The 60,948-nt window shown below is 48.9% G+C and overlaps 1 protein-coding gene and 1 long non-coding RNA gene across 2 annotated transcripts; both read left to right on the forward strand.

Annotated features, from left to right (window-relative positions):
• Positions 1-3,907: 3,907 nt before the first annotated feature.
• On the forward strand, positions 3,908-5,467 carry LOC140214057 (uncharacterized). The gene is made up of 3 exons (XR_011890972.1): positions 3,908-3,980; positions 4,073-4,102; positions 4,749-5,467. It is a non-coding gene; the product is annotated as an uncharacterized lncRNA (long non-coding RNA).
• Positions 5,468-24,228: 18,761 nt separating this feature from the next.
• On the forward strand, positions 24,229-56,513 carry LOC126518255 (uncharacterized). Its single transcript, XM_055064682.2, has 8 exons — positions 24,229-24,441; positions 29,993-30,206; positions 32,895-33,045; positions 37,762-37,883; positions 40,072-40,219; positions 46,920-47,102; positions 47,926-48,048; positions 56,228-56,513. Exons 1-8 carry the CDS (start codon positions 24,285-24,287, stop codon positions 56,396-56,398), a joined length of 1,269 nt encoding a protein of 422 aa, XP_054920657.2. The 5' UTR covers positions 24,229-24,284; the 3' UTR covers positions 56,399-56,513.
• The last annotated feature ends 4,435 nt before the right edge of the window (positions 56,514-60,948 follow it).

Genomic DNA, 60,948 nt, shown 5'->3' on the forward strand with positions numbered 1-60,948 from the left:
GCACACACACAATCGACGTAGCCTTGCGAGGCGATTATTGCGTGACCAAATCACATGCACGGCGAAGCACAACCGTGTCGTTAAAATATAACTAATAATAATAAGTAACTTGTAATATAACTTGTAGTAAGCAACTTATAATAATAACTTATCGTAACGTTATAAGTATAACGTTATGTTTCACAATTCGCTGTAAGTGCGTCGTGGTCGAATCCACAGGGGCACGCGTTCGCGGAGCCCACTATTTCGCTCGCCATGACGGCAAACTTATTGCAGTCTGCAGATAGTGTGTGGTAACACTTGAAGTCACGCATGGTGATCTGCGCCCCCCCGCAGAATTCGCCCAGTCCACATCACTGTGCCCGACAAGAATACATTCTACAAAATGTACGGTGCCCATTTAGGTTAGGTCCTGTGGCCATTTGCTCTCTTGTCTGATCGAGCACTGCCTTGTTCGGGATGTCTAAGTACGCCGCCGGGGGTTGGCTCAACACAGGCCGAGTTTTGTCAATGACTGCCCACCGGCCGGAGCAGTTGTTAAGCGAGGGTGAGCGTAACTGCGCATTCACCGGCGTGTCGTTGCCTTTGCTGCATTTGTGAGCTACGCTTTTGAAGAGGAGGAAGACTACGGGATCTGTTTTAAAGGCATAGAGTTGAGAAACTCTATGTTTAAAGGGACGCATTCTTCGCCTCTCTCACCCTCCCCCCCGCCCCTCCCTGTTTTTTCGAAGGCTAGTTCTTGCTTTCTTGCCGAGTAGACACGTGCACATTATCCATTACATATCTACTATCAACTACTATGCCTCATTACCCCTGTCGTGGGAGGCCCCGGACAAGGAGAGGCGGTAACGGAAGAAGAGAGGGAGATAATTTTTAATGGCGGAAAGGTGGAGAGGCCGGCCTGAGTGAAGTGTCTCTAGCCTGCTACTCCTCGCTGGGGAAAGGGCTTGGGGCAGTAACAGAGAAAGGACGTGAATAGGAAGGAGGGTGGTGGCATAGTGAATATGACGATGATGAGGGCTCCACAGCATACTGTTTCTATGCAACGCGCACGTGCACATTTCACAGCACAGCACAGCACAGCAGAATTGTCTTCGCGGGCAGAGGTAGACGGTACTGCAGTGTAGCTAGGAGGCTGTCTATAGCTTTCATAATTTTTTGCCCCTGTTAGCGCCGCTGGCGTATTTAAACCAGACGGTGGCAGCTGCAGGGCGTCGTATTATTCGTTGCAGTGTCCGATGGCGATTTTTCCGTGCACTCTCCTTTCCCGCGCTGACAGTGGCCAAGCGTGGCCATGCATTCGATTCCGGGCTTGCGCGGCTCGCTTGGAGCAACGGTTCTGGGAGCCCTATCGAGGACGATTCAACTACCTTCTGCTGGACCTGCGGAACTGGATCCACGGAGCTCTGCTTGGGACCTACAGCTTGTCCACGCCGACAACACGTTCGCCTCCTCCGTTGTTGCACTGATGCTGCCGCCTCTTTGTCGAACATGTCTTGCTCATTTGGTTGTGTATTTTTGTCTCCTTTTTCTCCCGAGGACAGTCCTTGGAACTGGCCTCGTGGGGTCCATCGCAATTCGCGCACTACATTTCCTTTACTGTGCATGAAGGCATGTCACGGCTGCCGGCACAGCGGAGGCATGCCGTCTGGCCCGTGCATACAGTGCTGACATGGCCTAGCTTTAGGCACTTGCGACATTGCAGCGGTCGGAGCAGGTAAGGACGCACCGGGTGCGTCACGTAGCCCACCTTGACATGACCAGGTAGCGTGTCTCCCTCGAAAAGGAGCCTAACGCTCGTCGAGCGACCGAAGCGATGAAAGTCGATGACCTTCACTGTTGAAACCAGAAGCCTTTGTAACTCTTCGTCGCTGAGGTCTGTGGCGACACCGGAAATAACGCCTGCCCTAGTGCGACCACCATGCACAATGGACGGCCAGATTTCTATGTGTTCTAGTATGCGCACGGTTTCCAATTTTTCTAAGGTATCCTGCGTCACCACTTCCACTGTGACTGTTTTTCTGGGTGTTGAAACGCAAAGAAGCAATCCTGCGTGTCCGAGCAGGCAGTCCGTCGGGGCCCTGCTCACTCACGCCTTTGGTTGTCCTGTGCTATTTCCTCTTCAGTCGCATAACGTCTTTGTCGGAGTCCATTGGCTCGCTGTTGGAGACACAGGAACCGGACGTCTCCATGCCGACGTGCCGACTCATAATCCAAAATACTGCCCAATTCAAGCAGATATCGAAATTTAGGCTACCGGTTAGTTTTCATTGCACTCCATAAAGCTACCCGTCAAGCAACACAAAGGTGCCACCACGGCCTTGCCACATTTGTCGCTGGCCTTCTTGAACACCTTTGATTTAGTGGTTTCGGTCGCGCGCGTGCGAGAATTCGCCACCGTCTCTCCTTACCCTCTCTCTTTTTCATCTTTCAATTCTGTTTTTCTCTTCCTTCAGCGTAGGGCAGCCAACCAAACGTTTTTCTGGTTAACCTCCCTGTCTTCCCCGTCTCTTCCCTCGTCCTCCTAAATAAACCCACTTTAACAGAATGGAATCGCCACTCTTCGTTCATCCAAGCCTTCCGTCTACCTCGGCTCGAGCGATGTGATCAAAAATAGCTATTGAAAGGACAGTCACAGGACACGAGTCGCCCGAGCGTGCGAACGTTTGATAGTCAGAATTCTAAAGCGTACTGACGTGTGCCGCTACGAGGTGGCGCCACCAAGTAAGTTACGCGCGTTCGCAATTCGACATCCCGAACGCGCCTGTGCGAGGACTTTCCTCGCTGTCTTCTTTGCAAAAAGAGGTTGGTTAGCCTTAGCTTCAGCACCCGATTTCGGTGAAAGTCGTACAATAGAGCGCAGAAAATTGTTTGCTGTGTATAGCTGCAATCGGACAGAGGTACAAATTATTTGGTAAAAAAGGATAACCCAATAGCGTCAAGAAAGCTTGTGAAAACAACCCTAGCTCTTTGAATTTCACGCTCACTCCACCGTTAAGACACAGTCGCCGATGTCACCATGGCTCGGGTCACCACTGTGGGAAAAATTCCACTGCTTCATAGATTCAAACCTAGAGATCGCCGGTCTTTACTTTAGGGGGGCAAAACGTGGTAATGATCAGTGCTGGCAGTGATTCTTGGCCGATCTCCTACAGTGGGTATTCACCACAGTTTTCGACGCCGTCTTTTAACGGCTGCCACCGCGCGTGCATTTCACGCGACCGTTGCGTGCCCCCGACCGTTGGATCTCGTTCCTTCGGTGACGTGCGCAGCATATCGGACGTGTACGCTCTTCGGGAAGCGCCGACCTCTCACCGTGAGCCACACCGCCTCTTAAGGCCGCCCTTTTCTTCTTTCACGTCTGGAATCTTCCAGCGCTCCGAAAGTAGGCCTACGCCTGTGCACCGAGCGCGGACGGCGTAGGTCGTTACAGGGTTCCAGACGACACTTCGTGCTGTAAAAAGCACCGTGTGCTGCCGCAGCCCGTAAGCTATGCTGTAATAATTTCGGGAAATGCGAACGGTGCTGCGCAAAGGGAAATGTCCCTTATGGAAAAACGTAACCCGTTTACCTTAGGCAGTCCCGTTTGACCGTTACAGTGATCGCAGAACTTCCAGACGTCGTGCCAACCTTGCTCCCCTTATCTGCCGGCTGGCAGTTTCTTGCAGGTGCGTTAGGCCTAACGCAATTTGCTCCGCTTATCCCCGGTTTTAACTTCCAAAGCCCTAACGTCCTGATTGGCGACGATCATGGCCATAGTATATAAAGAATTCTCGTGAATGACGACGCATATGTGAGTGTGTGTGTGCGCGCTCGTGCAGCTTCTGTGCAGAAGGCTAGCGGTGTTGTACCTCGTGCGTTTTGGTATCGATCTTACACGCTTTGCTTCAACTATTCGCAGTGCACCCCTGCTGAAGATCCTCTGGCTCTGTTCCTGGACCGTTCTCCGGCTTCGAGCGAATAATCCACTCCAGCCATGGGTAAGTCCTGGTAGCCACTACCAGTTCCGGAATCAATTCGCCCGTAACGAGCTCCGAACGTGTTTAACGCCCGATTCCCTTTTTTTCTACAGCTGAGATGTCTGAGATGTCATTCGCAGGCGGTGAGTTTGCTTGTCGAGCGCATGGCTCTTTTCAGAGTCACTTTTGTTTTCGTCCTTGTTTTCGACCCCGTGTGTCGGCGTGCCATTTGTCACAGTGCAGCTCCGAGTCTGCTCAAGCGCGCCAGTTTTCATTTGCGCGCACACTTTGACATGAGTTTTTTAGTAGTCTTGATAGTTCTCACATTTTCATCTTTTCCTTTTTTTAATGTCTGATTGTAACTTGACCTGGGAACAAACGTTCGTTGGTAATATAATAGAACCTGCAGTTCCAGTCTTAGGCGTCAAAACGCTGCGTATTTAAAACTACTGTTGATGTGGTAGGTTTCGCTCAGTTAATTTTACTTCGATCAGCGCTATTTCCGTTACCTACTCCTTTGGTGTAGTCGTCCTACAAGGCTTTTGCAGCCTTGTATACGTTGATGTATCATTGTTTTGTTTAAACCACCAATAGTGTTTAACTTCACTTCGGTATTATGTGTAAATATTACGCATCGACACTGACCACGGGCGGTAATGCCCGACCAGAGAGGGTGAAGCGAGAAACCGAGAAATTACTTAAGCATAACAACAAATGAATTTCCCTTGATGTGATATCTTGTTTTTTTTTTCTTTTTGTTGGCGTAATTTTGCTTTTTCGCATTTCCAGACGGGCTCTCCGGGATTGAGTCGTCGGGTAAGAACTACAGTTAAAGGCGACGCCTTTCCTTTTGCTGCTTCTTTAAGTCAATCACCAATGCGACACCGCGATTGAGAAACATACGTCTTATGCACGCATTAGGGATTGTTCGAATTGCGGATATATGAAGGAATGCGTAGAAACTGGTGGCACAGCGGGGTTGTGGTCTACGTTCCAAGACATGTGCAAGCTGCGTCCGTTTCTTTCTTTTTTCTTCCCTGGTACCGCCGGGATTAAGCCCTATAGGTGTACCTAGTCCAGTGTTTAAAAGAAAAAAAAAAACGACTAATTCACCTCGATAAAGTACCCTACGCGACAGGTTCTTTCGTGATACTGTGAAATCTCTCTTCCTCTGTTCATGGCCAAAAAAAGCCTTCTACGCTGCTGCTCGTTTTTTTTTTCGGAGGCCCGATGTAGCAGCGTAGACGAGGACTGTGCCAGCGGAAGCGGCAACGTCGCGATTCCGTTGCTCTCCCACGTGACATATACTTATGCGTGGCGTTGTCACGACCCAGTAACCTCATAGAAAGAAACAAAACAAGACTGGCTGTAGAAAAGGCGACCATGTTAAATTGGTTACGACTCCAAGGCAGGCGCACGTATGCAAAAAAAATAAAAAAAAAATAAAGGGGTGTATTCACATCAGAAAGTTTTCGTCGTCGTTGCTTCGTGTTAGCTTTTTGCTTGTCTGTCGCAAAAAAAATTATCCCGAGAGCAATTAAGCGGTTACTATAGGCGCATACGCGCCGTCGCCGCCGTCGCCGTCGTTGTCGTGCGTTCCTACCCGACGGCTGCGTCAAGCCAAGACGTGTCACCTGCGTATTGTGAGCGCGCCATCGAGGAGGTTAAGCCCAACATGGGCCTTGCTATCGGTGTCGATGCTTGAGAACTTGGGAACTGTTAACGCTTTTTTTTTCAAAGTACTTATGTAAAATAATTTAAAACGTTAGAAATTAATAATGGGTCTACAACAAACACGCTTGCACTGTTTGGGTGTAAGTGTGTAAGTTAGAGATTGATTTACAGCTGCGTTCTTCTTCAAGGATTTAAGTTATTTTACGGTGTAATTTTGTTATGTGATTGAAATAGCTTATCGTTCATTATTTCATATTCGTATGTTTTATGTATTCCCATTCATATTTCTGCTAAATGTTTTTTTTTATACTTCGTCAGTGATTAGATTCCGCTATGTTTGTTTCTGACAACGGGGTTACGGGAAGACGGAAAACAAATTGATAACCAGCGGGTGGACAAAGGAAGCCTCCGCTCGGAGTCAACGCTGCATATAATTTACCTGTTTATTATTTCATTAAAAGAGCGCACGCTAATTAGGCCCCATCAGTGTGTGTCTTGTGTAGCTGCGTGCATTCAGCCCTGAACCGCTGACTATCCAGTGGGCTACCCGGCACGTCGAACTTTGTCAGGAGGCACCCAGCGCTTGCCTGATTTTGTCACATCTCGTGGGCACGTTGTACACATGCACGAATAAAAAAATGTTATTGCGAAAATTTCAATTCCATACCAGGTGGCTCGAGTCGTGCCAGATGGTTTCTTTTTATGAACTGCACCATCTTTCTTTTTTTTAATTTTGGGGCAGACAGCACAATTCTAACCCTCGATATAAGGTACTCGATGAGGCAGACATTATTTCTACGAGAAATAGAACAGCCAAAATGAGTAATTAGCAGAGTTACCCTGTACAACGGTTTAGTCAATTACCTTGTGGCGCATATTGCTGTTTACAACTTGTGGTTGGTGAGTTCACGTAGCGCGTTCACTTCGAACGAATTCTCAAGGTGACGCCAGTTTAGTGATATTAATATTCGAAGTGTGCCACGAAATACATTCGCGTTGCAGTTATTTTTGTGCTGCAACACATCAACAGCGTTTTTTTTAAGTCAGTGAAACAGCAGTGCGTTTTTTACAGCGAGTTCGACGGTGCAGATCTCGAAACTCGTGCAATACGCAGAAGTTACTGCAAGTCGATATGCCTTGCAAGCTCACTAGCTGCAATTCGTAAATTGCAACGTGGGCTCTAAACTAATTAATAAGCACGCTTAATTAGTGAAATCGTATTAGTAAATTACGTACTCGATTGTTCTTAGATGGTATGCATACCTCATGGAGTAACCTAGTTGAAGGGTTAAAACTGTGCTGTGAAAATAATAAAATGAAATGAATATCACTGGCTATATGCCCTGGGCAGTGTTTCGTCACTGTGCGAGCCGCTACTGCAATGGACGTAGCCGTTGCGTTTTGCGCGGCGACTGCCGGAAGGACACGAGTGCGTTGCGTATGCAGTATAGAAGTGGCAAGAGATAACGTTCTGATGCCTTCTTCCTTGTGCTTCTTTTGTTTTGCAGCCATGAGCCAAAGTGGGATGTCCGGTGAGTTTCGCGCAGTGCTTCTGTCAAACACACTTTCCCTTTGAGACAAACGACACAGCGGGATGACCATAAGTGGCGAACGAGGGAAGCCTCGGCTCGGAGCTAAAGTTTCGACCGGAAGACTTCGTTAGGCATAGGTCAGCTTCTTTTCCACGGCAGGTGTTTATCAACTGCATCTGTACCGAGGGCGAGGAGGAACGCAAGTTGTTTAGGCGAGAAGAACGGGAGGGACGAGAAACGGAGTGAGGGTATACGTTGGACAAGAATGATTAGTTTTTGACAGTCAAATACAGAGAACGGGGAAGCGAGGTCAGCGGTACATATATTTTTACCAGTACTCGCCGACAGTTCTTTAACCGCCTAGAAACTGTGGTGGCAGAAAAAGGAGAGGGAGAGGACGAAAGACAATAATAAGCAGTAAATATAGGGTGATTTTGGGAAGTTACCGCAAGCCAAAAACAAGACTTGAAGAAAGGGACAACAACACGAAGCGGTACTGACAATATTCAGTTGATGTTGCAATGTGTGCCATAAAGTAAGTAACTGAAAACATAACTAGTCTGCTTTCTTAATTAGTCGATTATGCATTTCGATTTCTCGTGCAAGTAATGGCCGCCTCCTTGACTATTCTAGCTGAATAAAAAAAAAATCAAATTATGGAGTTTTACGTGCCAAAACCACTTTCTGATTATGAGGCACGCCGTAGTGGAGGACTCCGGAAATCTCGACCACCTGGGGTTCTTCAACGTGCTCCTAAGTCCAAGTACACGGGTGTTTTCGCATTTCTCCCCCATCGATTCTAGCTGAATGGCTAGAATTATACGATCTGCCACAAGCCAGTAAAATATAAATATATCTGTGTTGCAAAGGAAAGAGCACCCGGTATACCGTGTGTCCCAGCTAACGTTAGCCAAGCTGTTCGACGAAAAAAATAAAAACAAAAACAAGGTGCCTGATGGAACTATACGAGGTACGGGGTTCGGTCGTCAGTTTAACGATTTTTATTTGTTTGAGCAACTTGGCTAACGTTAGCCGGGACGCCCTATAAAAATCCTGCCGATCACCTGTAGCGTCCAATAAAGGTTTCCTTTGCCACAAACGGCACGTGGCCTTGGCGGCCCTTTTCCTTCTCCTTTGATCACCTCGCGCATTCGCGGCAAGGAGCTATAGATAGAAAGGGCTACACCACCGCCGCAAATACTCTGTATATGCGGGACCGTATACTTGAGGAAACGCAATGTGGGTGCCTCAGTTGTGGGAACGAGGGTCTACATGAAAGGCGTGGTATAACCATACGCAGCTGTCGAATATATTAGAGACCTTTAGCATGTCCGCTATTCCGGCAAACTGGGGCGGCTTGGGCGGATTGCCGGATGGGCGGGGGCGTAAACGTGAGCGGCCGGAGCGGTGCAGCCGCCTGGCGGCGTAGAGCTCAAGTAGACAAGCGCAGAGCTGAAATTGCAGTAACCTACTGTATTCTGCTTCGCCGCGGGTGCAAATTTTCGGCAGCGGCGTGATTGTGAACACAATTACGTCGCTGGCGAAAATTTGCACCAGCAGCTAAGTAGAACATAGTAATTGGCTCTGTGTTTGTGTGGTTGAGCTGTGCACCATCAGCTGGCGCCACCAATCTCGCCGCTCAAGTTTACGCCCCCGCTCAATCGGCAAACCGCCCGGCTTGCCGGAATACCGGCAAGCCGGGCATTCTTTTGAAGGATGGTAGAGCCTTGACTGTTTGCCAAGTGATAAAAATTGCGCACACACTGACAACGTGACGAGTTATCACGCGCCGTTTAATTAAATTATGCTGTCAAGGAGTAGGCTAGATAGATGTAGACAGGCCTTCGTAGCAATAAGATGGCATAGTCCCTTCATTGCTGAGGCACTTACCAAGAGTACTTAGCAGTACGTTTCATAACTACTAGCAGCGCTTGGTAGCCAGTGTATTTGTCTGCAACTTCGCGATGCCGAGCCATCCGTCTTTGAAGCCACATATAGCGGACGACGCCTCTGCGATTATGGAATAGCTATTCGTCATGGCAGCACAAAATTAATACAGTGCTAAGCCCTGCTTGCGTAACTATTTCTTTCGCGAAAGAATTGCATGAGTTTATTATCTCTCTACTGACGTGGCCTTTGAGTGGTCTCATTTGCTCACCGTTTTCGCTACTGTATTTTACAGGTGGTAAAGAGTAAGTCAATATGCGGGCAATGTATTTATTGCTGCGTGTATATTTTTTCATCATGTGTCTTCTTTAGAAAAAAAGAGCAAGGAAAGTTCAGTGCCTCCATAAAGAGAATATATATAGTACTGAACTTGTGCCTAAGCGTGAATCTTAGCAGTGATTGCTCGCGCAACAAATTTTCTAGACATTCATTTTGTGAAATCGGTTTGAAATTTATTTTGAAGAATTGCTTGCATTGAGAACACCCGCTATCGGTCCACATGCATGAACCGTTCCGCTCTAAACGAGTATTAGTTCTTTTGGTAAAGCTTCGGCTCGGGTGAAAGTCAAGTTATAAGAATACCGGTTCGAGTTCAGTTCTGGCTTAAACTCCGGTTCGGATATACGGTTTTAGGTTTGGGTTCGGTTTCGTTCCACACCCTGGTGCAAACCCATTACGACGTGTTCCGCTTTACGATTAACGATAGTTGGAACGTCGCTACCGCTAGCTTATCGAACCAGTTATGATCTGCTTAGAGTCTCGCATCATTTTCCTGCATCGCGCTCCTTGGCAGTGTCTGGCCCTTGCGTAATTAAAAACTAATAACCTGCATCCTCACAACATTTTGACTATATACAACCCTACCACCATTGTAATGCTTGTGGAAGCAACCCTTAACCATCCGTCTGTCATTTTCCGTCTTGAGATTGTTCGACTTTGCACATTCCGCATGATAAGCCATCACAATCGCAACTGTCGTTCCCTCCAGATATCGCCACCAAAGCTAACACGACAACGACCTTACCGTTCTCACATGGTTAATGTTCTTCGCTGAAGGACTGCTATCTAGCTGTTCTCATTCCCGCTTTCCCAATACATAGCGCGAGTGGAACAACCTATTGATTTTGGGGGCTATCTTCTATCGTAACTAACATACTTAGTTATTAAAAACAGTTTCACATATTGAATTTCTCCTCCTTGAAGCTTGCTTATTATTGATGCTTCGTAACACTAGCAGCAAATCACTCTGCAACTAATTGTTGTTCTTGCTGCGTGAATTGCTCTGTAAGTATGATTGCGGTTATCTCTCCTGCTATGTGCCCGCTCCCCTCCGTGAGGCTGCAAAGCGGTGAGGGTAATATAAATGGCATGAAATGGGAACATGAGATATCATCATTAAGATGATGCGGCGACGTAGATGACTGACTGGAACTTTCTGGTGCCTGTGGCTCACACATTTTAATAGTTGCATTTTCTGTCATTTACCTTCGCCCAAGAACGACAAGCATACAGCGCAATGTATCGTTTATAAACATTCTCTTGTGTTTTGTGTCGAGATTACAAGCCAAACTATCCAGCGCGAAATCTGCATTTACGGACTGAAGGTTTATGTGCGACTACTACTAAAGCATATAAATGCGTAGCAAAATAAGACGCTGGCCCGCTTTGTGACTGGACAGACAATAAAAATATGGCTGATTACGCAGCTTACCTGGCGCGACCTGATACGTATTTCTAGCCTTAAATTGTTGGGTAGTGATGGGATGGTCCTGCAATTATACGTCGAGAGGGAATCGCTAGCTTAGTAGAGAGTAGTGAGTAGAGAGAAAGTAGAGTAGAGAGGAAGAAAGTCTGTCGATAGAAGGCAAATCTAGAATAAAGGTATTCGAGAGTTGCAGTGGGTCCTACACGAGAGCTATCATTAGTAATTAAACCGCATGTACCGAAGTGTCCTAAGATACACTGGGCGAATATCGTATCGGGTACAGTTACTCGGCAAGCCTATTTTATCTTAATATCATGTAATTATCGCCCAAGTATCCTGTATGTGTATCGCGATACAATTTCAAACTGTGTTTGCCGAGGCCTGTTTCCTATGCGATTGTACTTTGACTAGATTAGTATTGACACGACTGGTCCACGCAGTAGTAAGTGCATTAAAAATTAGCTATTCTTTTACCCTTGTGGCTGGGTTTCGTGAAGTTGAGATTATTAGTAATATCAGTACATAACGTTATTTAATTGTGCTATGACAGACAGCTAAAAAAAATGAAAGCAGAAAAGAGATACACACACTCGGGGTACACCGAGGTCGTTTTACTAGCAGATGGGGGTGAATTTTGGAGCATAACAATGCAGCTTGAGAGGCTAGAGACTTCGTAACAAGCAGTAAAACCAATGATTAGTGGCGCAACCTTAACCTTAGTAAGGTAACATTGTGTGTAGCAGATTTTTCAATTGAGATAAATACAAAAAAAAAAACAGTTGGACGTTTTAAAATCCGCAGTAATCTCCTGGTAGGATGCCCCAGCGTGAGTGCTGTCGAGAACGGTAGACGATTAGGCTTCGTGTTAGTTTTTCGAAAAATTCGAGGCACAGCATGGTGTGTACCTATAGTAGACAGCAGTAATAGCGGATTACTGAGATATGCGTTTGTTCAGCAATTGACGCAAAAGAGTATGCTTAAACGATCACGTAATTAGACTACTCATATGTGCGTAAGCTAAAGAACCCTTACAGGCGTTGTATTGCATGAACTGCGGGCCTGAATGCGCGCTTTAATATTCAAATTTCCAGTGACGACGCCAACTCACTCATGCTCATGTTCGCCGTCATCGGCATTTGCGTCTTTGTCGGTATTGCTGCACTTATCGGCTACCTGTTGTTGGGATCATCGGATGGTAAGCAAAAAAATCAGTTTCTTCACGCGATACAATGTTTATTGGTTCGCAGCTTATGTGTATTTCCGCGAGGCATGAATTGGAGCTCACAGTTTGAAGTGACCTGTATACAACAATTTCTTCCTCAGGGCGAGCACTCGAATTATTTGACGAACAAACAGATATATATCGCGTACCACAAAATAAATTATCACTAAAGCATTTCATTGACTTGGAAGTCAACACAACGTCGCGTTTCACAGAGGTTGTTTGTGGTGTTCGTTTAGATTATAGCAAGATATTAGAGCACAGGTCTTAAGCGTCCGTTCCTGCGGTGAACGTCGGCGTCCTCTGTGTAACCGAGCGAACGAGCACATTGAAAAATGAGAGAGCGAACGTGGAGCGCAGCGGGAGAGGGCGATAGCGAAGAGAGCGCGAGGAGGAAAGCGATGGAGGAGGGAGCGGCGGTATCCATGCGGCGGAAAGCGGAGGAGGAGCGCATGGCGAAAGCCTGTGAAGAAAAGCGTACTGCCGCGCAAGACGGGCTCTGCAGAGACGATGACTACGAGATGGCGCCCGGGCAGCGCGCGTCGTCTGTTCACCGATGACGCCACTGATACCGTATGTGGAAACAAAGCGCTGCATGAGCCGGAGGTCTGTTTGCGGCGACTGCTGTGAATCACGCCTACGCGTCGCACACGTACTGCCTCTCGCCATCTCCGGAGAACCGAGGCGGTCGCGTCACACTTCACTCCCTCGTCAACGTGCTGCACGAGAAAGATATTCCGTCCCGCCCAATATATCGCGAAATGAAAAAAAAGAAACGTATAGGGCTGCGCTCAAATTTCGCGCTAAGGAGTATCGCAATGGTCGGAGAGGTTCTTTATTTTTGAAGGGAAGCTTACGCGGTGGTCGATTAGGATGCGATCGGAACGCGATAATTGTTGCGTTCTTGAAACCTGAAGTTTAAAATATTTTCGGGACATTTCGATATGGGTGTGCTGTAAAAGGCCGATGGGGAACTTTAGAAAGTATAACTTTTCATCAAATATTTCCGTATACTGTGCTGCCAGATGTCACTGCTCTTTTCCCTAGTAAACGCTGTGGGCCATGCTTGTCGTGTGTGCACTGTGTTTGACGTAACTTCCGCCAAGGATTTAAAAAAACTTGGTTAGCCGCAGCTGAATGAAACCAACAGCATATGGTTTGCCGTCATGTGGCGCTCCTTAGGGTGTCTTTTATGTTCCGGTTAATTAGTTAACTGAGATGATTTATGCAAAATTGTTACTATTGACTTAATGGGCAGGTGCGTTTCGTTGTGTTGTAGAGGGCGCTCAGAAACGGCCGACCCATTTTTTTTGTAGCAACGTACAGTCGCGGACAGAATATTACGGACCATGAAATCTAAGAAAAAGCTGAATATCTCCGCAACCTCACCACGCAATCTGGTATTTGCATTTTGGACCTCGACTAGAATATGCTAACAACGTTGTCGTGGGCAGTTTTACTGGTTACTGCTACAGGCTGCTCGGCAATTGAACGTTTTCGGAGATTCCGTGGTCCATTTTATTCTGTCCGCGACTGTACATGCTACGTGGCGATTTTGTCGTCGTTTAAAGAAAGCCCGAGAAATATGAAATAAAACCACCTGACAGCGCTGCTGCGCTATCGCATAGTAGCGCTCTCAACCGTGCGTCGAGCAAATGGCTTATCGGCTACGATGGCGCTTCCTATCCGTGTGCCGCCGCCAAAGATGCTGACTCACTGTGAAGCCGATGCCTAGAGCCGCGGCCGCGCACTTGGCCACGGTCCGCGCGCAGGGTTCCTTCGCTCGAATCGCGATTGAGAGCGCTGCAATATGATAGCGCACGGGCGCAGTCATGTGGGGTTACTTCATATTTTGCGGGCTTTATTTGAACGCCGAAAAAAAAAAAATCACATCGCAGCACGTACGATGCCACAAGTCGTAGCGAGAGTGATAAAATACTGCAGTTGTAAAAACGGTCACAGTCGGATTGTCCAAGAGAGCAGCTTGCTGTTTGTTTTTCATTATTAGCTATAAAAAAGCGTGTTCCCTAGACATAAAAAGGAACCGTTTCATTTTGTTGCCTCAAGCAATTTCGTCCGTGATTTTCTTTCACTAGAGCTTATAATAATAATAATAATAATAATAATAATAATAATAATAATAATAATAATAATAATAATAATAATAATAATAATAATAATCTTTATTTCACTCATGAAGTGAGGGAGTGCGGGAAAAATAGCTGACAAGTCAGTTTGACTAGTTCCCAGCTCCCCGGAGTACAAAATAGAAGAAACAGAAACACTTTTTCGCATGGCAACGTGAAAACCACCATAGTGTTGCTTGTATTCATGCAGAGGGTTATACAAGGGCGCCAGAGCGGATAAAAATCGCTTATTTCCGACCCGGCCTTGGCCGGGGCGGGTTGATGTCGTGCACTTAATGTGTGGAGCAGCGCGGACCGCCATGCGCAGCGACGGTTGGGCATGAGGAGCAGATGCGTGCTCTCCTCGAACCTCAAATGCAGAAACTAACCGCAGGTTCACGCACGTAAAGGCAAAAATGGAACAAAATACGCGAACTTGAATGACTGTGGACTAAGGATGAGTTCCACATATGCTCTGGCTTCACATTTACTATGTGTGCGCAGTCGAAGACGCTGCAGAAGGGGACGTCTATGGAGGAAGCGGTGGTGGTGGTGGCGGTGGCGGTGGCGGTGGAGGGGGCGGTGGAAGCAGCTATCCACCTGCAGGGCCTCCAACTACGCCTAAGTCGCATGGTGAGTGTTTTCCGTCTTACAAGAACCACTAGAAGTATAGGTGTGTGAAGAAATTGAGGTTGACCACTTCCGTAAAAGAGAACTATCTAGATTTACACAAATTTACCTTCACTTTCTGCGGTCGTTTCGGCGTTTGAATGACATATTTTCGCGAATTCCCGATGCCGCATCTCTCCTCTGTAGCGAAGCAAATGTGTGGCGCTGAAAAGTAAGTAGGTTCTGATTTATTCGTTGCAGAACCTCTAAGACGCAACCTGTGCACAACCAACGACACTGCGGGTGTCAGCAGTGTCGTTTCGTCGTTACTGTGCTTCACAACCGCACTACATGCTCTAGTCTCCTATTGTAATCCGCTGCGGTTGTAACAGACGGCAAATGCATTGGCCGCGAAAAGAATTTCTGCAGAACACATCTAGACGAATGCCTGCGTCACTGCGATTAGCATTGAAGCCATGTAGTCATGTCGCCAATGCTGAAACGTGTAACGTGCTCCAACCGGCTCCTCGCTCGCGCTTCCTTCCGCAAACGCTGCGCCCTCTGGCGCGTCGCCACGAAATTCGCGCGTGACGCCTGTTTGAACATAAATGCACATAACATTGTATGGAAATATATCACGTGGGTTCCATTATGTTCACCGCAGGCGCCATCTTTAAAGTACTGTTTTTCGTCATTGAACAGCAACGCATACCCAAGGGCACACACATAGGCACCCAAGTTGACGGCAAAGAGGTTTAGCGAAGTGCGGCAGCCACACCCAGTGACACGCACCCAGAAACCCAACATGTCATTCATGAGGTTCATTGAGGAGCCGCACATACCCGGTGACGCAAACATAGTGAGCCAAGTTGATGTTTTAAAAAGACTGACTGAATAGCGGCACATAACCAATGTGACATGGCCATGTGACCCGTGTCTGTCCGACAGTCATTTTCAAGCTCGCTTTCCTCGGCCCAACAGCCCGATGCAATTGGCTCACGGACTATATACGCAGGGACCCAAGTGGGTGCAAAAAAGGTTAGCCGAGGACAAACATACATACCGTACATACCATCTCGAATAATGCTAATCGCATTATTGGCAGCCAGCATTAGTGAGAATAAGCTAATTAGACCAGTGCATGCTCTCATGGCAGATTGGTGTATTCTGCGAAACTTTGTGACCGTACGGCTTGTCCTTGTAGCGGCCACGTCTCAATTGCTACACAATAGTCTCGTGCCCGATATCATCCTGAGCAATTACGCGGGAGAAGTTCAGCAAGTTTGAGCGCGAAAGTTGAAGTGTTTAACATTATTATAAGCGCTTCGTATACGTCTATGCGAACTGTCCCTGTGTCTTTAGTGGGCTAAAAGCGAAAACGGAATACCAACATGCCCAAACTGACGTTCTTTAAAATAAAATATCGCACCATTTAACTTCAATAGGGGTTTCTTATCATGAGAAGGAAGCTTGCAGAATTGTACCAAAAGTGATTTGGGGGCCTACGGAAGATAGTAGCTTGTCGAGACTGACAGCTTGCGGCGATTTACGTGTTAATAAAACTGTGCAATTCGTGCATTTTACCGTCACTTATATACACTACATCTGCAGGGTAGGAATGGCGCCTGACATTGGCAAAAATGCCGAGAGCCAGAGTGGCTATACTAATCCAGTACAACCAAATTGGGAAGGCCCGCTAAGCTTTAACAAAATATATAAGGAACATAGACTTCGCGGTTAACAAAGAGATGTGGGAATAGTTAGGGACTGCACAACGTTTGATGCGACGAAAAATGTTGGATGCAGCCGGAGAGGCCAGCGAGGCAACGGTCTGTGTAGCAGGGAGCAAACGGGAGTACAGTATAGACCGTTTTTTCGTATGCGCCGCCATATTGTGAACGCAGTGGCGCCGCCTATGAGCAGCGCCATACTGGCTTGGGTGAAAGCGGTCTTTACCATGGGAGTTATACGCTCGGCGGTAGTTTCTGGCGTTTCCTTTCGCGCTCGTGCAGTCTATTTAATATGGCGTGCGTCTTCTACGTGGTAAACGGTTCTGTGAGACGTGCTGAAGTGGTTCAAGGCGTCATGGCCGGAGTTTCTGCTGGCGTTGAGGTGGACGGAACACGCAGCGCGATGTGTGCGCGCATCTTTGAACCTACAATCAGCCTCGGAGATCAGTTGTGTATTTATGAATGTTCTAATCACTAATGTGACCTTATCGCAGTATTCTCCTCTATTTCTAAGCTGCGGTTTAGGAGCCATGAAACATACGCGACGATCCTAACAGCGTGGGTACCATTCTGCTACGATAGGAGCTGTGATGTTATGCTTTGACAAGCGTTCAAACTGTTCGCTGCAGGTTACATTGCGTGACTACTTGGTTCGATGGATGAGGTTTCCGCCCCTGAATAAAATAGTTTTGGCAAGTAATAGCAGCATACCTTACAGTCTGAATTAAGTTTGTCCAGCAAAGGGACTGTTTACGAAGTGCGCGAGCGTCCTAAGCAGTGGTAGGCGCTGGATTACAGATATCTTTGTTCTATATACCGCATGGTCCAAGCATACGGCATCAGCGGTTATATATTGTTACGTAGGAAGACGCAGACGAAAAGCCATGTAAAAGTATATTTACAAGAAAATACGCTGCGCTTGGCCAAGAGGCTACAGCCTGCGCTAGCTTCTAATCGTCGTCGTCGTCTTCTTACTGCTCGGCTCTTCGTCATTGGAAATACTATCCCGTAGCACTACCCCCGGCGGCAAATGCGCCGTCCCGGAGCGACTAAAGGACGGCGCTAATTATAAGCAAATGTGACGTAAGGAAGGGCAACGTCCCAGTCGTGGTGGTCCTTCGAAACCACGGAGGAAGGAAACTAAGGAGAGGCCCTACCCCCTCCGCGCGCTAGGAGAAAAGTGTGGCGGAAATGACGTAGTAGGTTCTCATTTTCTTGCTGCTTTTTTATTTTTTTTGTTGTATGGCCACGCCTTTTGGGCCACAATGGCGGCGTTGTTATGGTTATGAGCGCTCACACGTGTTGCTCTGGTAGGTTTCGGGCCGTGGCAAAGGCGCTGAGTGGGCGGGTTTGCGTTAGTCACCGTGTCTTGTTGCGCTGTGTTACTTGCACCGTGCTCGGCCAGATGTTGCGCGAGCGCGCGCGCTCCGCGCGCAGCGCGGCGTGGTTTCGCGAAACATGTAAACAAGAGAGGAGGGTGGCCCAAAAGGCGGAGCATCGCCATGAGCAACGCCAAATTCCGGCTTCACTTTTGCTTCACAAAGAGTGACGTCAGGGCCTCTCCTTAGTTTCCTTCCTCCGTGTTCGAAACGTACTTGGACAGCATGTCGGTAAGAGTACGGTTTAACCGCTCTGTCAGGCCATTGGTTTGAGGATGGTATGAGGTAGTCAGCTTGTGTTGAATAGAGCAGGAACGCACAATGTCGGCGATAACTTTCGAGAGGAAGTTACGACCGCGGTCAGTAAGCAGCTGTCGCGGGGCGCCATGCACTAAGATAATGTCACGCAAGACAAAGTCCGCGACGTCAGTGGCGCAACTGGTAGGGAGAGCCCGCGTGATAGCGTATTGGGTGGCGTAATCAGTTGCGACGGCTACCCATTTGTTCCCAGAGGATGACGTGGGAAAGGGACCGAGGAGGTCTAATCCAACACGAAAGAACGGTTCCACAGGGACGGTGATCGGCTGGAGATGACCGGAAAGTAGCACCTGAGGTGTTTTCCGACGCTGGCAGGGATCACAGGCAGCAACATAGCGTCGGACGGAGCGAGCGAGACCAGGCCAATAGAAGCGGCGGCGGACGCGGTCGTACGCGCGGGTTACTTCAAGATGTCCTGCAGTGGGTGCGTCATGCATCTCAAAGTGCACAGTCTGTCGTAGATGTTTTGGCACGACAAGAAGAAGATCAGGGCGATCAGGGAGGAAGTTCCTTCGGTACAGAATGCCGACCTGGAGGACATATCGGCGAACGGATGCGTCGGTAGGTGTAGAGCGCAGACGCTCGATGAGTACTCGCAGCGATAGATCTCGGTACTGCTCATCGGCGATGTTAGCGAAGGCAGACACATAGAAAATGCCGTCGGCGGTACTACTGTCGGCGTCGTCAGGCTCGTCTACCGGGTAGCGAGACAGGCAGTCAGCGTCCTTGTGTAGTCGGCCGGATTTGTAGGTGACAGAGAACGAATATTCTTGGAGGCGTAAGGCCCAGCGACCAAGTCTTCCTATAGGGTCTTTCAATGAGTATAACCAGCAAAGCGCGTGATGGTATGTGACAACGGAAAAGGGTCGGCCATATAAGTATGGGCGGAACTTCGCAACCGCCCAAACTAGGGCCAGACACTCACATTCAGTAATGGAATAGTTTCGCTCCGCGGGCGAGAGGAGCCTGCTGGCGTAAGCCATAACACGGTCGTGGCCACGCTGGCGTTGTGCCAGTACTGCGCCAATTCCGTGACCGCTGGCATCAGTACGGACTTCGGTAGGCGCAGAAGGATCGAAATGGGCCAGAACGGGAGGCGTTGTGAGAAGGTCGATTAGAAGCGAGAATGCAGAGGCCTCGTTATCGCCCCGCTGGAAAGGGGGCGTCTTTTTTCAAAAGCTCGGTTAGTGGTCGTGCTATGGCCGCGAAATTTTTCATGAAACGGCTGAAGTACGAGCAAAGGTCGATGAAGCTGCGCACATCCTTGACTCACTTTGGAACTGGGAAGTGCGTAACAGCATGGATCTTGCCTGGGTCCGGTTGCACTCCGTTCGCGTCAACGAGATGTCCAAGGACGGTAATCTGGCGACGGCCGAATTGGCATTTAGATGCGTTGAGTTGCAGACCGGCTCGCCGAAAAACGTCCAGGACTGCTGAGAGGCGCTCGAGTTGCGTAGCGAATGTTGGGGAGAATACTATAACGTCGTCCAAGTAGCACAGGCACGGGGACCATTTGAAAATGTGAAGAAGGGAGTCCATCATGCGTTCAAAAGTGGCAGGAGCGTTACATAGACCGAATGGCATCACTTTGAATTGATAAAGACCGTCAGGTGTTACAAAGGCAGTCTTCCCGCGGTCGAGATCGTCCACGGCAATCTGCCAATAGCCGGAGCGAAGGTCAATAGAGGTGAAATAGCGAGCACCGTGGTGGCAGTCAAGGGCGTGGTCAATCTGAGGTAGGGGATACACGTCCTTTTTGGTAACCCTGTTAAGGTGCCGATAATCCACGCAAAAGCGCCATGAGCCATCCTTCTTTTTTACCGGCACAACAGGTGACGCCCATGGACTACATGACGGTTCAATAATGTTCTTGGCAAGCATTTTGCGAACTTCGGTGTGAATAACTTGACGCTCAGCCGGTGATACTCGATACGGGCGGCGATGAACAGGAGGGGAATCGCCGATATTAATGCGATGTTTGACAGCTGTTGTTTGGACCAAAGGACGATCGTTAAAGTAAAAAATATCTTGGTCGGAAATCAGAACGCGGTAGAGCTCACGAGCGTGCTCGGAGGCATGTCGTGTGCAATCATTTTCTGTAAGTTGGCGATGGTACAAGTTGCCGACTGCGACGGTAGAGGAGGATCAACTGAATTGTCGTCTACTGAAATCGATGCTACAGAGTGATCCTCGAATGAGCAAAGTTGGGCCAGAGACATCCCGCGTGGCAGCACTTGTGTCGTCAAGCCAAAATTGACCACTGGCAGGCAGACGCAATTCGCCGTAATAGATAAAACTGTGTGAGGTACTGTGATTCCGTGTGTAAGGAGGACGTCTTGCATAGGAGCCGCGATGTAGTGACCGTCGGGGACTGGTGGGGATGACACGAAGTCAACGTAAGTCAGTGCCGAAGGTGGCAAGCGAACGAAGTCGACGGAACTGAGGCGAGTAGGGTGTTGTTCAGCGGGATCCAGAACAGGCAGGTCGAGGCGGAGAGTACTGGGGGAGCAATCGATGGGAGCAGAATGTGCGGAGAGGAAGTCTAAGCCGAAGATGATGTCGTGGGGACAGTGAGCGATGACTGTGAATAGCACGATTGTTGAGCGATCGGCGAAGGAGACGCGGGCGGTACACATACCAATTACGAGGGCTGTTCCGCCATCGGCGACACGGACAACAGGCGTCGTGGCGGGTGTGATAATTTTCTTGAGCCGGTTACGAAGGCCAGCGCTCATTACGGACAAATGCGCCCCGGTGTCTATGAGTGCAGACACAAACACCGTGGACTTGCACGTCAAGAAGGTTCAGATGAGTGGGCAACGTCAGTAGAGGATTTGGCGGCGTAGGGAGCAATGCAGCGTCACCTCGAGGCGCTGCATCGTCTAGTTTTCCGGCTGGGAGTGGCGTCCGAAGGGAGTCGGCGAATAGGAGCGACGGGGTTGGGGAGAGCGAGATTGTCGTCGTTGGGGCGAAGGCGAACGAGAATAGGAGCGGTTCGGTGCAGGAGAATCAGCGGTGGCATAGGGACGAGAAGGGCCACCTGGGGGGCGAGAGTAGGCAGTATAAGTAGGCCGGGTCGGGGAACTCCAGCGACTGCGACAGTGCCGAGAAATGTGCCCGATTCGATGGCAGTGGAAATAAATGGGCTTGTCGTCAGCAGTGCGCCATTCAGATGGGTTGCGGAAACGTGGTGGGTAAGAAGATGCGGGACGGGGCGGAATCGGAGAAGCCGGGCGGGTATCAGGACGATGGGCCGAGCAGATGGTGTGAAGACCCATGTTTTCGAACTCTTGGCGGACAACTGCCTGGATCAGTCAGACCGTGACTGTAGATGTGTTGGTGGGACTGGAGTCGAAGGCAGCCGGATAGGCGGCCTCGATCTCACGCCGGACGATCCTGGTAACTTCGGCAGTGTTGTTGGGACGAGGAGTGTCGGCACAGGAAGATGTCGCTGGGGTGTTGGGCAGACGGGCAAAATGCTGGTCAATACGTCGGCTTTTAGCGAGTTCCAGGTGGCGGCACTCTTTTGTAACAGCATCCACCGTCGCTACGTTGTTGCAAACGAGCAAGTTGAAGCCGTCATCAGCAATGCCTTTGAGGATGTGGGCAACCTTGTCGGACTCAGTCATGTGGGTGTCAACTTTGCGGCACAGAGCCAAGACGTCCTGAATGTACGTGACATAGGGCTCTGTTGACGTCTGCACACGGCCGGAAAGCGCCTTCTGCGAGGCAAGTTGGTGACCGTAGGGGTTGCCGAACAAGTCTCGAAGCTGTGTCTTAAGTGAATCCCAACTGGTGAGCGCATCTTCGTGCGTGCGATACCAAATTCTAGGTGTGCCACCGTGGTAAAAGACTACGTTGGCGAGCATAATAGTAGGGTCCCACCGGTTATTGCGGCTGACGTGTTCATACAGGCTGATCCAGTCATCGACGTCTTCCCCATCTTTGCCCGAGAATACGCCAGGATCACGGGGAGCGGGGAGAGTGATGTAGGTCGTCGAGGTGGCAGCAGGTGTCGGAGCCGGCGGAGTCGGGTTGTCGTCGCCGGTAGCCATGAAAGAAGGCTCGACGTACCGTCTACTGCGAAGCTCCGTGACGAGGTACAGGGAACGTCCACCTCCACCAGATATGTTACGTAAGAAGACGCAGACGAAAAGCTATGTACAAGTATATTTACAAGAAAATACGGTGCGCTTGGCCAAGAGGCAACAGCCCGCGCTAGCTTCTAATCGTTTTCGTCGTCTTCTTACTGCTCGGCTCTTCAACATTGGAAATACGATCCCGTAGCAATATTTATAAACGTTGTGCGGCGTGACTATGCGAGGTCGTATTGCCGCGTTAGTCCGTTTTCTCTTGCTTTTTGGAGAAAGAGGATGATAAGCGAATTTTTTTTTGGTTGTGTTCGTTCTGTTCTCTATACGACGCACCCACTCGTATTACGGAAACTTTGTCCTCAAAAATAGGCATCGCATTCTTTCTATGCGATCCCTCACATACATTATAGCTGTATACAGGCCAGAAATGCAATGCCGAAGCGTGCTGGTTCACCAACCGCAGTGATCGCTGTGTTGAGCAGCGCCATCGGCCTCATGCAGGAAGGCTAGCGTAGACATATGGTAACTTCAAGCCTACTAGACTTGAAATGCGTGAGAACGATGCCGGTACATCACAAATATTTGATAGCGCCTGCCGCTTAGATGTTTCATGGTTGCCTTAGGTAGGCCGTGCACGAGCATGCGCTTTTATGCTTTATGTTTTACTCCCTACACCAAGCGATCAGGTAGTGTGCAGATTTACCATTTCATGCTGCTAATACAGAGACACCGGTTTTCTATGTTGAATTAAAACCGATATATGCAAAATAGCTCACAACACATACACACACCGCGACTGATAATGTGCGTACACCGCTGCTGATAAAGCGTGTCACATTTTTGCGCAAAGAGATATTTCCGCCTACTGTAGTTACCGATGCACCGAAAGGCTTCCCTGACGACCCTATATGAACGGACATGGCGTAAAGTTCACAAAGTACGATCTAAAACATCTCGAAATCGTTCCGCAGCACGCGACAGCAATACCATGGCAATACTTTCAAGCAGCGCTGTGCCCTATCGCCCAAGCCAGAGAGGAGGAAAGGCTCTCCGCGCGCCCTATCCTCCTCGCCCGATGAAAAGGTCTATAGACCTGGATACATATCTGCTAGGAACAGGAGCCGGCTCCTGACCTTGGCTTGGACAGACGACGAATCGCAAAGTGCTGAAGACCGCTGAATGAGACGAGGGAAGACATTAGCTGCTTTTTGTTGTTGTTTTCGGGAAAAGAATCTCCGCCTATGTATTAAACCAGAGTATACAAAGTACCTATATAAACCAGAGTATATATACTATACGGTAGTCCAAATTCTCTGTGACGTTGAGGGACGAAGTGGAGTTCGGCAGGTATAGGGCATAACGTGGAATCGGCAAGCGTAGGATACGGGTAATTGGTGATCGCAAGGAGAGGCCTATGTCTGAGGGTGGTGGTGGTCGTATAAAATAATAATCCAATGCAGAGGCCCTCCCAGCCTGCTACGTACGAGGGACGTCAGCTGGAAACAGCGAAATATCGTCTTCCAAGGACTATTGCAGGCGTCCACCCTGTCCGATTAGATAAGAGGCTCGCACCAAATGCCACTCTTATTGACCAATTAAACTCAGTATGCACGATTCAGTGGCTTCGCTAGTAAGTATTCAATGCGCTTCTATATTGTGTCGATTTGCAATACGACAGTTTCGCCTACTGATGTCTCACCGGCCGTCCCCTCAGCTGGTGTCCCCCCACCTGGTGTACCCCCACCTAATGTGCCCCCACCTGGTGTCTCCCCACCTGGTGTCCCCCCACCTGGTGTCCCCCCATCTGGTGTCCCCCCATCTGGTGTCCCCCCATCTGGTGTGCCCCCACCTGGTGTCCCCCCACCTGGTGTCCCCCCACCTGGTGTCCCCCCACCTGGTGTTCCCCCACCTGCTGTTCCCCCACCTGGTGTGCCCCCACCTGGTGTCCCCCCGCCAGCAATCTCTCCAACAGGAGTCCCTCCCTCAGTCATGCCTCCTCCACATTTGCCGTCACCCACTACACCAAGTCCTACACCAAGTCCTACGCCAAGGCCTACGCCGAGACCTACGCCAAGATCGACACCAAGAGCGACGCCAAGACCGACGCCCCGACCAACGACTCCAACTACTACTACTAGAAGGCCATGTAAGTAGGCGCCTGTCGCTTCGACACTCCTAAGTGAGGCTATGCGAACGTTCCACAGGAGCACTGTTTCATAGATGAGAGCACGGACTGAGTTATCTACTGAAAAAAAAGAAGGATCATTTAGCAGCATAAGATTAGTGACTAGTAACTAGAGCGGAATCCGTTTAAGAAAGAACACACACACAGGAAAAGCCGACGAGCACAAGCGCGACCTGTTTAACTGCTAGAAGTGTGTATATGTATATCTACATAAATATAGCGTGCTTGGAAAGTAATTGCGAAGTGATACAATAAAAAAAAGAGTATATTAACTTCTAATAACGCCCAAGTTCCACGTGTGTTAAGACAGTGCAACAGCTGTAGTTCGTCTGATAAGGTGTGTTGGTTGCACTGGAAGGACGGGTGTGCGAAAACAGTCCTTGAACCGCAGGAACTATCGACAGTCATTAACAATGTTTGACAATAGGCAATGTCAAACAATAGGCAGCATGGAGGGGCACGGAGATGTCTTCCAGCCGTTTCTGGAAATTTTCAGCATATCAGGTAGGGATCAATGTCGTGCCGTAGGTAAGTCTTTTATGAACACTATGCCACTGCATAGTAACTTCTCTGACACTCAGTACATCTTGCCACGCATGGGCACAAGAATTGCCCATCAATAACCAATTCCTTTTGACTCCGCGCTCTCCAAGGTGGTTGAATTATGGGGTTTTACGTGCCAAAACCACTTTCTGATTATGAGGCACGCCGTAGATGAGGACTCCGGAAATTTTGACCACCTGATGTTCTTTAACGTGCACCTTAATCTAAGTGCACGGGTGTTTTCGCATTTCGCCTCCATCGAAGTGCGGCTGCCGTGGCCGGGATTCGATGCCGCGACCTCGTGCTCAACAGCCCAACACCATAGCCACTGAGCAACCATGACGGGTGTCCAAGGTGGTGAAAACAGCAGTAGCTAGGCTTCTCTTCGAGTGGACCCCCTGCGAATCGTCTTATCATCACTAACCAAGTAGACCGCCTATTTGCGGCGGGGCTTCCCTTTGTCGATCGTGGATGCTGTAGCCGAGACGCTACTGCAAGTCGTACAGCACGGAGTGCAAAGGAAAATGACCGCGGCCCAACGTCCGAAGTTGAGCCCTTAGGTTGGAAAACTTAAAATGGTTGTAAACCGTCGCACTGCGCATCTTTCTTTGTATATAATTTTTTTCCCGGTCCCAATAGCTTTCGCAGCTGTGCCCTCTTATTTGCCTGGACAGCAGGGTCGCGCAAGGCACGGGAAGTCGTCGGGTTCTACTTCTTGCGGCGCAGTGTATATATCGGCCACACCGGGGATTGATTGTGCAACAGCTTGCGGGTGCGTGCGCAGAAAAGTAGGCAAAACAAAAGGTCAAAGGGGCGCACACAGGGTAGACAACGTTACTGCGTGTGACTGTCACACACGCTCGTCGGGGACAGCCATTTTAGGCAAGAGCGGGAACACCTCTGAAAGGCTTGCGCCGGAGGCGCGTTTATTAAAAAAAAAAAAAAAAATAGGCGAACCGCCAATTCATAGGCGAACCGCCAATTGCACTGAACACCTCGAAATGTGAATTTTTTTTTTCAACGCCAGCCATTTCTCTTCATGCGTCACTCTGTGACAAGGTTGCACACTCTTTATGCGCATGCGTGGCAGGATGTACGTTTACGCAAACCGTTCCCGCTACTCAACAGTTGGAAAGAGCGCCTGTATTCGTCCCTTCTATGTATGTGTGCGCCCTTTTTTGGGTGAAGAAAAGAAGAGAAACCAAGGGGCCCGATTTTTCTTACTCGCAACAATAAGGAGCCGGCAGATAGTGAAGCCCAGGGAAACGTGGTGGAATTTATATATGGTTATTGATTGAATTGCACAAATGATAGGCAAAAAGAAAATGGAAATGGACGAGAAACAAGTTACCGCCCGTGGGACCCGAACCCACAACCTACGCATTACGCGTGTGTTATAATGCTAATTGTGCTACGGCGCCGGGTGTAAACTCTCTAGGCCAATGGCATCGCGTAGAACCTGAAATTTCTAAGCAGGCAGCTGACCGATAATCCCTCCAATGCTACTTGGAGGCATCAAATCTACCGGACGCGCCTTTATGCAATGAACGAGTAAGAAAGGAAACCGAGGGCCGCGAATTTTGGAAATCGCAACCATGCACTCTAAGGTAGAAATAAAGGAAGATATGGGCCATAAAGGTTAGTGCATTTCGTGAGTAACTGGCATGCAACAACAATTTGTCCTTTTGGAGTTTTACTGCCAGGAGATGTTTTACTGCTAGCAGTTGCTCTCTTCCGGTGCTGCTCAAGGTAACAGCCGTCACTTTTTCCTACGCTATTGAAGGAGGCAATTAATGACAAGAACCATTTGTAAGGCAATTAAAGAAAATCATTGGGTTAAAAAAGAAAGCAACCTTTAGACTTGGATTCGAACTCACGTCTTCACGAGCCAAACACGCTAACCACTGCCCGTGGCAACTATAGAGGTTGAAACGACACCATAGAGGTAGAGAATATGTTAAGCATCTACAAGCAGGTGCGGCAATACCACAGAGACTCGGCACTTTGTGCATGCGACGCGGGGAGAGTCAAGCTTTGCCTGCACTTGTAATAGTATGCGACTGGAAATGACAAAAATGCCGGATTATTTTTGGCACGAACAAACGTGGAACCCATAACATGTATACGTGTGGCCCAAAAGGGTGCACGCGAAGTGACAGACAAATTTCTGTGTTGTTTAGCATGCGCTCGTTTTCACGACACATCGCTTCGCTAAGGTTGACGGAGAGCCAGTCCACGGAATTGTCTTGCGCGTTTAATGCGTATCCTCTATTTACAGCGTGTACTTGAGGGGCATACCGCGCCACGTACAGCCTTTGAGGTTACATTAAATTTTCTATCGAAGAGGCAGACTACTGCCCCGCGTGTAGTTAATCCGAAAGGGCGTTAGGTTCACTAAGAGGCACTAACGCTTTCGTCGCTTCACTCGACGACACGAGGGAAAAATAAGCGGGTGCATGGGGACTAACTGTTGCCCTTCATCCTACCGCTGCTCCCTTTCCGACAAGGAACTAAACGCTTACCTTCCCACATTTGCGCCCGACACGCACACTCGTGCACTTAGTCCCTCGTTGGACGAAAGCGCCCTTCTTCAGGAATAACTGTGCAGTCACTCTCGCTTACGCCCGCATGTTTCTTAGAGTGTATTAAGCCAATAGATAACGAGGCCAACGGAAGCAAACGATAATCTTGTTTTTAATTGTGTGGAAGCGATACGCGAAAAGTAACTGAAGGTGGACGAAACAACTTTTGTTGATGGGAACCAACTACAGGACGTCTGCTTTATAGGCAGAGACTGCGGGTTTCATGAGGCGAACTTGCCCGACAGTGAGTCCTTCGGGAACTCGCTTTCGAATACGTCAATACGTTGTTACTAACTTGCACCTAGCTAGTAACCACGCGGTGCGTAAATATTAGGCGCGATCAAAGAACGCGCGAGGTGTGTTATTCTCTGCTGAAGCGCCGTTTCGCATGCGGGGCCCACAAATGAACCGCCTCTACACGGCAGCGAACGTGTTTTCCTTTTTTTTTCGATCGACAACACGTCGTTCTCCTGTTCGAAATCAATGCCGCGCAACCTTGGTGGCACCGTCGGATCACATGGGTCTCACATGTACTGTTGTCATAGCTGTACGTCCGGCGCTGGTGAGCTTGAAAGCACACCCTTTTGCACTGAAAGCTCGTAAAACCACCTACGCTGCTCTGTAAACTTATCTTTGCACCCCTCACTTTTGTAGGGCTAAACGTGGTCAGCATATCCCCGTGACATTAGGAGAAAGTCAGCTTGGTTGATGCTGCATATTGGGGCACAGGAAATAGCGCCAATGAATCATTGACTGAGGGAGAACTATACACGTGACACATACTTAAGCACTTTATTTATTCGAAACAGGACGCATGTATGCCTGCAAACAAGGATGACGCTCAGATGGCGTATACTACATGCCTTGCGCCCATTCATTTGCTGTCATTGTAATCATTTCTTTTCGTTATAGCGCACGCGTCGTGTTCATTCTCATCTTCTGTATTATTTATACGCTGTTCCTTTGCATCACGTTGTCTCTTTCTTCTTCCTGCAAGCTTGTATGCTCCGTACCATCGTCGCAACAACGATTGGAATTTTTTCTTATCCAAGCGGCAATTAAACATCGAGGGGATCCAAAGTCACACTTGCCTGCCGGACACGGTTGTCACAGGTCCCAACGCAGCAGTGGAGGAGGACGTGGTTTCTGCGTTAGAAAGATTTTAACTGACGCGGATAAGCATGTTGAGATTATAGTGGCGCTTTTGCCCCATGACGTCGATTATTGAAAAAAAAAATAATGTTCTTGCACAGAGATATTCGAACGCGGGCTTTCAGGGTTGAAGATATCCGGGACGCTTTTGACAGGGAATGGCTGCTCCTCGATGATGCGGCTTTCAGCGCCTACCAGAATAAGCACGTGTGAAGCACGTGTGAATGAGCACGTGTGTCTTTAAACAGCCCCGACGCGTCGACGCGATTGGCTGACCTGGAAGAAATTCCAGGTCAAGCTTCAGCGACTCCATTGTCCCCGACTTTCGAAAGCAGGAGGGCAAGGCTTCGGCTTAACTGCCGTATCGAGAACGGTCTTCAAAGCCGTTCTCGATACGCTGCTCCTCGAAGATGCGGCTTTGAGCGCCTACCAGACTAAGCATGTGTGAACCGTGTCCTTAAACAGTCCCGACGCGTCGACGCGATTGGCTGACCTGGAGGAAATTCCAGGTCAAAGTTCAGCGGCTCCATTGTCCCCGACTTTGGAAAGCAGGAGGGCAAGGCTTCGGCTTAATCGCCGTATCGAGAACGGTGTGTTCGAAGCCGTTCGGCAGCCTGCTGCAGCAGATCGCAATCGCCAATGAACTAGTCCTGGATGGTTTCCCTCGGTCGCCCTGTGCGGTGCCTGCACTACCGTGGTTCGGGACACGTGCGCCTGCCCTGCACGCTGCCGGCGTCACGGACACGTCGCCGCAGGGTGCGCACGTCCCTACGCAGCAGTGACGGGACCAGCGGAGAGCGCGAGGATTGAACCACTGCACCTCGCCCGGCCAAAAGCTCGCGATTTGACCAACGGCCTCAGAGATCGGGCGACACGCGCTGCAAGGACAGCGCTCGCCGCCCGGAGGCCACGTTTCGCGCTGTCAACAGTAACATGCCGTGTCTGTGCCAGTAGCTCACAATTCGCGCAATGACAACGCAGGTGCACTTTCAATGCGCAACTAGATAAAATGGTACAACATCTTAACTGAAGAAAAGTGCTCCGCGTGGTCTCCGCTCGGACACTAGCTGAAATCTCTAAAAGTGAAAAATTCTTTTTTTTTTTTTCAATTCACCACTCTGAAATTAGCCTTGCCGGCATGGTTGCTGGCGTTAGCAGTTAGCGTTAATAATCGTTGAATTCAGATGAAACACGTTAGATAGCTTTAACCCCGTTCTCGTAAATCCTCTTTGCAGTCTCGGTCAACGAGCTGGTCTGCACGGTGGGTGCCTTCGCGATCTACCCCAGCATGATCCCGACGGACGGCCTGTGCAATTACGTCTACTACAGCGACGTGATAATGGCTCGCGACACCCTGTACGGTGCCCTGGTCGCTGACAGCTGGACGATGTTCCAGAGTGCGATGGCGACGCGCAGTCGCACTTCTGGTGGCATCGGCTTCGATATCCGGTTAGTAATTCATTTAGCCAAACAAACCTCCTTTAATCGACGTGTTCCGACCAAGCGTAACAGTGCAGCTGTTGGAGGCTAGCTCCAGCAAAATTTGTGCCCCGTGAGAATCTTCATTTCGGGCAATGCAGATATAAATCAGCCTCGTAAAAGTATACGCCCAAATTGAGGATACGAGCGGATGCGTGGCGAAGCGCTCACGATATAGCAGAACAGGAAACCACTGGATTGCCGCTCTTGTAGACTTTCTCTTCGATTCAACGCAACCGACAACTCGCGACAACAGCTCACCATTTCGCAATTCGCGAAGACCTGTTTCACCGACGTAATTGTTGCTCAGACGGCCGCGAGTGGTAGCTGGTAATGTACCTCGAAGGCCTTCGCTCCGAAAATCGGCGCGTCATGCCGTGCTTATCCCTAGCGCGCGTACTCGGGATCTTTCAAAACTTACCAACGTCTTCGACAGCGGTACTACTGCCGAAGGATGTACAACTAAGTTCCAAAGTCCGTTCGCTGTTGTCCCGATCGCCAACGCCGTAGCATATATTGACGAGGCCCCAATGCTCACCTGGTTATCATAAACTGAAAAATAAAAGCGAGACCTAAACGAACATTCTTGTGGCTCTCGCTTTGGGGAGTCCCATCCTAATACTTTTAAAAAAATTTCTCGCACTATCGAACCGGTTGGGCCGCCTCAGGACCTAAGTAGCGCCTTACCTAGCGGAGCTAAATTTAGCCTCCAGCTCGGCGTTCGCATGGGTATAGCTCGGCAGTACCCCTAGCTGTCGACCCGAACGGCAGTGATCGCGTTTTGCGAGGGCTCACCGAGCCATACTGGGTGTAATACCTCAAAGTCAAACCTGTGCTCGTCAGGAGTCGTACAAACGAATGACGTTTGTACAGGTGGGCAATTTCTCGCAGGAATTTCACGCTTGCTCAGTTCTGGCGCCCCCGTGTTCGACAAGCAGGTTCCAAAAATGACACAATGACACGCGGGCAGCATGACAAAGGGATGTCAGTTCGCGCCTATCAACTTTGACCACGGCAGTCCCGCTTTGCCTAGGCAGCGAGCACGTTTACAAGATTAGTCCGTAGGACGCCCAGTAGCTGCATCTAAGCATGTGTGCTTTTTAAAGGTTAAATGGATGTACATACTGGATGTAATGGTTAAATGTAATGTAATGGATGTAATGGTTAAATGGAGAGTACATGCTGGTAATGGGCTGCCACATCACTGCACCATTATACACCCACCACACCGGTTTAGCGGCTATGGTGTTGTTCTGTTACGAGGTCGCGGGATCGAATCCCGGCCGCGGCGGCCGCATCTCGGTGGAGGCGGAATGCAAAAAACGCCCCCGCCCGTGCATTGGGGCACGTTAAACGTTCCACTGCTTGTCAAAACTAGTCAGGAGTCCCCCTGTGCGGGGTGCCTGATAATAACATCGTGGTTATGGCGCCGTAAAACCCTCCGAATTCAATGCAAAGCCCATACTCGATCTTAGATGTGTGGCTTGAGCAGATGGCCGCCGCTGCAACGCTACGCGTGACGCAATGGGAGCTGAAGTTAGCCTCGTGAGTCACTTTCCGAGTGGCGCAGCTCGGCACTGCATTTGTACATTTGACGAGAACTGGTCTCGTTTTGAGAAGGCTCACTGCGCCATAGTATATAGGCGTAACTTATGGAGCTGAAAACCTGTGCCTGCGTATCAGGAGAAGGCCTACAAGTGTGGCACTTCACGCTCGCTCGTCTATGGTCGCTTTCCGTTCAGCATGGAGAATGGCGTGAAGAGACTGGAGCAGCAAGACAGAGATATTTAGACACTCTGACCAATGAGGAACGTGTCCGTCTCCTTATGGAGTGCGATCACAGTAGACTGAAGCAAGCGCAGGAGACCGAACAATCTAGTAATGCGGCTGCCTTGAGAGGCGCGAGGCAGCCTCCGGCGCCACCATTGAGATGGGGGAGGGTCGTTTATTCACCGCTGCGCCCAAACGGGGGCCGGAATAACGTAAAAAAATATTGCAATCAGTTTTTATGAAATTTTCGCCGTTGGCGTTCAGTGACAGGTCGGAATGACTCGGGACAAGCACACACGGATGGGCGCCCCGCCCATTTGGGCGGAGTCATTGTCACCTACCACAGAGGGCCCTTGGCGAATTTCGAATAAAAACAGATTGGAATAGCGTTACGTTATCCTGGCCCAACTTGTAAAACAAACGGGCCCAGTATGATTAGGAAGCCAGCACGATTGCAAAGTTTTACCGGATGGCGTACACCCACTAACTGAAACAGCAATTGGGCACGTAAGGTTTCTACTGCTTGAATGAACGTAACTTGTGCATATGACTACGCCGTTTCTGTAGCCTAGCGCCCGTACACTCCCAGCAGCACGTGCGAGTAGTTTCGTGTACCCTATTGTAGCCGCGTCCCTGATAGAACCTATACCCAATATTTCTTTCTCTTGATGCCGTGGTCTCTACAGCATTTCGCTCGTCGCTGTATATTAGTAGGCAGGCACTGCGAAATATCTTTTGTCATTTGTGACACAAGTGTATGGCATAACAATCTGATCGAAGTGCCACGTCTTAGTGTGTTTCTTGCGCGCTGGACATCAGTCAACAAACGCCTTTGTATAGACCATCGTGACAAGGGTGCGAGCTTCGACCTCGTTCATTCATTCCCAGGTACTCAACCGCCGCTGGGGTCAGCGCTGGGATAGAGAAGAAGCTAAACGAACTTGTGAACAAAAACATCAAGCACTATGGTGTGCTGAACCTGTTGGAGAAAGCGGCGAAGCTGAAGAACATGTACAGCAAAGCAAAAGAACTTCTTCAAGTAAGCGCATCACTCCTCCTGGTCCACGTGTGAAATATCGCACTAATGCCCCTTGTCGCTGCCCTTTCTTCTGGAAGAGTGTAAGCAGACGTTATTTGCGCAATACGAATAGCTTACTCGGCCTTCCAATATATAAAGGCCACTTACCCGAAGAAAGTATAAGGCACATGAAGAAGACAATGCCTACCAAGTACACCCGTGCATTATGGCCGTTTAAGAATGCTGCCCTGTGTAATACCATGCGCAGTACTGCATCACGGTACCACGTGCCGTAATTACTCGAATATTACGCGCCCTCGGTAGCAATGCGCATCCATTCTCACAAACAGAAGTAAGAACAATTTCAATGCCTTTAGCTGGACCACACACAGCCATGCTTATCAGATTTAAATGGGATGCTGTTGATCGTTCGTTCTGTAGAGCCGTTCGTTTTCACTTGGACAAACTTAATTTATTGCGTGGGTCTGCAGTGAAACGGGCGTGAATGTCGTCGCTGTCAAAGGCACCTTGATCACTTGAGCCCAGGACATATCATCTTCGTTGCCGCCTGCGGAATCTGGTACCAAATTTCTTAAACGCCTTGCATACCAAGGCAGCCTCACAAACTGACGGAGCGGGCTCGAAGCTCCCACAGCTCCCTTAGCTGCAGCTCCGTCTGGATTGGATTGGATTAGAGAAATTTCAATCACTTTGAGGATAGCATGTTGCTGTTGTAGCGTAGGTTTCGTATTCGAACACAGCGCACGTATGAATAAGTTTGTAGACTTTTCTTGAAGAAGAGTGCGCGTTAGAATCGAGTAAATGTGGTACGTGCCGCGCGCATGCGCATTTTACGCGCCCCTAGCATTAATATGCGTGCCCACCGGGGACCGAACACGCGTATCCACGTTACCCACCACGTGTCCCAGTACGATAATCCTCGTGGTCGTTATATGTCCAGCTGGTGGCCGCGTAGGAGACCGCGCGGCTGTTCAAGACTCACGTGTTCGAGTTTGCTCAAAAACAAGGAAAACAAATCGGAGACACCAAGGACAACAAGGCGAGGTACAGTTGTGCGGTATAGCAAAATTTGATTATGGAAAAAGTGACTTCACGTATACTGGACACTGCGTGGCTATAGTAGAAACTACGTTTAATTTCTACATAATTCTTGAACCCTAAGTTTGGCGGATTTTCTGGTTTTAGGTAGACACATTGCAAAGGGTTGCAAAGTGGAGCGGAAAAATATTGCATGGGGCCAGATGGAGAGAGATAGAAATATATATATATAGAGAGAGGGTGAAGCAGGAGTGGCGATAGCTCGTAGGACAGTTGTTTTTAGGTTATTGGGTTGCGTGGTGCTCTAGCAGTTCAACTTCAGTTATTGGTAGTTTCCTGTGCCATCGTATCATAGACATCGATATCAATGCATCAGGCAACGACATGAAGTTCGTAATTTCGTCGTGCACATGACGTCACCGCAGCATCACCATATTTTTGTGTCGTTTCTCGGCACGCGAAAAAGCTGGTGGCTTTCTCGTGCGCATGGTAACTTTTGGAGACGCATCTGCCCCAGTTGCGGTTGCAAGTACTCCTTAAACTGCCTTACAAAGCAAGACCTCACTCCTTGATCCATTTAAGTGTCTCGTCATAGGGCGAAATATTCTTAAATATTGCAAATACTACAACCTATTGATTTCTTTTCGCTGCAGGCACTTATCTGAAACTACATTTTATTGCCAATGATTTAGGCTGTTTGATCTTTTATAGAAATATGCATATCATAGCGAGACGCTGCGTGTTACGTTATGTACAGATACATCTTGTTATATACGCTGTGACCATACAAAACCTGTAAAAGATTTGTTCGCAAATGTTATAACGGAAGACACTATCAGTAGCCACCGTACGCATGTTAGTAAGAGCAAGGGTGAACAAATTCATTTCGTCGGCGCATTGATAAGGAAAAAAAAATCAGCTTCACCCTGAAGGCTAATCATTGACATGAATAGCAATTCTTTTGGTAATAAAACGACCTAAATTCGTAACCTTATCGCCGATGTATATTGAAACGAACATTCGCTTATTAATTAAATTAAGAAGCGTGGTTTCACGCACTTACTGGCAAACACGAACAGATTTAACTTGACGACCACGATCACTAACTGCCACAACGCTGGCTTGAAGTAGAGGCCGACAGCAGTGAGCGATAGCTTCGGGCTGCCTCTGGCTTCGGCTCGTCTCCAAAACTTGATATTACGTGGCCTCCAAGACAACGTGCGCAAGAACACAGCGTCCTTGAGGCCACCAGCCAGCTCGGCTCGCCCTTAACTTTTCCACCCGCCGCAACCTACCTCCGAGATAACGCACGCGAGCCGCGTAATGTGCTCAGTCGCGCAGACACCCGTGTGCAGGCACTGCCGGTCTGGAGGAGAGGTGCGCCATCCTCACCTAGAGCGCGCATGATGACGAGACGTCCAGTATTGGACGAGTGCCCGTGTAATTGATATTGCAGTAAAATAACACCGACCGAGCCTCACCGCGATCTTCCCCAGATGAATTACGCGACACCCCGCGTCACACCATGGCACGATGCAGTCGATGATCAATGCTGACAGCTCCGAGGGCAAAAGACTATCCAGACAACTGGTGCGCACTGGCTACGCGCTGCGCAAGCACCTTTTCTTGAATATGTTTTCTGTAGATTCTCTGCATGCATTCGTTCTTGGCAGCATTTCTAAAAGGATGAAGGGTTTCTATGATGCTATATGTGTTAAAAGAAAGCGGTCGTGGCTGTCATTCACTTGCTGCGGCGGCGTCCAATAAATCAGCATGGTAAGTGCTAACAGAGAAGGCACCGTGCTGCCGATTCCGGCAAACAATGCGCCGTCGACTTTGCTGCGGGAAGGGCGTTTTGATGATTTAGTCGTACGTGCAGCAAGAGCAGACAGCTCTACTGCATTGGGCAGCACAGAAGAGAAAGAAACGGTACGGCACCGACTCGATACTCCTGGCCCAGCTTAGGGGACCGCGACTTCACCCCATATGTTGTCGCGGTGTGGTTCGTGCCGAAATAACGCAATGCCAGACCAAAGCCGCGGTCCTCCCTACTAGACACACACTGCTTAAAGAACAAGCAGAATGTACAATGCGGTGCAATGTACAATGTGGCACTGGCACAATGTACACTGCGGGCACTGCAAGTATAGACGGATGCAGAAGATACAATAATCTAGCAGAGCACTGCAAGCAGAGTTGGTCACTAGAAAACAATGCAGGCTCGTCCAGAGTCAGCAGCTTTTGTTTAAACTGAGTGCGCGCAACGGAGGCAAGCGATCGACTTGAGCAATCTGGATCGAAGTTGGGTCTTGAGCATTACGTTATCACATTGTCGCCCAGCATTCGAAAGAATACAAATAGCGAGGCGAACTAACAGCCAAGTAAAATGAACGGCGCGCAGTCCAACTCTCACGGCAAAAGAAAGATGCAGCGGATCTAACGAGCCGAAATCTATATACAGTGCATAAAGAATCTAAACACGAGTAGGCTCTCACGCACGCGGGGACGCACGCACGCTCGCATTAGGGCGGGCCTTTTGTTAAGCGGAGTCGCTGGCTACTAGCGAGGACGACGGACGCCTTCAACTCGTCGTTGTTTCGGAGGCAGCCTGCGCACATTTAAGAAGCGCAATCTGAATCCATTCTACCCACAACGTTTGCTTTCTCATTACCGTGTATCCGTGAATGCACGGCTTTCCGGCTCTTTTATTTGCCCCACACGACGGGCGCCTCGGATGCGTGGAGGCTAGCGCCATCTGTTCGTGTTGCAAGGAACCCAGCAGCGTGCGCGGAGCGCGAGCTCCGCTGTGATTGGTTGGCGTTTTCGTTCCGCAAGGGAACCGCCAGGCGGCAGTCAGGGGGACGAAACACCGGCGAGGTACGCAAAGAAAAACTTCGCTTGTTGAAAACGGATAGAAACGAGGGGGAAAACACCATCGCGCATAACCACTTCAATATGCGATGCGTGTGGGCTGCTCGAAATTGTAGTAAATGCCTATTCGACGCAAGAACGAGTTCGTGGACTTGTTAGTCGAAGTTCAAGCCCACTTATGACGACAGAATAGTCGCATATATATGGAATGCGCTTTTGCAGCAAAGCAACCAAAGCAAGAAAGGGCCAGCAAGATATTTCGGTCTACTTATTTCGAAAACCTAGGGTAACAATCTTCGGGACCTGGTGTCTCTTGCGAGGTGAAGCTGCCGAAAGAGCTAGGATGCAGAGCTTGGAGAGATCCTCCTAATCAGAGTTCTTTTTTTTTATTCCACCGAGAGTCATGACTTTAAGGGCAGCCAGCCTTCTCCACGCCAATGCGTCCTGTGTCCAAACCCCCTTAGCTATTAGGGTCATCTAGTTGTACGTGATGTTCTTTGCCTTCTGTTGTCTGCTTGGCCCGCTTGTAGTGAAGTGTCATGCTTGCAATATTACGTATAAGATTGGGGACCAAAGAAAGGTTTATAGTCTTCGTAGTGTATTCGTGGCTTGGAAATAAAATTTTGTGAAGGTAAACTATAAACTAAAGATACAAGATAGTAGGAACAAAAGACATGAGAATAAAAAGCAGCAAAGAAGGGTCATCATTACTTTTTTTTCTTTTTTGCCAGTTATCGCTATCTAGTATTTTCAATGGCGCATGCGTTGATCTTGTATTTTTATGCGTCCTAACTCGTTTCTTTGCAGAAACTGAAACAGGTCCAAGGCAACGACGCGACGAGAAAAACGTTATTAGCATTTGGAATATACAATTACCGAGAAAAGGACGCGTATGGAATCCTGCAGGACGTTTTTAACGACGCTATCAAGTGAGTATAGAGCGATTGGGGGTGCCATTTTTTTCATCTCTCACTTTTAGAGCACCCACAAAGGTGCTCAAATGTTCATTTCGTTATAATTATTTTTCAATGTCGGTTTCTCTAGTGAAATTTCTAAAAAATGTAACACTACAGAACTTGACCGTGCAGCCCGTCCTGTATTTGCAGCATAAATAGCCTTCACGTGAACTCGCCTACTCTCACACTCTGCGGGGCAACAACCACTGAAGCACCAGTGTTGAATTTTGGCAAATAAAGCCGCAATATAAAAAGGTCGCAGTTTCTCCTGAAAGGCGAATTGGGATAGCAAATTAGGTGACAGGTATACGAACTAAGGATAGTAATTTTATGGGCCCGGGAAGCTCGTAAGCATTCGCTGACTAAATTAACAAGCATGGTATAACGAGCGCACGAGCAAACATCAACACATCTCACTCGATGACCACGCACTCTCGCTGCATAAACTGTGTAGTGAGAAAGCGCGGTAGCGAGAAAATTGTGCTGCCTCTTCAACGCGAACTAAGCGGCGATAACACAGCGCACACGAAGCCATCAACACTGGTGCAAACTGTCCGTAATGCAGATCCCTTTCAAGATAGGAACCGCGCGGCTGCGCCATGAGGAGGCGTCGCCGAGCAGAACGCCCCCCCCTACCTCCCCCCGGTGAATTGCATGCGGCGGAAGACGGCGCCCTTCGTCCCAACTTTCCTTTCCCGCGCGCGCGAGATCGAGCTACCATCGTCGGCTCGCCCTTGCATTCTTTCAGTTGCACATACAGCTTACGGAGCCTGACGACGACGTCATCACCCTTGAACTTTATGCAGAACATCACGGCGATGACGACGATGGCAGAAATGCGCCTGGAGTGTCCACGTAACTGCTAACGCAATAGAACATTCAACGGACGACTAGAATGTGGTTACATCTAAGCAGTGAAGTGAAAGGGAAATTGTCGTGCAACCGAATGTAGCGCGAAGCTACAATGAAACCCATACGCGTTTCCCAGAACGAAAGCTTCGCAGTTCGGCAAAAATTGATCCTGGTCCGCCATTTAAACCTGTACACGACGCCTATCTGGGGTTCGCTGTTCGAGGGCTAATTATTCGACAAGTCGGAGCACAGTGACACTGAATATGGCAAACACTTCAGCGTAGTCTCACAAGGTGGAGGAATTGTCATGAAAGGTTATATTGTGATCCACGTGAATGTAGCAGGAAGCTACAAAGGACACCCATACGGGTTTTTGAAGAAAGAAAGCTCTCCCTTGAATTTTCATGCTATACTCGGATTAACGACTATGTACCCTTTCGCGACACTTCCTCGACCCTCGAACAGGGCTCTACTTTAAACAACTTCAGTTGCCCGGTCAAAATTATTCCGGAGCCCCGCACAACAGCGCCTCTCATAACCATCCAGTCGTTTCGGCATGTGAAACCCCAAAAATGAATTTCAATTTCTTAAATGAAATGCATCATAATCTGATAACTCTAGGGATAGAGGTTAGGTGCGTTCGAGCATGGCTCCACAAAACGACTAGGATGAGCCCGATTAAATTACTTCATTCAATCACTCGTAGGCGCCTATCTCGGTCCGCATCTCGGAGTGCCAAAACTTGACCTTGAGATTGAAATTATGCCTTGCGTGAACCTTTTCATAGAATCTTTGCGCGTGCGAATCATTCCACAATTTGTTCTCCGTAATACCTCTGCCTGTGTCTTTTGCTTCATTTGTATTTCCTTTTGAGCTGTTCTTTACCCTGAAACTGCATCACAAAGGGCAACATATTTCTGGATCTTAGAGGCAAGCGCTGTGTTTCTGTTATAGCTCTTACCTGGGCACCATGGCTGTGTTGCATTGCCTTCAGGAGTGTGCTTCAGTGGTAAATAAGTTTTCACAGAAAGTGAACGGGTGGTCAAATAAGCAATGTTTCGTAGCTGAAACAAGCGTTTCGCGATGCGCACTCGTGTCCGTCAATGAACAACTGCACGTTGCCAGCGTCGTCGCCTTGGCGAAGGCAACGACCTTTGGCAAAACACAAGCCCCAGCCAACGACATCCCGTCGTCTGACGAACTTTGTTGGTTGTCTGTATGTGGATACGAACTGTCTCATTCATAAACACAGTTCTTTCCTGCGATGCTCATCGTTTAACATGACGTATGGTGCGTCAATTTGCTACAGCAACCACGTGGCGGACACGGTCATCATGTACAGTTCGGTGGGGTGGATTGAGAGACAAGGAGTATGCTACAGCCACCCAACTTCCTTTTTCGACAAGAGCATGTTCAAGGGATCGGCTGTCAAGGAAGCAGGCCGGGCACCTTCCATCGTGAGTAACGCGCTTCCGTTTCGAAAAACTTTACCATCTATAAAAAAAGAAAGCAAAGTAGGGGCGCGCAAAAATTAAAAATTCCGAATACGAATCCAATAGTCTCTACATTCGTGCGCGATTCCAGGAGCAAATGTTCGAGGTTGTCGAAGATTTGTTTCTACCGAAGAGTAGAATGGACCGGAATGGCTGCCGTCTGTAGGGAGGAACACAGATGCGGAAGCTCTCGCAAGTGTTTCTGATGCAGGAAAGCCACAGCTGCAGCGCGTAGGCAACGTTGGTTAAGCTAACACATGGACGAGACTGCTTCGGCGTAGTATAGTTAACGGTCGTTAAATAAGCCTGCCTCGCCTTATGCGGGAAGAATTGGGAAGAATATTGGGAAGAAGTGGGCATAAGAGTTAATGGAGAATACCTTAGTAACTTGCGATACGCTGATGATATCGCTTTGCTTAGTAACTCAGGGGACCAATATCAATGGATGTTCACTGGCATGGAGAGGCAAAGCAGAAGGGTGAGTGTACAAATTAATCTGCAGAAAACTAAAGTAATGTTTAACAGTCTTGGAAGAGAACAGCAGTTTACGATAGGTAGCGAGGCGCTGCATGTGGTAAGGGTATTTACCACTTGCAGCGCCTCGCTACCTATCGCTTAGGGCGGGTAGTGACCGCGGATCCGGATCATGAGACTGAAATAATCAGAATAATAAGAATAGGCTGGGGTGCGTTTGGCAGGCATTCTCAGATTATGAACAGCAGGTTGGCATTATTCCTGAAGAGAAAAGTGTATAACAGCTGTGTCATACCAGAACTCACCTACGGGGCAGAAACCTGGAGGCTTACGAAAAGGGTTTTACTTAAATTGAGCACGACGCAACGAGCTATGGAAAGAAGAATGATGGGTGTAACGTTAAGGGGATAAGAAAAGAGCAGAATGGGTGAGGGAACAAACGCGAGTTAATGACATCTTAGTTGAAATCAATAAAAAGAAATGGACATGGGGACATGTAATGAGGAGGGAAGATAACCGATGGTCATTAAGGGTTACGGACTGGATTCCAAGGGAAGGGAAGCGTAGCAGGGGGCGCCAGGAAGTTAAGTGGGCGGATGAGATAAAGTTTGCCGGGACAGCATGGCCACAATTAGTACATGACCGGGGTAGTTGGAGAAGTATGGGAGAGGCCTTTGGCCTGCAGTGTGCGTAACCAGGCTGATGATGATGATGATGATGCCTCATGCAACACGCGAATTTGTTGTCTCGAGCTATTCATAGCAACATATTGTTTGGTCGATCTCCCGATATTTGGAATATTTAAAGCGATGGACTAATACTGACAAAAGACACCTGTAGACTACTTCACCAATCAACGCAAAACATTTAAATTATGTGGTAATGTACGCACCGGAACCAGCACATGATTATGAGGAACGCCGTAGTGGGGGACTCTGGAATAATTTTCACCACTGGAGTTCTTCAACCTGCACCTAATGGTCGGCACATGAGCTTCTTTTTTGCATTTCGTACCGCATAAATGCGGCCGCCTTTTTAGGGATTCGATCCCGCGCCCTCGAGCTCAGGAGCACAATGCCACACCCACTTGGTTACCGCAGTGTGGTCTTTCAACGAACGTGACGCTCTACTACGTGCGTGTTTGCTTCATGGTGCACGAGAACCGAGGACCACAGATTAGCTACGTCTGATTTACAAATTCCACGCTGTTAAACCTGAGCAATGTTTTCTATGCGATCTGATGCTCGAAGGTCGTTTTATTTCGGCAGCAACTATGTATAGACGCTCAAAGCCAATTCCCACCATCGGCATCGTTGTGAGGTTTCGCATGAAGTCAAAGTGAAATAACATGCCGGCCATGCGCCGTATGCTGTCGGTGCGACGGAAAGCTGGTGAAGGTAAGCCTAGAAGATGGTGGCTTGAAGCGGCTCAGTCTTGTCGCACGTGCATCAAGGGGTGGTGAGCGGTGGCAAGTGCACTAGCTTGGAAGGGTAGGGAAAGGGGGCAAGTTAGTGCGCATCTCCTCTTGTACTCCGGCTGTGGCGGATGAGGGAGGCCGTCAGTGATGGGCTCGAAGGCTGCGCCACCTAGAGATAGCTGATGCCTTCGTGGCTGTTTTCTTCAACTTGCGTGGCATTGAAGTGACATGCAGCACGAAGGCGAATTCGCTCGCCGCAGCTTCCGCTCTTTGTCACGACAGCGTTTTGACGACGGGTGTCCGCGGTCATCTATTGACATGGGTTCGTGTTTACCTGTGCGCACGTGATAACATCCTTGTTAATTTTTTTAGTAAACGAATGTTTATAGCACTGTAGCCGCGTTATAAAGCTAGTAACCTTACTTCGTTTAGCTCACTAATTTGCTATCACATTTGGTGCTTCACCTTTCGAGTGAAATTGTGTCTTTTTTCGAATGTTTGTGTTTGATTCAACGGAAACATTTTGCTATTGAACACCCCTATACGTCTGTAAGCTGGAGCTTATAGGCAATTGTCTATTACATATTTCAGTATGTTGATGCCATTCTTTTAATGTCAAATCAAAAAGTCCACATGGCAACTATCGCAAACTTATAAAGAGATTGTCGGCAGTAACAAGACGTTGCTACAGCAAAAGAAGCTGCTGCATAACCTATCTCAAGATGACAGTCAACTGTAATACGTTATCATTCAATCAATGTAGCGACACAACGCATTGCCACCCTTAAAATGGCGAGTGCATGAGGCGTGAACTGTAGCGGGACTCTTTCTTCGGGCTTCACTAATAACACTCAGCGTTATCTAGGGCCGCCACCGCGAAGCCTGCGCGTGGCTTTCGAAATGCATGGCGCCTCAAAAACGCGCCATGAAGCAACTGAACTTCTCGCTCTCGCGCTTCTGTCTGGACGCGTTGCACCATCTAGTGGCACTATCGCGAAGGGCGCACATAGCCTCCGAGACCAGAAGCGTGGCGAGCCGGTGCTCCCAAACGCTGAGAATTGTTATCTCGCTTGCCACATGCTCTATTGCGCATACTCAGTAACTCAAGTTGGCTATAGGTTCATTGAAAAGTGCCACATGTCCAGTGCATTTGAGACGCCGACTGTTAATGGCTTGGGTGTTTGTCCTACAGAAACCCCTGTGACGGTTATGTCGCAAATATACTGAAATGTCCTTAACGCACTGCAGGCTCATTGAAATATCAATCATCAAAGATTTTAGGTGGAAAACTGTTGCTTCTTTCTTTAAAAACTTATGCCTTCTTTTTTGCGCCTTGCCCTCTGTTTTTCTCTCCCCAACTCCCTTCCCCACGCTGAGTAGCATGTGAGCAATGTCTATACGCCGGCTGGAATCTGCCTTTCATTAAAGGGTTCTCCCTCTCTCTCGCCTTGACTGTTCCGGCGGCATATGCATCTCTGGGTACTATCAGCCTCTTGCATGTTCAGAACAACAGGTGGTTGTAAGGGGTAATGTAATATAGGTATGCTTACTGGAAAGCGAAACACGTTTTATTGACAAACTTATCGTACATGACCATCGTCGCAACGAATTGCACAGTAGAGAAGAGAGGTAAAAGCTTTCTCCTGTTACGAGAAAACGGAAGAGAAAGTACGCGCAATCGGGTCTCGCTTCATACGAACATGTCCATGCGCCGACTTGGAGTGCTCGCTCAGCGCCATCAGAATAAATTAAGGTCCTGCGCAAATTCTCAGCAGCACTAAAGTTGCATTTGCACTTTCCGTCGAAAACGTTGCATCACTGGTGTGTAACATGTACTCTAGAAAGCGAAAACGGTCCTTTTCTGCATTCACGCAGCAAGTCGTCCGCTACCGGGAAGTCGACGCCAGAAGGCGCTCAATGACGGCGTGGTCACGTGCTAAATAATGGCAGCGTCCGTGCAGTGGCGCTGTAAACTGTTCCATACAGCCACGGATTGAATTTTTCCTGCATCACATAGAGCTTACATGCGGGCGCACCATGGGCACTATAGGTGCACGATGCCAGCGCCACTGCGCAACGAGAACTTAGGCCCGTATCCTTAAACAACCCTCGATTGGAAACTCTACCTCAACTCCACCGAGTTGAGAACAGCGCCGCCCATCGACTGAAAAAGACATTACGCCACTCAAGAATTGCCACGAGGTGTCAGTGAAGCGCAGTGATGACTCCTGTCGTGAGGCAACCATCCACTTTCTCGAGTCGAGGTGAAGTATGGAGTGCCGGAACGTTCCAGTATTCGGGGTTTAACCTCTCTTCATTTTGAAGCTAATAAACTGCTGAATTGTAGCGTTCGCAGTTTACCGGCCCGAGGCGAATCCCAGAGTTATGGGAGACAGTATCTTTAAGCCATAGTGTTTGCGCGTAGGCCAACAGTATCCTATCGCGCAGTTCAACATGGTAGTCTTCCCGGGACAATGACGGCACTACAAATGCACATGACAGTTGGTTTGCTGAAGATATTTCTTGACAGGGAAATTTTCTGAGCCTCGGGGCGAAGATTAGAGGAGGGCCACCTCTGAAGGCACTTCATCCACACGATTTTGGTAAAAACGGCGGAACAGGAGCTCAGCTCGCAGACAGCATTTTGACTTCTCTTACAATGCTGTGGACGAGCCTAACTTCATCTGAGTGCTCTGTGTGCCTTTTCAATTCATGGAGCAATGGAAGCTGAAGCTAATTTATGCTTATTTTTTTTGAAGTAAGACATGTTGGAAACAAAAAAATTTCACATTTTTTGTCAGTATTCGAGAAAACCGCGTGACACGGAATAGGTTCACGATGTAGTTGGCGCGTTGTTGCTTGCTTAGTTTGCAGTGGTCGTCATGTTTAGGGGTCACTTCATTATTACTGAAGTAGTCGTAGCGGAATAAATGCTCTGAAAAATTCAGCAGACTAATTTAGTATGAATGATTATATGTCAACAATAGGCGTTACATCAGGCAGATTTACTATTTAGTGTAAAAGAAATATGCTCGAATTATAAGTGGCTCCAGTGCTCGTGATGTGTTTAAGTATAATGTAGTCGACCTGTAAACACTGGCACTGACTGATTCAAACAAGTAATTCCCGTCTTGCCCGCTCCACAGCAAAGAGCAGTCGACTACAGTCTGGTAAAAAAAAAAGACATACCAAAATGTACACTCATGCAATTGTATGGGATACCGAGCCTGTTATGTTTTTTTTATTGCCAAGCTTAGCATAGATAATGCTCGTACAGTCGACAGTACAGGTATACGGACGAAGCTTGGACTGGACGTTTCATCGACGACCTCAAGGTATTACCTAGATGTTTTTTTTGTTTTCGTATAGTTGGCCTCGACGTTCGTTTTAGAGCAACTTGCGTAGGGGATTACCATTTCTCAAAGCCGATTTTTTCGTTGTACCAGCAAAGCACCGAGGCCATAACTCCTTTGCATCGGTGTGAACTTTGGTGTCGGCATGCCCTTCAAACTGGGCACCAGTGATAGCGGGGGTCGATGTCCGCAACGTTTCTTCTAAGGAGTTTTTCCCACGTGATTGTTACGTGTTCTCGCACGACGTGCGGCTTGCTCCAAAGATGCATAGTGCTCTGAACACACTGCTGGCCCAGCGACATGGAGCTTACCTTTCAGTTCTTAACAATCAAGTTCCGTTCAGATTCGTCACTGATCAGCCGTCATAGCAACGCAGCATTCAGGCGTTCTGAAACGGTTCTGTATAACATTTCACCGACGTTTTCGTGCATCCACTGTAAGCGCTGGGGTCGGGCATGTCAAAAGGGGTAGGTGGCCCATGCCGTCGTCTGACTCATCCACGCTAAAGACGTTCTTGAAGGGAGCAACATGTTCGCACCGAGAACGAGGAGTACCGGGTCTATTTAGAGTATCTACATGGAGAGCCGAGAACGTTACATCTCATTAGTCTAGCATGACTTAAGTGAAGCACCCCGAGGAGCTGAAAACAGCTGCTTAGAACCCCCTCTCTCCTCCCTAGATCCCTAGGCCAGGGAAGCTGCAGTTCAACCTTGTTCTAATCGAAGCGTCCAAAGTTGTCGAAGGACCCTCGTTGAGGACGAGGGTTGACAGACTGACTCACGCATCTTTGTTTCACTGAACACACAGAAAGGAGGAGGGGTGGGGGGCTTCGTAGACAAAGGTTGTCATGCTTGACTTAATCTGGCGCGTCTTGTTTGCTGGGATGACCCCGCAGTTAACTGGGGCGTTTGTGAAACGACCCCGGCGGTTACCTTGGTCCGTAATGGAACGCCGTCAAACACTCTTTTCCAGGTGTTTTTCTTGCTCTGATTGGTCCGTGAAGGCGACAGTGAACCAGCTAACAATACTCTCGCCTTGCGGGCGTCAGTAGTGTGTCCGTGAGAGAGGCAGTGTCAGCTTTACAAAGCGATTCGTCGTAGTGAGCTAGGGCTAGGAGAGGCTAGAAGATCACTGCACCATCTGGCCGATCGTAACACCACTCACTCCACGTACGAACATTCAATGTGTTCTAGTACTCGGCCGGGGCAAAGGTGGGAAACCACCTTTGCTAGACCTTGCTGTAGCTCGTATTGCAATGCAGGCGTAGCTGTCATAACGACAGTTTTACGAAATCATTGTCCAAATGTGCAAAGGCGTGATCTAATGCATACATTCTGTTCTACGCCAGCAGATGCCTTGTATAGCCATCGCCTTCTTTGTGTCTTGTTTGGTAATTCTGATGTCTACATTCTGCGCGCAGAGCAGGATTGCGCAGTTTATGCGCAGAACCGTTCGGTACACACGGGACACCAAGATGGGTCTTTCCTTCGAGCTCGGCACACTCGTCTACACTTTGAAGAAGGCTTATGCGGGCAACATCGTCACGGACGAAATGGTCAACGCTGAGTGCACCGTACTCTTTGTCACCAGCCTGGACGTTGCGGTAAGTCTACCATATTTCTTCCCCGCCCGCGAGTTCAGCTTCCCAACCTGCGAATTGCTAATTTTTACCGCTTCAAAAGTGCTTAGGGGAGGAGATTTGCTCAATCTGCGCTGGGTCGCAGCTGAAGCAAGCGTGTAGCTTCCTATAGGCTGTACAAACCGTATACCGGTGTAATCGAAATTGCCGTTTGCGTGAAGAGAAAAAGAAAGCTCGTAAGCTTACGTCGCCTTGCAGAAGAACAGTCCAATTTCCAGCAGGCTGGATTTCAGATTTGATTGGAGTCTGGGTGGAGGTTGAACTGGAGTTGACTGAAAGGCGCTTGGAGATCACTCGGGTACACTTTTGTCCCGCATGCAGTGGACACTAATATACTGCGGCTGCTGCAGCTGTTGCTGATCATCAAATCTGGGGACAGCGGCGCTTTTTTTGCTTTTCGCCCCGGATCGACATGCGGCCGCCTCGGCCGTGATCGAGCCCGCGTACTCGAGCTTAGCAGTGCACGGCCATCGCCACAGCTACTGCGTCAGGTCGTTATTAGCAGCTCAGAATGCGGCATCAATGTCGATGGGATGAAGCTTACGGGCCACGCTGCGTCGCTGTTGCTAAAGCAGCCTCCAAATTTCATCGACGCCCCCTATGCGTTGACCCCAAGAAGATTGAACCGGCATAACGTTTTGGTGCAGCGAGCGGCCATGCGTTCTGATTTCTGTAAGCTCGAGGCAAGCAGAGATAAACTGAACTTTGCCTGTTTAAGCCACAGCTGCACGTTTGAAGCGGCGAAGTTCGGGCCAAATGTGATCACTACTCGGCTGTTCTTTTTCAGCCTTGCAAGGCGGATTTGCTGCTTAGGCGAGTTGAGCTGTTCGAAGACGTCAACGTGGCACAAGTGAAAGGCGATAAGAAGAAGGCCATGTTCTTCGAGAGCGAAGACACCCTCAGAAGAAAGGTAAGCCCGTACACATCTAATGCATACGCCAAGAATATTTCTTTTTCTCTATGCTTGTGCGCGCGCCTTTGGGTTCTTCGGAGTGGCAGACGACGGGCGTCACGTCACGTGAGCCTAAACGCAGAAGGACGCGGAAGTTGAGTGACATGGCGGATTAGTGCGGTCGCGAGTGACAAATGCCAACGAGACCGCGTTGCCGCCGTGATATGTACAGGCGCGGCCACTGTTAAGAGGTACCACGCGCGTGGCCGCGCTCATCGGATCACCAAGTGGGCGCCGCGAGAAGTATTGCGGCGCAAGCACAATCAGCGCCAGAGGCGGAGTTAGCTTCGCGTCGTCTGCTACGGTTCCTCCGACTTCACCACACGCGCTCTGGTACATAAGACTGTAGTCATGGTGCTCGAAAGGAAGGAGACCTTCATCTAAGCTTCATCTGCGGCCGTGGTCTGGGTTTCTTCGTATTTTCCATATATTAAATCTCAAGCATAGATTTATAAGTATGCCTTGTTTGTCGTGTGATTTTTTACTTCCTTAGCAAGCGAATTCTGAAATCCGCCATCTCTGACAAAAGGGGCCATTTAGTAGTAGAAGGCGCAGTTAAATACTTTAGGTGTACAGCATGCCTACGTGCTTTGACAGTTGATTTAGAATACTACCCGTTGACGCGCCATCGCTACAGGGTTTGTGTACTCCAAAGCGAAGAGCGCAATCTAGGTTTCGCTGCTCGCGGCAAAGTGGGAGGAATCTTAGCAGACGACGCACAGCTAACTGCGCCTCTGGCACTGATTGCGCTTGCGCCGCAATGCTTGGTGCGGCGCCCGTCGTAGAGCGAATGGGGACGATTTGTTTTTTTTTTGTTGTTGTTGTTAAGAGATCGTGCGTGCAGCGGGAAGTGCCTAAAGCGTGTCAGAAAATATATTTAGTGAACTTTTCATGTCAGGCCCTTGCTTGTGTATCTACTTATTTAACTTGGAAATACGTAGTGAGATGTTAAGGGGTTTTAAATTTTTGTGACAGTATAACGTTGTAAACCCTGCTCAATGCGCAACACGTATCAAGCCGAGTCCCCCGTGTATCCGCAATAAATCCAACAAGTGCATTCATGGCTCGCCACGGTGCGGCCACGCTGTCCGCTCCCTGTTGGCAGTTTTGTTCATATTGCGGTTGTCTTGCGCTACACCGTTAGGCACCGTACTACTTTCTACTCGAACGCGCGTGCCGCATTTACTGAATTACAATATGTGCGTCGCTTATGATAGTGTACCCCTTCGGACCTACAAAAACGCGCAGGCATTTATGTACAGATGCCATAATTTAAACGCCACGACGTACCGGTGGTCTGAAGGAAGACTAAACAAACGTTGCTGGCGCCGTCATGCAGAGATGACGCACCCTGTGACGCAAAAGTGCGCATGAAGACTGTTGGGCAACAAGGAAGATCGCGCGAGCTAAGGAGAACAGAAAGAAAATGAAGTTACCAGTTCTGCTTGCTGAGGGACGTGCAGAGTTTTCTTTTTACTAGTACTTTTTTGGTGCCGAATTGCCCTAGCTACCGTTCTCGGACATTGCGACAACTCCAGGGATGTACGAATGGATCGACTCAAACCCAAGTGGTCGGCCGAGTGAAGCCTGCTCGCAAAATGTGTCAACGAAGAGAACGCTCGACACCGACTCTAGACTTACCAAGCTGAGTTCCATGCTGTTGCAGCAGTGATAGAACTTTTCATTTCTGTGCAACCCTTTGTGAGAGGTCTTGAAATCGCGCTACGTTATGAAGCCGGAGCCGCAACTTCCATGGCAAGTTTAAAGACTACCAAAGGGACTATTATTACTTTCTTTCGTCGTCAGCGACGTCACGATATGACCCCGAGGTAGCTTCTTTTGTAGCGCCGCAGACAAATGTTCGATCGGCGGGACCTAAGCTACTAAGGTGTCTTGTGGAGTCATTAGTAAATGGTTACCGCTGTGCGAGAAGTTTGCAATCGTCATTGACATGGGTCTTTCATTCAGCTTGATGTTAAGTTTCATTATCATGAACACTACCTTTGCAGCCATTGCCAGCTTGCAGGTGTCTGAGGTCTATTACGAAGATGCGGTGGACATGTGTTCCACCGCATCATGTGACACGTTTGGCATCGAGCTGAAACAATTAGTTGCGTTCGCTTGTTGCGTTTCATTCGTCATTCGCTGTTCCTGCATTGAGAGCGACGTCAGGTATGGTGCCCTATGACGTCCTTTAAAGTCGTGTAAGAGGAGTGTAAGGTCTTAAGGTAAGCACGACATCATATGCATATATGCTGATATGCATAGTGCTGAGACATGTTCCGTCAGCTCTGGTGGTTTCGTGTCATCGAAGTCATTGTGACAACAAGGCCTCGAACGCTACAGAAGACGACTGATGCAAAAATTCAAGGAATGATCTCGTTTGTTCAATTGGAGGCAGCGAGACAGGAAAAAAACTCGTTCCTTGGATGATTGCGTTTTTAAGCGCAGTATATCTTTCAGTGACTAGGGTCCAACTAAACAATGTCGAGATGTGTCAGACAATGCGTCTGTCTATTCAAAATAAGGCGAAGCACCGTTCGTAGCAAATGTATTGATTTCACAAACGTGTGCAGCTCATTTCTGAAAACTGCGAGTACACGTTCAAAGAGAAGTTGCATGCCTCCATTGACAATTGGAGCATAGGATGTGTCTATGGGACGCACTTACACGGTAAGCCTTTAGGGTACAACGGAAGCAACATTGCACATGGCAACGAATCTGCTCTTTTGGTCAGTCGCACTGCGATGCTTCTTCTTCTGCAGCTGCCCGTATGTCATTGAGTGAATGCATTGACAAAGACATCAACTGAAACTCGGACGTCCTGGCGCTTTTTCTGAGATTGCGATGATTCCGCATAGAACTCAGCGTTGAGATCCAGAATGCATTGTTTAATGTATATATAACAGAGAAAGATCGCGGTGCCTTCAGGTTTTTCAAGTATTTGGGCCGGCCTATTGGAACGCTTCGGACAAGTTGAAAACGTGGCGAATTGCTCATGTTCCGTTTGGCGCCACTTCAAGCGTGTGGTCGAAGTCATCAGTTTTTAGACTCGCATAGCCAATCCTGTTATAGACACCACGTACAATTAAACGGTAGCTTATGCACAGAAGCTCCACTAGTCAGCAGGTAGGCTAGATTCTTCTTTCCTGGACAACAGCTCCACATAGGTAAATATTATGTCTGATATTTTTCACTCTGTTTGACAGAAATTGCTTCCGCTTCGCTGTGTCGCCTTTTACCCACGACACCGTGACTATGAAATCGGACCACAGTGTACATTGGAACTCGAAGTGAGTGAGGGCACTTGAGACGTAACTAAGCAGCCTTCCTTTGATCGAGGCTTCTAGGAGCTCCAGCCGTGGTAGTGTCGTTGTCTTGTTAGGTGTGACTCGTGATTTGCTGATAAGCAGCATGGGTGTCACTGAGCCGCTCGGTATGACGTAGAGAGCTGCGCCGTACGCCGGAGGGCTTGCATCGCAAAATAAGTGCAAATAACACTCTGGGAAATTTGGTCCTGCTTTCAAGATAGCGCATAATGAAAACGCTCTTCAATAATGATAGTTGGCACACCAATACATGCCATTCTACTTGTATACCTTGTGGTAGCCGTTTCTCCGAGCCTATTCCTAGTGTACATAACTTCTGGAAGATCCTGATGGCAATGGTAAATGACGCAGCAAGCTCCACTGGGTCGAACATCCGTGAAGCAGCCTGAAGCACGAAACGCTTGGACTGTTCTTTCATAAAGTCGAGGTTTGTCAAGAGAGAGGGAGAGCACCCGTGTGTGGTTTCAATGCAATTCCAAGTACTTTCACGCTTTTCTCTTTGAGGACAGACAGTTCTTCGGGTGCCGACTGTTCCTCGCCTATCTGAGCTGGTCACCAGGAGTGCATCAGGTCATCTGAGTTCGTCGCCCATTTCCGTAGCGCTCTTCTTGCCTCCTATACAGCGGAATTGAAGTGCTTTATCGTCTGAGTCTGCTTGAGCCCTTAGGTTATCCACGTAGAACGGCTTGCGGAGAAGTCTCGCGCTACTTACTTTGCTTGAAGGCACACTCTCTAGATGGTGGAGCATAGTCGCTGTCAGGAGAGAGGGGTTACATGTTGATCCGTATGGCACTCGCGTCATTCTCCATTGCTGCATCTCCTCTTCTGAGAAAGACACTGCTTTTGTTTTCTCCAAACCGGAGAAATTGGAATGCGTCTCTACCTTTCTCTGCTATTGAGACGAAGGAATGCTTTCTCTTTGTCAACTGGCAGAGCTTTGCGGTACGTTCTGTGGCCGCGTGATCTAGTTAGATCGCGGGGCCATCTTATAGCGTGGCCGGGAAAGTTTACTTTTGTCATCCTATTGATGACTCTATATGTGTGGAACCTCTAAATTCACCAAGGCGTTTGATTTGGGAGGTACGAAAGAACACGTCTCGCAAGCGCGCTGCGTTTCGTACATATTAAGGTTCAGGTTGACCACTGGCGAAGTTCGAGATTTCACCGCATCTTCGTCTCCTGGCAGAGAGCGACGTTTTGATGAAAATGACCCGAACGACTCGTCGTGGGTTTTGCTTACTATGACGCATGCGTCTGAGGATTTAAGAGAAGGAAGTAGCACGGGGTCGAAGAACAGCTGGACGAATATCTTCTGCCCGTGATGATGTGCCGGCAAGTGCTAGGAAGAACACCGCGCCGTGTTCAAGCTTATGCATTCTTTATCTTCGCGAGGTTTACACACGACAGCGTCACTGCAACTTCTTAGGCAACGGAAAGAGCGACCACGAGCTTGAGAGTCCAGCCTGGGAGAAAAAGGTCGAGGTGTTTTGGATCGACTAACTTCGATGTACAAGCAGTGCATGTGAGGGTTAGGGGGAGGAAGGGGCAGAGGCGTAGTATGTGAAGGAGACAAAAAGAACCGTTTCATAGGCTGCACCTTATGCAGGTTCACTCAAAGACAAAAGTATCAGAAATGTCACCTACACGGCATGTACAGATGTTACTGCACCTAACAAATCAAAGTGTCAGGTTTCTTGTCCAGCTTTTGCGACTTTCCCCTCAATATCTTTCGTCGTCGTATTAAGACGCACATCTACTTTATTTCTTACTTGCTTCACAATCTTAAAAAGATACTGTTACTCAGTATAGCAGGTTGTATTTGTTGTCGCAAGCGTTAGCGTCAGCAACTATTTCTGAGGCCTCTTTACTGTTATAGTAATTTCCGAGATCTCGGAGGCGACATTTGTCATTCAACCAGTGCATGCTAGATGGCGACACATTTCCACGTCGCCGAAAACTCAGAGGCTTCATACGTGCAGCTTGGTAGCGGGTTCACTAGAGCTTGAATGAATAACTGATGAGCAAGAGTACGCATGCCAGTGACGCCATTTGGAAGGTATACGTGGAATCACGCTTGCAGTTACTTTCACCCGCAGGATTTGCCGAAAGGAGGCATCTTTTTCTTACAACTCACAATAGTAGAAATTACTGTAGAGAAAAAAAAAATGGTTTCTTTGTCGGCATGCAGATTTCCGCCGTTCGAACTGCATCTGCATTTCATTCGTTGAAAAGATTTGCTTATCAGCAGAAAGTGCGGAAACCGCGAGAACATTTGGTGTAGCGTGGATATCCTTAACGATTATTTGTTCCCTGTGCATTCGTACCGCCCCTCTGCAACGCTTCTTTTATGAAAAACTTTATTTAGCAAGATTTAAGCCTTGAAGTCACGCGTGATTTACATGGAGCCAATATGCGTTAATGCGCCTTTGGGAACGTCTTAACGCGCTCTTATCATAGTTTCGCCACAATACGCAAGGGGGAAGTTGTAAAAGAGAACAAAAAAGTGTTTTGCCGCTGAGTAGAAAGAAAATAAAAAATTGGCCGACGATTGCACTCCTTGGTAACGCGATCTTTGAGCGCAGCTGCTTCCTTATTGCAGCAACAGTCAAACGCATACAGGACACTCAGTGCCGCACGGAGGCTGTTCTGCGTTTCGGATTGGGCAGCACACACCTCGATCCGCCTCTATCGAGCAGGCGCTGCGTGGACGCGCTATCGCGCCATATTGTAGTGGGTCACCGCCGCGAAGATGGGGGCGGGGGGTATTGATAAGCGGTCACACTCATTCACTCACAGACAGGCCTCAGTGTGGCCGCACAAGGTCGGGGAGGGAAGTAGAAGTAAGGGAACGAAGCGCTATACGCTTAAACCCCATGAGCGCGATTTTGTGCGCGACAGCGATGAGTGACGGCTTCGGGCGAGGGATCGGGCCGTCGCTTGAACAGATCGCTCGGTCTTGTCGCGCGATCGCTCGGTTCTGCTTTATTTGTGGCTCGTCGCCCGGCAATGCTGTGAGTGACTAGGCAATAGCGCGAAGCCATAACTGGATGTGCGCAATTCAAGCACTTCCGATTGCCGCACGGAAAGAGCAAAAAAAACTATTGAATTTTTACACGTGCAAAGGGAAGAACCTACTGGAAGACCTTCAGAAATATTTTATGCTGCTTTTTACAGTAAAACACATCAACTTAATTTAATAAAGCACCGGCCACGCTAGTTACGGCGCCTATATTGCTACCCTCATACCGACAACACTGGGGAGACGTCGCTCGAAGTCATCGCTCGCATGGGGTACGACTTGTAGGCGACGAAGCGAACGCGACAGCCATATCCATCGCGTCGCTTGTCGCTGTCGCGCACAAGATCGCTTGCATGGGGTTCATACTTAAATCTTTCGAGTCACCGCAAGGATACTGCGCCAGGTAAGGGGAGGTATAGGGCATGAGTGGAGGCGGGTAAATGACAGCGAGGCGCAAGCACTGTCAGAGGCGACAAATGCCACTGAGGAACGCTGCCCGCAAACGGGGAAGCGAGAGACACGGCTGAGAGCCGTACGGCCACGCGACGCGGAGACGGAGGAGTGGAGAGCCGTGGACCACGCGCGGCAAGGAGCGCCCGCCGCCGGCACCGCGGCAGTGCCGCGACAGCGGGAGAAGGAACGGCGATGGCGGAATGGACGGTAGCGGCGAGAGTCGCCGCAAGGGCGCTGCGCGGAGGAGGGGGGGGGGGGGCGAGAGGATAGGCGAGAGCACGTCATCCGGCTTTGGAGGACAAGGGCAGAGCAAGACTCGTGCCGCGCGCAAGAGATGGCAGGAGGAGCCCGCGGATGATGACCTTGGTTACGGCGAGGTTCAACGGCGACGCGAAACGCAGGAACGGGCGCTAAAGAGCTACGCTCTAAAAAAATATCTGTACGGCCTTCCAATCCGGGAAGCTTCGCAGTCTAAAAAAATTATCCCGTTGCAGAGGTCGAGGAATGGCCCAATGTTTTCTTCTCGAGAAATCCGCGGTGGTGTCGCTGGTTCGCATTACTATCGGATGGTGATTAACTCGGACTGAATCTGCGATACGCTAGCGTGTTGCAACTATCCTAGATGGGCGTTATGTCAGAGTTCAGACATAACGCGGGAACTCAAAACACAAACCCATTTTCCAGCATTTCTGTCATTGGTAGAGCGGCGACGGCCTTCTCCGAGTTTGGTGCGTGGCGGCGCGCGGGAATCTGAAAGGACACGAAGCGGCCACCGCCGGACTCGACTCTTTCCTCCGCGTGTAGGAGCGAAGAAGTCGAGTCCGGCCGTGGAAGCGGCGCGCCCGGTTCCTTGCAATACCTCCAGATGGCGCTCGCTTCTGCGGCATCGCGGCCCACGCAAGGGGCCGCGTTTCTACAAGAAAGTTGCCTTCGTGCATAGCGTTCGCCGCCAGCGTTTCCCGGTAAACATTACGGTCACATAAGCTGCAGTTGCCGCGAAGCGTTAGAAGCAGTCAGGGATCTTTTAATGCTATCGCGTTCAACTCTTAAAGGCGATACTTGAGCGTCCTCCATTTTTTTTCGTTGCTGAGGAAGCTTTCTTTCGGAAAAGCTTATGGGGAGTATTTTGTAGCTTTGTGCTACACTCTGGCAGATCACGTTCTCCTCTTTCTTGAATGTCTTGCACAAAGCCCCTTGTTGGTTGCCGCTGAACTATGGAAACCTAGCCGACGCATCGCCCAGCCTGCAGGCGCACATTCAAATGCATGACTGACAGGCGGCTAGACTGTGTTCTGTAGGTGAGCTGCCTAACGTGCCTTTCCGGGTGCGCGCGCAGTGCCTCAAACTGGCCCACAATTCCAGCGACCTGCGGCCGGACATGTCCTTGTTGCTGGTGAACGCCCACCTCGGTGACCCCACCAACAGCTGCCCCGGTCTCGACGGTCGTGAAAGGGGCGAGATGTTTTGGCGTATCCAAGTGGTCAAGGCAGCGCTCAATATAACGTGACGCCGAGCCGTGAGCATGCAGCTTGCGAGAAGGTCCGGACTGTGTGGCGCCAGGGTCGGAGTGCTTCCGTGTGCCTTGTCACATTTTGTGCGTTAAAGTGATACCGCCTGGGAAACTGCATTTCTTTTCTCGCCGTCGTCACTTAGGCTAACCAAACTATATTATATTTTCTGTCGTCCATGTATTCCGCGCATTTTTTAACCCAGTCTCTCTGACCGAATGGCTGACAGCAGGCAGCGTTGCTTTTTAAGGAATTTAAGCCTATGGAACCATTTTAACCATGGCGAAGAGACCAACGAAATGCGCGGGCGTGGTAATAGCCGATTCATTAGGGGTGCACTGATAGCCGCGTGTACGTCCACCTCGTGAGAACAGAAGCCCAAGCGTCGCTAACGCAAGCATGGTGCCCTTCGCTATTGGTGGTCAGCCGCTGTGCATGGCTGACGCGCAGAGAACGTTGCCAGATCAAATGAGTCGTTACACAATATGCCCCGTCGTGTTCTAGCACCTATCCGAAAGTGTAGATCACACAAACAGCAAAAAGCAAGAAACAAATCTCCTCGGGACGTGGCCGAAACGGTCCCGTGTACTCTGTAGAAGACATAGTATTACGCATATAGAGTAATGTTTTTGGCTGTTGTTCTGGGCCGTCACGTTAGTTATATGGATGACTGTATATCGGTAGAGAAAGCTCATTTGCCGTGTCTCCTAGGCAGAGCATATGGATGTATAACGTTGCTGATACCCGCCGTGGTATCATTCATGTATTCAGTTGGCACAGTCTTTTCGACGGTCACGCGCATGGCTGTTGCTTCGTTAGTTCAACCTTCTTTATTTAAACCCGCCGTGGTTGCTCAGTGGCTATGGTGTTGGGCTGCTGAGCGCGAGGTCGCGGGATCGAATCCCGGCCACGGCGGCAGCTTTTTGATGGAGGCGAAATGCGAAAACACCCGTGTACTTATATTTAGGTACATGTTAAAGAACCCCAGGTGGTCGAAATTTCCGGAATCCTCCACTATATACGGCGTGCCTCATAATCAGAAAGTGGGTTGGGCACGTAAAACCCCATAATTAAAAAAAAATAACGATGCTGATATTGCGGGTCTTGTAGGTTACGTACATTGTCATGTATTAACCGCTTGGGAAGGCTGAATCTGTTGTATCTGCGAAAAAAGGGTGCCGAGATATCCCGGAGCTTATGAGTTAAATGATTTCCGACAGCCGACGACGGTATCTACACTGCAGTCATCAGCGTAAGCGGTCTTGTACCTGATATATATGTGTACATATATGTATAAGGCTAAAATAGATTGCGCTATGGCCTCTCAAGAGTTACTACTACGCCTGCGGCAGAAAGGATGTTCCACATCCGCCGCCAACGTCTGTGAGTGTTGGCGGTGGGTAACACTTCCAATGTTCCACTAGGAAATATAAGTACCCAAGAAAGTGGATGGGGAAATGGCGCTGCGGTAGCTCAATTGGTAGAGCATCGCACGCGAAATGCGAAGGGTGTGGGATCGTTCCCCACCTGCGGCAAGTTGTTTTTTCATCCACTTTCACTTCCATTAATTTATCGTTTCTCTATTGAATTTATTAGGCACAAGTAATTTCCCCTATGTTGTACTTGGTGTCAGTGTTTGTTGGCTTCTTGTGTATTACTTAAGCTATATTTCTGGTTTACCTTGATCCGGCTTAGTCTTGTATCGCTAAGTTATGGAACAAGTCGCAGTTTGTAGGCAGGTGCTGTATTCATGCGGAAATAAGATTGTGGGCGGACAACGGTCAGATATTACTGTGTCATAAGCAAGACAACTGCTTGTTGGGGCCGTAATGATATTATGAAAAGCAGAGGAACTAATCAGGGTAAATCATTGTTTGTGTTGTTTATGGAGTAAAAGTCCCCTACACTTTCATATTTTTCTAGTGGAGCTGGTCACTGGTCAAGTGAAGGAGTAGCGCCTGAAATTGATGCACAAAAGTTATCAGTATTTCGGTTACGTTCGGTCAGGTGTTACGCTGACCGATCAGCGAAATAAAAGGACGTGACGCGTTAGCGTCACGTTTCTTCCTTCGCACTCCGCTTTCTCGCGCTGGTGCAGCTCGCACTACAGTCGCTTGCGCCTCGGCGTCGCCAAACTGCTCCTGTTCTACAAGTGGATCACAGTGCTGATGCTCCCGTTCGCACACTGGAATGCCGCTCTTTAGCATCGAAACATTCAGACTGCCAGAAGCTCGCGCAGCAGCAGCACGGGCGACCATTCGGCGGCGAAAGTGCTCCGAAACTCGACCACTCCGTCGCTCGAGAGCACGCGCCTATTGCATAGGCAGTACGACCGCCCACCGCCGACCGCAAAGCACGAAAATGGTCGAACGAGGCAACGAAAGCTGTCCGCCTGAAGGAAAAAAGTCGCGGTTCCACCCGAGAGGCGAATCATTCATTGTGATTGCAACTTGGTGGACAGATAGGTATACACGAAGTAACGATAGTACTTTTATCGGCCGTAGAAACTTGTAAACGTAGGCATACTAACTAAATTAACAAGGACGTTGTCACGTGCGCACAAACGCACGTGAACACATCCCGCTCGATGACCGCAGGTAACTATCGAAACGCTGCAGTGAGGAAACGCGGCAGCAGCAGCGAGCGAATTGACCTTCGTGCAGCAGCTCGCGTCAAGGCGAGCTATAAGTCGCGAAAACGCAATGCAGCGCGTATTCTGTATCCGTCGCAGGTGGCTTTCAAGATACATCGGCCCAAGCCGCCCTGAGTAGAACATGCCTCCACTTCCACACCCCCCTCCTCGAAGCCTTGCGCGCGACTGAAGGCGGTGCGCTTCCTCCCCGCTTTCTTCCGTTGCGTGCGCGAGACTGAACCGAGATAGCCGGCTCACATTCGCGTGCTTTCGCTCGAACGTACAGCATACGGCGTGCTGCGACGATTTTAACGCGCTCGGACTTAATACGGAACCTCACGGCGACGGCGACGGCAGAAATGCGTCGGAAGTGTCCATAAATAGTTGCTGCCGCAATAAAGGAAAGTACGCGGATTCCACGTGCTGTTTTCGTTGGAGCTAAGTTTTCGTTGGAGTTTGCAAGACACTCTGTCAATGAGTGACCCAAGTGCATAGACAACCGCCGACGTGGCGTCATAGTGGCGTTGGCGTTGTGCTGCCAAGCCATCAGGCTTGGCAGCACAACGAATAAGAAAAAAAGAGAACAGAACGGCCGTGTACCGTGCATTGGGTGCACGTTGAAGAAACCCCAGGTAGTCAACAATTAATCCGGAGTCCCCCGCTACAGCGTGCCTCGTAATCTTATCGTGGCTTTAACGAGTAAAATCTCGGAATTGAATTTAATTGAATTGAAAGTATACACCACGCGACCAAGCTGGACACAATTTTTTTTTTGTCTGGAAACGCCTCTCTTAGCACAAACTTTTGAAGCTCGAACATTCGCATTCCACGGATGACGACACCAAAAGTTTGTTGATCCTCGGAGGCGTGTATTGGGGAAAATGAGTCCAACTTGGTTATCTTAAGACCTTTTGTGCGCAAAGCAACAGGGACGAAGAATAGAAGAAACACAAGAACGAGCACTCGTCCATGTGTTTCTTCTATTCGTCGTCCCTGTTTGTTTGCGCACAAAAAGCTTTAAGATGAATCAGTTCCAACTAGGCCGACTCATGTTATGCTTCAACTTTGTTATGTATTCTATTCTTGCAAGTAGGCTCTGAACAAAAAGGGCATTCTTAAGAAGATAAGTGAAACCGTCCACTAGGGGGGTCGCGGGGCTAAAATCACTACTTAGCAAAAACGATGAGCCAAAATTTGTATGTTGATTGATTTGTATTATTCAACAAATAAGCTCGTAACCGAATCTTGTGGATACCTGGGCTGTATGAATTTACCAAATCATTTTTTTTCACTTAAAGGCCAACTGCATGCAAGTAAAATATGCAATTTGGCTTAACTTGTTATAGATCAGTAGTCTATGCCACTAAAGCAATCTTGTCAACACCAGAGGGCTAGTAATTGCAAAGTTGTTGTCTTAAGAGCCTTCAAAAAGCACCTAAGCAGACGACGCGTACACCTAGTGGCTGTCGCTATGATGTACCTTCCAGCACGCCACCTCCAGGATTTTACCAGGTGCCTACTCATCTCGGAGGTCATCCCATGGGGCCACGCGCTCTGAGATGCACGCATCAGTTCCGGCGAGCGAAAATGCGACGTTTTTCTTCATTGCGGAGCTTTTCGTGACTTTACCGGTCGGATTTCAAACGTGAAATTTCGCACGGTTGCTCATATACGTGTACACTACCTTAATTCGGCGTTTCTACACTGCCCAAAATTTTTTTGCAGCTGGTCTTGTGACGGTGCCGCGCGCTTGCCCTTGAAAGCGACCGTGAACGCTGTTGACAAACCGCGACTTATTGCACAAGTCAAAGTTGATTTGAAAAAATGCCCATGTTAAAAAAGTTATTCGTTACGCTCTTTGGCGACAAGAGACCTATCGAGGCTGTAGCATAAGCTGCACAAAAGGGCTGCATAAAG

The sequence above is a fragment of the Dermacentor andersoni genome, chromosome 11, assembly GCF_023375885.2.
Source record: "Dermacentor andersoni chromosome 11, qqDerAnde1_hic_scaffold, whole genome shotgun sequence".
Taxonomy (NCBI): domain Eukaryota; kingdom Metazoa; phylum Arthropoda; class Arachnida; order Ixodida; family Ixodidae; genus Dermacentor; species Dermacentor andersoni.

Coding starts and splice junctions, on each gene's coding strand:
- LOC126518255 (XM_055064682.2), top strand. CDS start 24,285: ATGCCTCCTCCACATTTGCCGTCACCCACTACACCAAGTCCTACACCA. Junction 37,884..40,071: donor GTTTTTAACGACGCTATCAA/GTGAGTATAGAG, acceptor AATTTGCTACAG/CAACCACGTGGCGGACACGG. Junction 48,049..56,227: donor AAGACACCCTCAGAAGAAAG/GTAAGCCCGTAC, acceptor GTGCGCGCGCAG/TGCCTCAAACTGGCCCACAA.